A 72,089-nucleotide genomic window follows, 5' to 3' on the forward strand; every position below is an offset into this window, starting at 1 on the left:
GAAGGAAAAACTGAGGTTTTGTAAGTACTGGTGTTATCTAGCATCAATCCACCAAAAGTCATGCTAAATACAGAGACACTATAGGAACTCAACAACACTGGCCAGAATGAGTAGTGTCTATAGACGCAGTATCCACTACCATAGGAAAATGGGCAACATGTTTCCACCAATAGACAGTTCCATGTCTCCTGTCACCTTTCCATGTCTCTCCATGCCCAGTTGCCCCAGACAACATGTCAGCAGTGGGAAATACCCATATAAGGAGTGTTGTTAGCCCCGTGTGTGGCCTTGGTGACCTCCTGCTTAATCCAGATGTTCCCAGAGTAAACATCTGTAAATACAGGCTGGCTGTGGCGTCGTCTCGTCACTCACTGCGCCTACAAACACACACACATATACACATACACACATACACACATACATGTGAACGCATGGACACACACAAGCAAATACACCCAGAGCCACACACACACACCCGTATTCACACATGGACACACACACACACGTGCTCATGGACACACACACAAACACAGAGCCACACGCATTCACAGACAGACAGACAGACAGACAGCCACATACATACACACACACTTTGTGGAGCTGAGAGGAGCCAGTGGTTATTGATGAGGTTCACCCTACACTGAAGTCTGAGTGGGGAGCCTTTGTTAACCTTTTCCCCTTTCCATGACCTCCAAGGTCACGGGGCACTGTTTGGCCTTCGCAGGGGTCCATTGGTAGCCACAACTCCTATAAACTGAGTCATGGCCAGATCTGACGAAGCCACTTCACTGGAGCCAGACGGCTGGAATGTGTCTGTTGTTAAAACAGGGTTTTTAGAAGTGCGCCATCAACCATCAAAACCATGACCATTTGAGCAAACCATAATACCACACAGCAATTAGTAAACCAAGCAACACTAACCAAAATTGCTTAAAATAATGGCAATATTTTTATGTGAGCCTTTAATATTCAGTCAATTTAATTATTTTGCGACATTCAAGCAGAAAAGTTTGTATGTCTGTAAAAAAGGGGTCTCTGGCCCCCTGTCCTGCCCTTCCTTGCGGCTGTCGCTACCGCCCCTTGCAGACCAGTCTCGGGAACTGCTCGCAGGCGAAAGCTTCATCAAGCATTGGAATTCACTGTCTGTTTTCTTCAGATTGCAGAAGAGGAGAAGCAAGCGCCGAGAACAAGCAGATGTGAGCTGGACTACATAGAGAATAACCAGCAGCAGTAGTTACGGAAACCTTTGATTCTTCTAAAATGTGGCAGCCAGCGACAGAGCGATTGCAGGTATGGTTTGATTAGTATTCCTGACCAGCGCATATTTATGGGATGTTTGTATGTCTGTCTGATTTGTAACGGTATGAAAAACCATCGTGCATATTAACCTGGTCTCTGTGCTTTGATGTGTTTTTTTTGTTTGTGTTTTTTTGCTCAGATGCAAAACACAAAGGCTTTCATGGATGGTTTGTGTGTTTCAGTCCTATCATTGCACACATTATTGTTTTATTACGCAGGTGGCCGCCTGCGCGATGGTGGGCTCGTTTTGCTTAATTCAAATCCTCTCTTTCTTTCGTGTTGCCTCTTCCCTCCCCCGAGTAACCCCATTACCCAACTAGTTAGAGGCTACGTTGTATCGCGTTCATACATGCCTAGGTTACAGTGTAAGAAATAGGTTTATCCGACTCCTGGCCTTCCGTTTTTCATCATGATAAACCATTCTGAGAATTTGCTATATTGTGTAACATCTACTTGCTGGACCCAATGTCTGTCAAGCTGTTTTTTAGATTGAGTAATGTTGCAGAGGTCATGGAACATCCTATAGCAGGGTTCACCTTGAGCGGATGGTCAGGGTGCCAGAACATATTACAAATAATTTGTAGACTGCAAATTGACTGCAAGAAACCCAAACAGATATAATATTTGACTGAAACATAATCATTTCAAACCTTGCTTACATTTGTATATACGACCACATATATCTCTATTATGCAGGGGTGTAAAAAGTACCCAATTGTCATACTCGAGTAAAAGTAAATATACCTTAATAGAAAATGACTCAAGTAAAAGTGAGTCACCCAGTAAAATACTACTTGAATAAAAGTATAAAAGTATTTTGTTTTAAAGTAAATGTCATTGCTAAAATATACTTAAGTATCAAAAGTCTAATTAAAAGTATGAATCATTTCAAATTCCTTACATAAAGTTCTTGTTTTTTTAGCCAGGGAAACACTCCAACACCGAGACATAATTTATAGATAGCCAGCGATACACTCCAACACTCAGACATCATTTACAGATAGCCAGGGACACAGTCCAACACTCAGACATCATTTACAAATAGGCAGGGGTACAGTCCAACACTCAGACAAACAAAGCATGTGTGCTTAGTGTGTCCGCCAGATCAGAGGCAGTAGGGATGACCAGGCATGTTCTCTTGATAAGTCTGTGAATTGGACAATTTTCCTGTCCTGCTAAGCATTCAAAATGTAACGAGCACTTTTGGTTGTTAAGTAAAATGTATGGAGTAAAAAGTACATTATTTTCTTTAGGAATGTAGTAAAGTAAAAGTTGTCAAAAATATAAATAGTAAAGTAAAGTACAGATAAACCCAAAAACGACTTAAGTAGTACTTTAAAGTATTTTTACTTAAGTACTTTACACCACTGCCTTTATGCGTGGGAATACTTTGGAACAGATTTCCCAAATTAAAATCACTTGGACCTGATTTGCTGGTGTTTTTACAGGCTTTTATGTCCAACAATAAAAATACTAAATAAAAAACACTTTTTTGAAGGGGGGTCAGAACATGGGGGGCCAAATAAATAAATCACCCGCAGGCCATGTTCAGCCAGCAGGCCGCCAGTCGGGGAACCCTGCTCTATAGTCTCAATGAAATTACTGCAAACCGAGGTGTCATTAATCACTTAGCCTACAGTTCAAGTAATTAACACGGATTCTCTGACCTGTTTGGAAGTGGTGAAAAATTGTTAATGACACGTATTTTGATATCCAGGGGCACGGGGCAAGCCGTTCACTGAGGCTGGCTTCACGTTTCCTGTAATGCTATCCAGATGTCGAGTCGACTACTTTGCCAAATGAACTTGCACAATCCCTCTCACAGTGCCCAGGCATCAAGATGATTGAATCTCATAGTAAACTTGGGTAAATAGTTTTAAGCGATGCTATCTACATATTTTACAACTGCACACCGTGAAATACTACCACTCTAAGAGGTTTATTACATTGTAATTATTGAGTAATTACAGCTTACACCAGCCACCAGACCAGAAAGGACCAATTTATTCCCATCACATGTTCTGATGTCCATAAGGACCTATACACATAACCTCTACTTCTGCACAATTATGTTTGTCTTCTTGAATGTACAGACTGTTGAAATCAATCATTTGTTTTCATAGGGGCCTCCCAAGTGCTAACCCCCTTCATCTTTTGTTCACAAAATATTGGCGTAATGTGACCAAAGTGCCTATTTAAGCATGTCTCAAATTTTTTTGGGAGGCTCAGGTTGGTTTCTCAGATTCAGTCTGGCCTTCCCTGATCTGTTCATTAACGCCTAGTGGTACTAACAGCGTGGCCTGGCCTGCATGTGTTCTGGTGCTGATCTCCATATGCTGGGTTGACTGATGGAGCCTTTCCCAGCTTACCGAGCATAGAGTGGCGGGCCTCAGCTCTCCATACCTCGGCCCTGTGATCAATCATGTCCCCAGGGAAAGTACTGAGATGATGTATGGTCCTGAGGGAGAGCCATTTATCACATGGTAATGGGGCTGTTCCAGCTCGCTGCCTAGATGCATGCGCACTAATGCCCCTTGTCATGTGACCCTGTGCCCCTAACGATGCTTAGTTGTCGTTTAGTTCTGTATCTGAATGATATTAATAGACCCAGTAAGAATGAAGATTCTGGTAAAAAAGAGGCCTAGTTACAGTCGTTTCTCACCATTAAAGTGACGGACATTTTTGGTTCTCTCAGCGACTCACCACTGAACTGTTGCCATGGTGACGCTCAATGGCTCGCTGCTGCACTGATCAGTCGCTATAGCCCGTTTGTCATGTATCCTATACATCCGAGAATGTTGTATTTGGCTGTTTTGCTCGTCGTTACCATGGTATCCTCCTTCCTTTTCTCTTTTCTCACTTCTGTTGCCATGGTAACGTGCAGTGTCTCGCTACAGGAAGAAGAGATATGGGCCAATGTTAGATCAGACACCTTTTCAGGCTGGTATTAAGAATCTGCTGTATGTGTCAGATGGAGAGAGGGATGATGAAACATAAACAACATGACATTGTGTTTGTGTCAACAAAATGGCCCCCGTGGTACCAACAGCTTTAATGTCCCATATTAAGACATATTTTTGTCCAATGTTAGACTTCTGTGTTGCAACACAGGATGTATCATGCATCATTGTCTACTTCCTCTTCTCTTCCCCCGTCCTCCCATTCCTCTCCTAACACATCCCCCTGAAGAATCAGTTTCAAGAGCCCCCTCTCTCCCTGGTATCGCTCAGCGATTTTCAACCGATTTCACAACGTGTGCCGTGCCGATCTGTGCTCACGCAGGCACACACACACACACACACACACACACACACACACACACACACACACACACACACACACACACACACACACACACACACACACACACACACACACACACACACACACACACACACACACACACACACACACACACACACACACACACACACACACTTTGCTCACAACCATCTCCCAATGTATATGCATACGTTCATCTTACTCAGCACCTCTCACTGCCAACAGTGCTTTCATAGTTCTCATTTTGTACATTGACTACATTACCATTTTCTTTGACATGGAAAACTGGCTGAGCAGACATAATGTCTGGCTCCTGACAGTGTAGAAATGTGTTCAGATTCCGGGCCTGTTTGAGGTCACTCATGGTCAGAAGCATCACTAGGTCTGTCTGTCTGGGGCTCCTGTGGTCAGGGTTGGGTTGGTCTTTGCTCTGCTGGAAGGAGGAAGTTGTGAGAAAAACAAGCTTCTCCATGTGGATTCAACAACAGTGCCTTCCGTAATTATTGGAACAGTGGCTCTATACTCCAAAACTTTGGATTTGAAGTGCAGACTGTCAGCTTTAATTTGAGGGTATTATCATCCATATCAGGTGAATCGTTTAGAAATTACAGAAGTTTTTGTACATACCATGATTACGGATAACCCTGAATGAATCATGAATAATGATGAGTGAAAAAGTTACAAATGCACAATAGCATACCCCCAAGACATGCTAACCACTCACCATTACAATAACAGGGAGGTTAGTTTTTTTTGGGGGGGGGGGGGGTGTATAATACAGTATTGGTGCGTCTGTAACTTTCTCACTCATCATTATTCACGATTCGTTCAGAATTATCTTTAATCATGGTAGCATCCACATTCATGTAGAAGTTTTTAGAAACGTATTCTATTCGTATTTACAATAAAGTGACTTCAAAATGACACAATAGATTATTTACTATTCATTTCTATTGGGCACAAAATAATCTGAAACACAACCAAAACAAATAGCAAATGCATCCAACTAATTTCTAGAGTCACAAGCTTGATGTAGTCATTTCTAAACAGTTCACCCGATATGGATGAACATACCCTCAAATTAAAGCTGACAGTCTGCCTTTTAACTTCATAGTCATTGTTTGATTTCAAGTATAGAGCCAAAAGATGAAAAAAATATTCACTGTCCCAATAATTACAGAGGGCACTGTATCTATGGACAAAGGCTGACACTATTCCTGCCTTAAGGCCTTGGTCTCTTTTTTGAAGCCAAAAGCAAAGGCATCATCAGTTCACCACATTGCATTTGTGGAGAATACATTTAAGTTAGAGGGTCCAATGGGTTGTTACCCAAATTATACCACGACACTACCACAGCCCATTTCCAATCGACTGTTTAACTGTTGTTTTGTAGGTTTTGTGGTTTATTTATTGTACTGTGAATATAGCGTGTGTATTGTGTCTCTCCGTCAGGGTAGTTAATGTGTTGTTTTTACTGTATTATTGTATATGCGGGGGCAGGGTAACTGTGGTTATTTACGTCAGAGAGTTGACAATGTTTTTACGGACAGCCGGATGGGGTCTGTGGTTGGCTTCTGTCAATGTCCACCTCCCACAACACCATTGACCCACCAATTAGAGTGACAACAGCCTACCTCCCACAGAACCAAGCCACCAATCAGGGCGCAGGACCTCCCACAGTCCTCTCTGGATTTAGCCCTCTCAGACGCTTGTGAAACGTGATGGTTCCACTCATAAACTGGTCCAGGATCAGAGGCGGAGGCCGTTAACACAGTCTGACAGGACCAGGGTGATACGGCTGGCTCATACCATGCTAGAGGAGAGGGAGAGGGGTTCCAGTTGTAGTTTGGGAGCTAACCACTGGATGGGCGTGTGTGGCTTCCTGACTACCTGTCCTCCGCTGCTCTAGCTGTGTTTTTAATGCCTTGGTCAGGCTGCAGATGGAGTAAATGTGTGTGTGTGTGTGTCGTAGTGAGTTGAGGGGCCAAGGCTGATGTCGGTTTATGTGAGTGTCTGGCCAGCCAGCCAGAATGAGAGAGAGAGAGATGGTCTGATAAGTCTGAGACCAAGCTGAGATGGCCCACTGTCTCGCCCTAACGCCAACATACACCAGCCCAGCTCTCAAATATCTGTTAGTGTGCTCCACTCTGCTCTTTCATCTTCAGACTGGGTGTGTGTCTATGTGTGCGTGTGTGTCTGTGACTCTTCGTGTGTGCGTCTAGTGGAAAGTTTTGGGTTCAGTTCCATTAAATTACTTTTTCCACTTTTTGTTACGTTACAGCCTTATTCTAAAATGTATATTACAAAACCATCCTTATCTACACACAATACCCCATGATCACAAAACAAAAACAGGTTATTAGAAATGTTTGCAAATTTATTTATAAACTCAGCAAAAAAAGAAATGTCCCTTTTTCAGGACCCTGTCTTTCAAAGATAATTCGTAAAAATCAAAATAACTTCACAGATATTCATTGTAAAGGGTTTCCACACTGTTTCCAATGCTTGTTCAATGAACCATAAACAATTAATGAACATATCTCAATCCTATTGAGCACGTCTGGGACCTGTTGGATCGGACTGTGAGGGCTCGGGCCATTCCCCCCAGAAATGTCCGGGAACCTGCAGGTGCCTTGGTGGAAGAGTGGTGTAACATCTCACAGCAAGAACTGGCAAATCTGGTGCAGTCCATGAGGAGGAGATGCACTGCAGTACTTAATGCAGCTGGTGGCCACAGCAGATACAGACTGTTACTTTTGATTTTGACCCCGCCTTTGTTCAGGGACACATTATTCTATTTCTGTCAGTCACATGTCTGTGGAACTTGTTCAGTTGTTGAATCTTGTTATGGTCATACAAATATTTACACAATAAACGCAGTTGACAGTGAGAGGATGTTTTTTTTTTTTTTTTTAAGTTTATATATATATATATACATACATTTGAAGTCGGAAGTTTACATACACTTAGGTTGGAGTCATTTAAAACTCGTTTTTCAACCACTCCACAAATTTCTTGTTAACAAACTCTAGTTTGGCAAGTCGGACATCTACTTTGTGCATGACACAAGTACTTTTTCCAACAATTGTTTACAGACAGATTATTTCACTTATAATTCACTGTATCACAATTCCAGTGGGTCAGAAGTTTACATACACTAAGTTGACTGTGCCTTTTAACAGCTTGGAAAATTCCAGAAAATTATGTCATGATTTTAGAAGCTTCTGATAGGCTAATTGACACAATGTGAGTCAATTGGAGGTGTACATGTGGATGTATTTCAAGGCCTACCTTCAAACTCAGTGCCTCTTTGCTTGACATCATGGGAAAATCAGAAGAAATCAGCCAAGACCTCAGAAAAAAAAATTGTAGACCTCCACAAGTCTGGTTCATCCTTGGAAGCAATTTCCAAATGCCTGAAGGTACCACGTTCATCTGTAGAAACAATAGTACACAAGTATGAACACCATGGGACCACGTTGCCGTAATACCGCTCATGAATGTGACATGTTCTGTCTCCTAGAGATGAATGTACTTTGGTGCGAAAAGTGCAAATCAATCCCAGAACAACAGCAAAGGACCTTGTGAAGATGCTGGACGAAACAGGTACAAAAGTATCTATATCCACAGTAAAACGAGTCCTACATCGAAAAGCCAGACTACGGTTTGCAACTGCACATGGGGACAAAGATTGTACATTTTGGAGAAATGTCCTCAGGTTTGATGAAACAAAAATAGAACTGTTTGGCCATAATGACCATCGTTATGTTTGGAGGAAAAAGATGGATGCTTGCAAGCCGAAGAACACCATCCCAACCGTGAAGCACGGGGGTGGCAGCATCATGTTGTGGGGGTGCTTTGCTGCAGGAGGGACTGATGCACTTCACTAAATATATGGCATCATGAGGGAGGAAAATTATGTTGATATATTAAAGCAACATCTCAAGACATTAGTCAGGAAGTGAAAGCTTGGTCGCAAATGGGTCTTCCAAATGGATAATGACCCCAAGCATACTTCCAAAGTTGTGGCAAAATGGTTTAAGGACAACAAAGTCAAGGTTTTGGAGTGGCCATCACAAAGCCCCAACCTCAATCCTATAGAAAATTTGTTGGCAGAACTGAAAAAGCGTGTGCGAGCAAGGAGGCCTACAAACCTGACTCGGTTACACCAGCTCTGTCAGGAGGAATGGGCCAAAATTCACCCAACTTATTGTGGGAAGCTTGTGGAAGGCTACCCGAAATTGTTGACCCAAGTTAAACATTTTAAAGGCAATGCTACCAAATACCTATTGAGTGTATGTAAACTGCTGACCCGCTGGGAATGTGATGAAATAAATAAAAGCTGAAATAAATCATTCTCTCTACTATTATTCGGACATTTCACATTCTTAAAATAAAGTGGTGATCCTAAATGACCTAAAACGGGGAATTTTTACTAGGATTAAATGTCAGGAATTGTGACAAACTGAGTTTAAATGTATTTGGCTAAGGTATATGTAAACTTACGACTTCAACTGTCTATATATATAAAAATATCACATTTTGCGTAAGTATTCAGACCCTTTACTCAGTACTTTGTTAAAGCACCATAACAAAGTGATTACAGCCTCAAGTGTTCTTGGGTATGACGCTACAAGCTTGGCACATCTGTATTTGGGGAGTTTCTACCATTATTCTCTGAAGATCCTCTCAAGCTCTGTCAGGTTGGATGGGGAGCGTTGCTGCACAGCTATTTTCAGGTCTCTCCAGAGATGTTCAATCGGGTTCAAGTCCGGGCTCTGGCTGGGCCACTCAAGGACATTCAGCGACCCGAAGTCGCTCCTGCATTGTCTTGACTGTGTGCTTAGGGTCATTGTCCTGTTGGAAGGTGAACCTTCGCCACAGTTTGAGGTCCTGAGCACTCTGGAGCAGGTTTTCATCAAGGATCTCTCTGTACTTTGATCCGTTCATCATCCTTTCCCTCAAACCTGACTAGTCTCCCAGTCCCTGTCGCTGAATATCATCCCCACAGCATGATACTGCCACCACCATGCTTCACCGTAGGGATGGTGCCAGGTTTCCTCCAGGTTTCCTCTTTGGCCTGAATGCCAAGCATTCAGGCCAAAGAGTTCAATCTTGGTTTCATCAGACCAGAGAGTCTTGTTTCTCATGGTCTGAGTTCTTTAGGTGGCTTTTGGCAAACTCCAAGCGGGTTGTCATGTGCCTTTTACTGAGGAATGGCTTCTGTCTGCCCACTCTACCAGAAAGGCCTGATTGGTGGAGTGCTGCAGATATGGTTATCCTTCTGGAAGGTTCTCCCATCTCCACAGAGGAGCTCGGGTTCTTGGTCACCTCCCTGACCACTGCCCTTCTCCCCTGATTGCTCAGTTTGGCCTTCCGGCCAGCTCTAGGAAAAGTCTTGGTGGTTCGAAACTTCTTCCATTTAAGAATGATGGAGGCCACTGTGTTCTTGGGGACCTTCAATGCTGCAGACATTTTTTGGTACCCTTCCCCAGATCTGTGTCTCTACATAATCCTGTCTCGGAGAACTACGGACAATTCCTTCGACCTCATGGCTTGAGATTTTCTCTGGCATGCACTGTCAACTGTGGGACCTTTTATAAACAGGCCTGTGCCTTTCCAAATCATGTCCAATCAATTGAATTTACAGCAGTTGGACTCATGTAGAAACATCTCAAGGATGATCAATGTTAACAGGATGCACCTGAACTCTGAATACTTTTGTAAATAAGGTATTTCAGTTTTTAATTTGTAGTACATTTACAAACATTTCTAATAACTTTTTTTTGCTTTGTCGTTATGGGGTATGATGTGTAGATTGATGAGGAAAAATAAGGCTGTAATGTAGCAAAATGTGGAAAATGTCAAGGGGTCTGAATACTTTCTGAATGCACTGTATATGTGGATCACAGGAGGTTAGTGGCACATTATTTGGGGAGGATGGGCTCGAGGTAACGGCTGGAGTGGAATAGGTGGAATGGTATCAAATACACCAAAGACATGGTTTGATACCATTCAATTTGCTCCATTCCAGCCATTATTATGAGCCGTCCTCCCCTCAGCAGCCTCCACTGATGTGGACGTTACAGACTAGTGTTTGCAATGGTGTACATCAGTCAGTTTGTGTGTTGAATAAGGTGGTATGTGCAGTATGTATGTATGACTAGGCTTGGGCAGCATCCAGATTGACCTTCATACCGACCATATAACATCCTGGGATATTCCGTTATACCGGCACTGAACAGAGGGGCCTCTATTTTAAAACCTTGGTTACCTTTGCTTGGTAACCATCTGAGATCAGAAGCTTAGCAATGCTAACAAGTACATGTAAAATCCCGTAACGAATGCTAACTAAAAGCTAACGAGCGCATTGCGAACAGTTTATACAGTCTCTGACCTAAACTATTTGCAGGACAGACATCCCAGCTCATAAAGTTATAGAAGTAACACAAAAATGCTACTCACAGTTTGCTGCACGCACAAAATTAATTTTAAACAGCAAGAGTTTTGTTACCAAGCAAAGCTTGATTTAGCAAGAACCTAAACAAACATTTAGTTGTGAATTCCATAATTTACCTAGATCACCTGGCACATGCTGCTCAACAGTGAGTGACTCACAAGGCTCCGGTCTCTCGTTTGTTGTGCGCTTGTAAACAAACACCATGTGACTGGGACTACCGGTAAACTTCATAATAAATAATTATGTGACAGGTGAAATGAAGAACGCAATCTTCTTCATTTCCTAACGTATTGCACAAGTTGACTGCAGGTATTTACTTAAAAAGTAGCTACTACACTTCAAAGAAATAGTTTCAATAGTATTGACGGCATTGGAAAACAATCCCGTGGCTGTTTCCAAATATCCCGGGAAACGGTATATACGGTATACCGCCCAAGCCTATGTATAACCCCTGTAATCAGTGTCTCTGCCGTGTCAGTGGGTTGTTGTACTGTGGCTTACGCTATGATTGACCTGAGAGCCTGTCTACTCCAGCAGAAAATTTCCCTGAGGGCTGGGAGTGTACCGTACCATCTGTTACCTGTAAACTATAGACACATAATCATGCAGTCAACGCACACACACGTACGTGCACACACATGCTTGTGCGTACAGACACATATCATAGTTAACACACTCACAAACACACACACACACACACACACACACACACACACACACACACACACACACACACACACACACACACACACACACACACACACACACACACACACACACACACACACACACACACACACACACACACACACACACTCTCTAGAGGCCATCTAGGCCAACCTGAACACTTATTAGTGTTTGTCAATGCACATTTTGTCAGTTTCTTTCTACATCAAAACTTTTTATTTTTATTTACACTTAGGCAGCACTGTGTCTCCTCTCATCTCCCACAGAGCTATAGAATCCTCCTTCTCTCACAGGCGAATGGTCACTTCTAAATGGTGTAAAATGTCTACTCCACTCTATTTTCAAATGCTCTCTCCCAATCCATAACATTCATCCAAAAGTTATTTGGGAAAAGTCACGTGCCTCGCTCACGCGTGAAATGTATACCAGTGTTTACAAGGAAAATGGGCTGTTACTGAGAATGTGGCGTACCTTTTAAAAACACATGTCCAAAGAAGTCAGTGAATGGGCTAGATGAGGACCAGACTGTACAGACAGAGCCTGCTGTGTCAGAGAGAGAGAGAGAGATAGATGGAGGGAGGGATGGGTAGAAAGAGAGAGAGAAGGAGAGAGTATGGAGAGAGAGAGAGATAGATGGAGGGAGGGATGGGTAGAAAGAGAGAGAGAAGGAGAGAGTGTGGAGAGAGAGAGAGTAGGGAGATGTAGAAAGAGAGAGAGAGGGGGGAGAGAGAGAGTGGAGAGAGGTAGAAAAAGAGGGTAGGAGAGTGAGAGAGGGAGAGAGAGTAGGGACAAAGAGTTAAAGAAAGATGAGAGAGAGAGAGAGAGAGACAGACAGACAGACAACGGAAAAAGAAGGAACAGCACGTCAGAAATCATGTATGGGTAAACCACTTCTCCAATCTTTTTGGCTCTATAATAAAGAACAAAGACCAAAAACATATACAGGATCAAATACAAATCTTAGAATCAACTATTAAAGACTACCAGATCCCACTGGGTTCTCCAATTACCTTGAATGAGCTACAGGACAAAATAAAAACCCTCCAATCCAAAAAGGCATGTGGTGTTGATGGTATCCTTAATGAAATTATCAAATATACAGACAACAAATTCCAATTGGCTATACTAAAACTCTTTAACATCATCCTTAGCTCTGGCATCTTCCCCAATATTTGGAACCAAGGACTGATCACCCCAATCCACAAAAGTGGAGACAAATTTGACCCCAATAACTACCGTGGGATATGCGTCAACAGCAACCTTGGGAAAATCCTCTGCATTATCATTAACAGCAGACTTGTACATTTCCAGACCATGTATTCACCCTGCACACCCTAATTGACAACCAAACAAACCAAGGCAAAGTCTTCTCATGCTTTGTTAATTAAAAAAAAGCCTTAGACTCAATTTGGCATGAGGGTCTGGTATACAAATTGATGGAAAGTGGAGTTGTGGGTAAAACATACGACATTATAAAATCCATGTACACAAACAACAAGTGTGCGGTTAAAATAGGCAAAAAAACACACATTTCTTCCCAAAGGGCCATGGGGTGAGACAGGGATGCAGCTTAAGCCCCACCCTCTTCAACATATATATCAACGAATTGGCGCAGGCACTAAAAAAGTCTAAAAAAGTCTGCAGCACCCGGCCTCACCCTACTAGAATCTGAAGTCAAATGTCTACTGTTTGCTGATGATCTGGTGCTTCTGTCATCAATCAAGGAGGGCCTACAGCAGCACCTAGATATTCTGCACAGATTCTGCCAGACCTGGGCCTTGACAGTAAATCTCAGTAAGACCAAAATAATGGTGTTCCAAAAAAGGTCCAGTCGCCAGGACCACAAATACAAATTCCATCTAGACACCATTGCCCTAGAGCACACAAAAAAACGATATATACCTTGGCCTAAACATCAGCGCCACAGGTAACTTCCACAAAGCTGTGAACGATCTGAGAGACAAGGCAAGAAGGGCATTCTATGCCATCAAAAGGAACATAAAATTCAACATATCAATTAGGATCTGGCTAAAAATACCTGAATCAGTCATATAACCCATTGCCCTTTATGGTTGTGAGGTCTGGGGTCCGCTCACCAACCAAGATTTCACAAAATGGGACAAACACCAAATTGAGACTGCATGCAGAATTCTGCAAAAATATCCCCCGTGTACAATGTAGAACACCAAATAATGCATGCAGAGCAGAATTAGGCCGATACCCACTAATTATCAAAATCCAGAAAAGAGCCGTTAAATTCTACAACCACCTAAAAGGAAGTGATTCCCAAACCTTCCATAACAAAGCCATCACCTACAGAGAGATGAACCTGGAGAAGACTCCCCTAAGCAAGCTGGTCCTAGGGCTCTGTTCACAAACATAAACACACCACACAGAGCCCCAGGACAGCAGCACAATTAGACCCAACCAAATCATGAGAAAACAAAAAAGATAATTACTTGACACATTGGAATGAATTAACAAAAAAACTGAGCAAACTAGAATGCTATTTGGCCCTAAACAGAGAGTACATAGTGGCAGAGTACCTGCCCACTGTGACTGACCCAAACTTAAGGAAAGCTTTGACTATGTACAGACTCAGTGAGCATAGCCTTGCTATTGAGAAAGGCCACCGTAGGCAGACATGGCTCTCAAGAGAAGACAGGCTATGTGCACACTGCCCACAAAATGAGGTGGAAACTGAGCTGCACTTCCTGACCCCCTGCTCAATGTATGACCATATTTGAGACACATATTTCCCTCAGATTACACAGATCCACAAAGAATTCGAAAACAAACCCAATTTTGATTAACTCCCATATCTACTGGGTGAAATTCCACAGTGTGCCATCACAGCAGCAAGACTTGTGACCTGTTGCCACAAGAAAAGGGCAACCAGTGAAGAACAAACACCATTGTAAATACAACTCATATTTATGCTTATTTATTTTCCCTTGTGTACTTTAACCATTTGTACATTGTTACAACACTGTATATATACATAATATGACATTTGTAATGTCTTTATTGTTTTGAAACTTCTGTATGTGTAATGTTTACTGTTAATTTTGATTGTTTATTTCACTGTTGTATATCATCTACCTCACTTGCTTAGGCAATGTTAACACATGTTTCCCATGCCATTAAAGCCCCTTGAATAGAATTGAATTGAGAGAGAACAACCAGTATTGGGGATCAATGTCTATTCCTTAGATCCAGAATCAGAAACTCCTCCTCCTCATCCCCAACCCAAATAGAATCAATCATATTTGTAACTCCTTGAGGCAATTTTTTAATCCAGAGGAATAATAAAATAATGAAAATGCAGTGAAAATATTATGAATAGAATTCCAGTTTTATTCCGCACGGTGCCTTGAGAGCCCCCCCCCCACCCTCCAATCCGGGCTGACCACAGGAATGTGGAGCACTGTCAGGAAGCCATAAAGTGCTGACGCGGAGGTCAGCGAGCGTTCACACACGTGGCTTTAGTTTCAAAACTGTGCCTCTCCTCTTCTTCTCTTTTAGTCTCTTCTTATTTTCTCCTGTTTTTCTCTCCTCGTCATCTTTCCTCCTTGTCTCGTTTCTGTCAAACCTCATCTTCTCTCCTCTCTTCTCCCACAGGTGGAGTTTGGGTTGTATGATGGAGATGTAGTGGGGTCTTGTAGGAGGATGAGTAGTAACTGTGGCACTTCCGGTGCTTGGTTTTAGATGGCCTGTCACAGTGGCTTTACTCTGGTTTGGGGTGACAGTCCCCCTTCTCTTGTTCTTCAGCTGAAATGTGGACAGCAGATGAGGGACCTTCTCGCTCTCTCTCTATATATGTGAAGTGTCCGTCAGAACAGGAGATGAGAGCCACGCTGCCTCGTCCCAAACTGGAATCTGGGGTTTTGTAAGGCCGACCAGAACCACATGTTCGCTCTGGTCTCCCACCTACAGAGCAGGGAATGGGATTGTGGAATTTCTGGGTTTCCTTGAAAAAGCCTAACAAAACCGAGCAGGTTAATTAAATCATGATTCGTACAATTTCATCAGAATAGAACGTACTAGGAATGTGGGAACTAAGAATGTTGTGGGTTGGCTGGATGGATGGGCATATTTAATTATTTCTTGATTGATTGACCATGACGTTATCTCCCTCAGCACTTCCAGACGATGCTGAAGACCAAGCTGAACGTGCTCACACTGAGGAAGGAGCCATTGCCCACGGTGATATTCCACGAGCCGGAGGCCATCGAGTTGTGCTCTACCACGCCACTCATGAAGAAAAACACCCATAATGGCTACAAGGTACACATACACACACACACACACACGGTTATGTGTGTTTCATTGGTGTGTATCACTGTTAAGAACAATGGGCTTGTGTTAGAACCGTAATCCTGGCACGTATCGTAGGTGTGTGTTATGGGCACGTGTCTTCTATCAATGTTGTGTGTGTGTTTGCCTAGCTGTGATTACTGTCTAATTTAGATCTTTATCCTGCGTGCTGCCTGAGTCAAAGTCTATTCTCTGTGTTCAACCTAAAACAAACAGAAACAGGCCTGCAGGTTGAAAAACAGGTGAGACACGCTCTATTATTACAGACAACACTTCCCTGTGTGTGTGTGTGTGTGTGTGTGTGTGTGTGTGTGTGTGTGTGTGTGTGTGTGTGTGTGTGTGTGTGTGTGTGTGCGCGTGCGTGCGTGCGTGCGTGCGTGCGTGTGTATGTGTTCCCCCCAGTAGGGGGAACCCAGGGAAGGGGCACAGGGTGTTATGTTGGTTGTAACTAAGGCAACTTAGTTGTGTGTGGGTGAGATGGTAGAAGATGTTTTGCAGGCTTGTTAAGGCTTTAACATCAGCTCATTTGGACAAGTCTTTCATTATAAATACACACCAATCCACTGGCTCACTTATGATCTATAACTCATTAAATCACAACCCACAGAACACAGACAGCCAAAAGACAACTTGACATTTCACAATGGACAATGAAGCTCTATTCTATTTGAGTGACCAGCTATGCTATGTGCTAGTAGAAAGATTAAGAGGGGTGCACATGGAGATCACATGGCTGACTGATTAGAAGAGCAGACACTATTTAGTGCAGAGGTGCTGATCTCTGTCGGGACACGACTTGTTCCAGAACACCTGTGAAAATGTTCCGCTGAAACCCAACCAGCCATCCTTTATAACTCTCTGGCAGTAGAGAAGGGAACAGTGGGTCTTTGGGTCTGGGGCTCAGCACAGCCAATGGGAAACTGACAGTCTCCATCCCAAATTGCACCCTGTTTATTATATATTGCACTACTTTTGAGGCTTTGGTCAAAAGTAGTGCACTATAAAGGGAGCAGGGTGCTATTTGGGACTCACATACTGACTGGGGTTTTGGTCTCTAGCTTGTGTTGCGGTGGCAGGCTAGCCTAGCCCTGGGTGTATGTGCATGCCTGTATTTCTTCCAGACATCTGTCCTCTGCTGAATTGTGAGGTTGAAGCGGATTAGTTGAAGCTCCTCAGTGGACCTCTCTATCCAGTGTGAACTAGTAATGTCTGAAATCTGCCTGTATACTACGTCTGTAGTATACACACATGCATGCACACACACAGTCCCCCTTTTTTTCCCTCTCGCCTCAGACGTTGCTCCTTTCAAGGTAGCTGTGAGAGAGCTTGGTTTAGTTGCCATGGATACCACTACATCTATTTATCGGAGAATGCCAGCTACAAAATATTTTTTTACATTCTTTTTTACTTACTCACCCTGACTCTGTGCTTTTCCAGGGCTTTCAGTTTGAATAGGAAAGCAGAGGAGAGGAGAGGTGATTTCCACAGCTACAGAAGTAGGCTTTTTAGAGGGGAGGGGATTTGAATTCTAACAGTTGCATTGGATGTGTGTAAGTGTGTGTGTATGCAGTCTGGTGCACACTGTGTGCTCACTGTGTTTGTGCATATTTGGTTATTTCAGCATTGAGTGTGTGCGTTTATATGTGTTTCAGCATGAACGTGTGTTTCAGCATGACAATCAACCAGTCAGTCAGTCAGTGTGTGAGATAGCTGGTCTGTCAGCGAATGCTCCAGGTTTCCCCCTCCGCTCTACCCCCTCCAAATACCCCCCCTCTTGTTTATTTTGAGATAGAGAGAAACAGTTAATAATATATATTTTTAAATCGATAGTTATATTTTTCAGCACTTTTATTTCCATGACTGATCAAAACTTATTTTCTCATGTCTCTCTCTTGTACCTCTGCAGAAGACATATGGTGAGCGATATGTTTGGAACATTGAAACGAAATACAATCACAGTATCGAATTGCAATAAATATAGAATTGTGAGAATCGCAATACCTATCATATTGACACCTAAGTATTGTGATAATATCGTATTGCGAGGTCCCTGGCAATTCCCAGCACTAGCAACACCTAAGTATTGTGATAATATCGTATCGCGAGGTCCCTGGCAATTCCCAGCACTAGCAACCACCCACCCACCTATCCCAACCCAACCACTGCTGTCACCCTGCCAATGCTAACGGCTGCTGGGATGAAAAGCTATTTCTCACTGTTCCCCTCTCTCCTCCCCCAACCCACAGCCTCTGTCTAACTGGAGACTCTCAGTGTGTTTGAAGGGATCAGTTTGAGCAAGATGAGGCACAAAATTGCTAATCTTGATCACACAGGCCTAGTTATTTTGGCCTGAGGTAATTTGTAGATCAATGATTCTGCACAGACACTGCCCTGCTCTCTGCTCTCCCAACCCCAGAGCCTTGGATAGGAATAAACAATATGGAGAATCTTCATCCTAGCCTGTCATGAGCGCAAGGTGAAGTTAATACCATATTGCTCATACCTGTACAATCGTCTCAGATCTCAACAAGTGCCTAGGGTGGTATGGGGTTGATTTGGGATTGGGCCTCTCTTTGCCCTACCCTGCTCTCTCTACAACCCAGATCCCAATCTCTGCCATGGAGTCCATAGCTGTGGTCAACACGCGTTCCAACCACGTTCCAACCACTCCCTCGTCACTCAGTCAACACTGGTAGGAACCACCTTGACTCAGAGCTGCTGCAGAGGGGTATTAGTCTCTTACTTACCTTCAGAGAGGAATCTAAGCTTTCACACTCTGTGTGTATGTGTGTGTGTGTGTGTGTGTGCGCGCTTTGTGGCTCTGAGATCTACTGCTCCTCCAGGTAATGAAGCAGGGAGAGGAAAAGGAAAGCTCCTAATTTCAGTGTGCTTCTGAAAAAAGATGCTGCAGCTTGGGAGGGAGCTGAGTTTTCCATTCGGTGTTCCCAGTTTTGAGACAGAACACTGACTAACCAAACAAAGAACCATACAAGCACCCCCTGTGAGTGTGGGTGACTTGGATATGATCCAGAAAGCGAGAGCTAATCGCCTGGCTCTGGCGAGAGCTAATCGCCTGGCATATCCTTGATTATATAACGACATGGCTGCGGAGGGCAGCAGTGGCACAGTGTTTCCATGGAGACAAAGCTGAGGCCACGTGTGCTCTGAGGATCTGGGTACTCTGCTGCTCGCCATCTAAAAGCTTCAGCATCAGTGTTCACTCCACCGTTTCCGCTAGCATTATATTGCCCTCCCTCTCTCTACCTTGGGAACTTGTTTAATTGGTGTTTTTGACGACTTTGGTTAAAGACGCCCTGGAAAACACTGGTTCCCAGTCGCAGTGTGGTCTCTCTGACAGGATGGCATCTGTTACACCACCAGACCTTTCATCAGGCTTCTTCTTCATCTTATCTACCCTCTACTTGTCTCAGCCTTACTGAACAGACAGTTGATCTTAAGACTTATTTAAAAAAACGACTTTTTCTAAACATTTAGCATTCTCTCAGTGGCATATACTAATGGATGCCAAGGTTAAGCCAAAAAAGTGATATATTTCATCTGTGTTTCATCATTTTCCTTAAATTTGCAAGTGGTTGAATGTATCTCACGGGAGAAAGCATCCGAGCGAGCGAAACAGCGCTCCTCTGTGTCTGTATGTGTAGCCCATGTATCTGATGCTGTCTGGCCAAAAAGAGTATGACATAGACGTAGCATTGAATTCAATAGCAATGGAAGCCAGCGAGCATTTGGCTAGCTACCTAGCTAAAATCTTCCCTTTCCTAAGTAAGCCTTGGATTTAGGGATTTGGACTTGTGGTTTTACTTAATTCTCCGTACTCACCAATGATTACAATGCTGATTCTGATCCAACCATTAATTAATACAGAGGATGGAAGTTCAATATGTAGCTAGATGTAGTAGGCTAATGTTAATTAGTTGGCTCATCGTTGCCAATGAAAGGAAGTCAGGTAGCATAGTCTTGGACAACAAAAACAAAACATATTTTCTCTATGGCGTTCCTCTACATGTAGGTGAGGCAACATGATTTTCTACACCCACCCACCCACCCACACACACACACACACACACACACACACACACACACACACACACACACACACACACACACACACACACACACACACACACACACACACACACACACACACACACACACACACACACACACACGCACAAAATCAGTACCATGGACAGCCACATGATATTTAGCTTACGTTGATTGGACTAGGCCTAAAATGGTTTGTTTTTGGTAAGTTGTCACTGTGTTAGACTAAGCGCAGGCAGCTCCTGTTTTCTTTCCGACTTGGGGTAACTCACCGTGGTTCTAAATCAAATGTGGGAAACATTAACTTGCTTGGCCATGCTGTAGGTCATGCAACTGTTTGTCACATGTAATGTGCTTTGTGGACTTCACCGGACAGCTGTGCTTTCCGGTTATGTGATGAAACAAAGATGTGGTTCAATTTATTCTGCCATTGCGTGACTGTCGTCTTGTTGTCTCTGCCTTATATACCATTGTGGCGTATGAACGGGTTATAGAGCAAACAACATAATTATCACAACACATAGGTTGTAATATGGCTTTTTTTCCTCAGTGATTTTACCCACGCACCACCACTACTGCATTCTCTTATTTGTTTTATGTTAACCTCCCTAGTTGGTCTTATCGTGGTCTGTCAAGTGAAAGACTGATTACCCCTGCCCCTGTGAACTCATATCCCTTCAACCCAACAAACAACCAGATCTGCTTAAACCTCAAGGTTATACTTAGATTTATATATACACTGCTCAAAAAAATAAAGGGAACACTTAAACAACACAATGTAACTCCAAGTCAATCACACTTCTGTGAAATCAAACTGTTCACTTAGGAAGCAACACTGATTGACAATAAATTTCACATGCTGTTGTGCAAATGGAATAGACAAAAGGTGGAAATTATAGGCAATTAGCAAGACACCCCCAATAAAGGAGTGGTTCTGCAGGTGGTGACCACAGACCACTTCTCAGTTCCTATGCTTCCTGGCTGATGTTTTGACCTCCAGCAGGACACAAATGTGCATGTGTCTGCTCAAACTCTTTTGTCTATTCCATTTGCACAACAGCATGTGAAATTTATTGTCAATCAGTGTTGCTTCCTAAGTGGACAGTTTGATTTCACAGAAGTGTGATTGACTTGGAGTTACATTGTGTTGTTTAAGTGTTCCCTTTATTTTTTGAGCAGTGTATATACATTTGTAGAACGCAACATGTAAAGTGTTGGTCCCATGTTCCATGAGCTGAAATAAAGATAAGATCCCAGGAATGTTCCACATTCCAGCTTATTTCGCTCCAATTTTGTGCACACATTGGTTTATGTTCCTGTTAGTGAGCCTTTCTCCTTTGGATAATCCATCCACCTGACAGGTGTGGCATATCAAGAAACTGATTAAACAGCATGATCATTACACAAGTGCACCTTGTGCTGGGCACCATAAAAGGTCACTCTAAAATGTGCAGTTTTATCACACAACACTGCCACTGATGTATCAAGTTTTGAGGGACCGTGAAATTGATATGCTGACTGCAGGAATGTCCATCAGAGCTGTTGCCAGAGAATTGAATTTTCATTTCTCTACCATAAGCTGCCTCCAATGTCGTTTTAGAGAATTTGGCAGTACGTACAACCGGCCTCACAACCACAGACTATGTGTATGGCGTTGTGTGGGCGAGCGGTTTGCTGACGTTAACGTTGTGAACAGAGTGCCCCATGGTGGTGGTGGTGTTATGGTATGGGCAGGCATAAGCTACGGAAAATGAACACAATTGCATTTTATCGATGGCAAATGGAGATACCGTGACGAGATCCTGAGGCCCATTGTCGTGCCATTCATCCGCCGCCATCACCTCATGTTTCAGCATGATAATCCACAGCCCCATGTCGCAAGGATCTGTACACACTTCCTGGAAGATGAAAATGTCCCAGTTCTTCCATGGCCTGCATACTCACCAGACATGTCACCCATTGAGCATGTTTGGGATGCTCTGGATTGACGGGTACGACCACGTGTTCCAGTTCGCGCCAATATCCAGCAACTTCGCACAGCCACTGAAGAGGAGTGGGAAAACATTTTACAGGCCACAATCAAGAGCCTGATCAACTCTATGAGAAGGATATGTTGTGCTGCATGAGGCAAATGGTGATCACACCTGATACTGACTGGTTTTCTGATCCATGCTCCTACCTTTTTTTATGGTATCTGTGACCAGCATATCTGTATTCCCAGTCATGTGAAATCCATATATTAGGGCCTAATGAATTTAATTAAATTGACTGATTTCCTTAAATGAACTGTAACTGAGTAAAATCTTTGAAATTGTTGCATGTTGTGTTTATATTTTTGTTCAGTATACATTTGAATTGATTTAGTTTTGTGTAATGTTGGTCATTTTACTCTGACCAATTGGTTTAATGGACACTTAAAAAGTTTGAGAGCACATCTTCCCTGGAGTCTTTGGTTTGCTTGAGAGGATACTGGCATTCTGTTTGCAGACCCAGGGAAGGGTAGGAGTATTATTGTCTGTTTTCAGTTGTTTTGGAGAACAGGGATTTCATAACCATCTGGGTCAGTCGGGAGCTGTGCACTATGTGTGACAGAATCCCTCGAGCTCTTGGAAATTCTTCTCTGGTCCCAGTCCTGTCTCTGTATATTACATTAGCTCTATTTCACTGTGTGATTCTAAGGAAAAACACTCAAGCCAGATTTTCAAGCTTTGTAGTATGTGTGTTTGTTTGACAGATAGGGAGAGAGTAAAAACAAGAGAGAAGCGAGTGTGAGATCATAGATCATGTGTCTGTCAGTGATGCTTTTGTCTCGCTTTGTACTTTGTATTCTAATGTGTGTGAGATGATGTGTGTGTTACTGGTGTCTCTTTGTATTCTAATGTAAGTGTGTGAGATGGTGTGTGTGTATGTGTTTGTGTAAGTGTTTGTGTAAGGCAGATGTCTGCTTTAAATTAACTACTTTCTCTTGACGCTGACAATCTCAGCCAGGGCTTTCCTCAGATTGGTCCCTTTGATATCAAATTCACTCTAGTTTGCTTTATGTGCCTGATTTAAAGGGATACTTATGGATTTTATCTACTTCCCCAGAGTCAGATGAACTTGTGGATACCATTTTTATGTCTCCAGTATGAAGGAAGTTAGAAGTTGTTTCGCCAGACAATGCTATCTAGCGTCAGTGCAATGACTGGAAGTCTATGGTATGCTAGCAGATACCATAGACTTCCAGTCATTGCGCTAACGCTAGTTAGCAACTTCCTTCAAACTGCATGTAGAGACATAAAAATGGTATCCACGAGTTCACCTGACTCTGGGGAATTAGATTAATGGCCTCATTGTCAAAATCCCAAAATATCCCTTTAATAAACCAATAGAAAAGTCCCATAACGTTCAAACCGGCCTATTTGACACTCCAGGCAGACTCAAGCAAACGATCAAAGTATCTGTGAACCCAAGTCTGAACCCAAGTCTGAACCCAAGTCTGTTTTTCCTCAACATCTCTCTTCCTGTCTCTGCTTGCATTACACAACATCACTTAACTTAATTTTAGAGAAGTGTTAGAACAAAGCACTTCTGTATTTTCGTCTTTGAAAAGAACAATGAAAATGTTGAATAGGAGAGGGGGATATAAAAACAGGAGATGTTGAAGGGCGAGTGCAGTACAACAAGCAGTTGGTTTAGAGACAGATAGTGGATAGAATCTCACAGAAAACATCTGGTCTGGTGGCAGGAATGCTGTGGGGTTCTGGGAGTGTGAAGGACCCCATTGTGGGTGTTGAGGTGGCTCTGTGGACTCACTGGGATGTAGCCTACAGCGTCTGTTTTGTCTACACACATACACAAACCCGTCCCCAGTCTCCCACCCACACACAAACACATACAAACAAACAGGTATTGTTCTTCAACAGAAGCCAGCAAGCACATACTTAAAGACGGTACTTTGGCGACTAGTAAGTATTTTTTCAACCTCCCGCTTTGGGCTGGACGTGTCCATGTGTAGTTCATACATGCATAATCTATGAGCAGAATTACTTACCTCAATTAGCTAGCCACGAAATCCCTATTTTGAAAACAATTGTTTTCTGAAAGCTGTGCGGATCCATTTTCCCTACATTTACCCTAGCCCCCAGCAATTTGAGTTTCAGCCAATGAGCTTCAGCACCTCACCATTTGAGTGACAAGTAGCAAGACGCACTCACAGTAGAGCGAGATAGCAATGACGTGGTGCACATATCTGCACATTTGTGATGTAAGTCGCAATTTTCAGGGACCACTTTTGGCTCCTGGAGCTACTTTCAGAACTACTAAAAAGTATACAAAAGCACCGGAGAATATCTTTAAACAAACTCCCACACTTTGACGTGCAGCTCTGTCCTGAGCCAGCTGTACTGGGCTGATTCAATAACAGAGAAGAATGTTAACAACCGCCTCAGGATTGCAGAACTCTCACAGAGTTATTTGGTAGTAATGTTTTGTTAGGGGAGGCCTACAGAGAGGGACCTCAGTAGAGACAATGGGAAAATACAAAATACCCACCTATTCCTTAAATGCAGTGCCTTTGGAAAGTATTCAGCCTAGAGGTCGACCCATTATGATTTTTCAATACCGATACCAATTATTGGAGGACCAAAAAATACAGATGAATCGGTATTGACTTTTTTTGGTCCTCCAATAATCAATATATATATATATATATATATTTGTAATAATGACAATTACAACAATACTGAATGAACAATGAACACTTTTATTTTAACTTAATATAATACATAAATAAAATCTATTTAGTCTCAAATAAATTATGAAACATGCTCAGTTTAGTTAAAAAAATGCAAAAACACAGTTTTGGAGAAGAAAGTAGAAGTGCAATATGTGCCATGTAAAAAAGCTAACGTTTAAGTTCCTTGCTCAGAACATGAGAACATATGAAAGCTGGTGGTTCAATATTCCCAGTTATTCAATATTCCCAGTTAAGAAATTTTTCAGGTTGTCATTATTATAGGAATTATGACGCGTTGACTATTTCTCTCTATATCATTTGTATTTCATACACCTTTGACTATTGGATGTTCTAATAGGCACTTTAGTATTGCCAGCCTAATCTCAGGAGTTGATAGGCTTGAAGTCATAAACAGCGCTGTGTGTCAAGCATTGCTAAGAGCTGCTGGCAAACGCAGTAAAGTTTTAATGAATGCTTACAAGCCTGCTGCCGCCTACCACCGCTCAGTCAGACTGCTCTATCAAATATCAAATCATAGACCTAATTATAATATAATAAACACAGAAATATGAGCCTTAGGTCATTAATATGGTCAAACCCGGAAACTATAATTTCGAAAACACAATGTTTATTCTTTCAGTGAAATACAGAACTTGAGTCTTCTTGGGTATGACGCTACAAGCTTTGCACACTGTATTAAGGGAGTTTCTCCGTTCCAGTCATTATTATGAGCCGTCCTCCCCTCAGCAGCCTCCTGTGTTGTCAGTCCTCAGTATGGTATGTGAGTTAGCCTAGATTTGGAATGCATCCAGGCAAAAGTGCACAGTGTTTTTATGAGAAGTGTTCCCAACACAAGTACCTGAACATCACAGTCCGTTCCCAAAACTCCACTTCTCCAGCTGGACTTGTGCCCTTCACTCTTTCTCATCTTATCTCTTTCTCTTCTCATCTCTTCTGTTCTCCTCCCTGATACACAAACCAGCTGTGCGTCTCCATTCAGTAAACAGTCTGGGATAGAGAGGGAGAGAGAGAGAGGGAGATGTACAGAGGAGGGGGGAATGCAGCTGCTGGACGTGTCCTACTGCTTCACACGCACACATTTGCACACACGCGTGCGCGCGCGCGCACACACACACACACACACACACACACACACACACACACACACACACACACACACACACACACACACACACACACACACACACACACACACACACACACACAGATAACCACCCCACCCCTTCCACCCCCATTCACTCGACCCACCACCTCCCTCTGACCCACCTCCCACCTACCCTCTGTCTGGGCCGAGAGGAGACTGGAAAGGAGAGGAGAGAAAGAGCCAGGATGTTCCTGTCAGTGTCTGTCTCCCTGTTGGGTTTAGGAAAGCTGATCTACGGATGTTTGCTCTTGACCCCCTGGCTTCTCTCTCTCTCTCTCTCTCCCTCTCTCTCTCTCTCTCTCTCTGCCTCTTTTCTCGCTGGTCTCTACTATGTGTTAGTCACTCATAATGTGCTGTGTTCATGTGATGAGTTAGGTCTTTTCCTGGTGATTCAACAAGAAGAAATGACAAAGATTATTTCACAAATAATAATCTGCACAAACAGTCTGTACTCTCTTGGCAGTCATGGTTCAGCTTTGGCTTTTGTAAAGTGTGTGTGTGTGGTCGACGTGCGTGTGTGTGTGTGTGCGTGCGTGCGTGCGTGCGTGTGTGCATGTACGAGAGACCGGGTGAAAGATACTGAGTAAAAACAAGAAAAAAATGGAGATGGAGAGAGGAAAAGAGAGAGGAGACAGTCTAGAGAGAGTGTGTGAGAGAGACAGAGCGAGAGAGAGTATCCTCCATAATCCCAGTGCTGGTAATTGTGGCCACATGTTTATCCACACAAGCTAATGTTTAACCATGTTCTCTCTCTCTCTCTCTGAATGTCTGTCTCACAGCACATCTCTCTGCAGTTCTAACCAACTACAGCAAAGTCATGTGTCTTTAGCTAGCAGGAATCATATGTGTATTCAGAACCTATCAGGCCTTAACCTAACCACTGATAGAGGGTCAGATATTATTTGAACCCCCTAAAGGTTAAGGTTAGAATTGGAGTTAGGGCAATGTGATCTTAGATCTGAGCGCCTCTCCCCCCATCTATGGCTTGTCCCACCTGACTCCCCTACCTTCTACAATGCAACCTCTGACTTTCCTACTCTACTATTCTGTACCCCTCGTCAGTCACCCACATGGCTGCTGCCACACTATCGCTCCACATCTCCCTCCTCTCTTCACAGTCCCCTCTTCATATCCATGCTTTAACTCTGTTATAGCCACCAACCCACTGTTCCTGCGCCTCACAGCCTGCCAGTCTGCCTCTCTCTGTCTGTGAGTCTGCTCTGTCTGCATGCCTATCCTTGTGTCAGACCGTCTGTCTGTATGTGAGTGATCCACTCTGACTCTCTGGCATTCCTCTGCCTCGGGCCCTCAAGGCTTTGGCTTTCCCTGGTCTTTTTTTCTGGTCAATGTGTTCAGAATGTTCAGATGGAACCAATATGCTGCCTTCATCAGGATCAGCGCTTGGCACTGTTAGCAATTAGCTATGGAGGGAAGGCCGGAGGAGGGATGGGAGGCTGGGCTGGGGGAAACACATGGGGAGAAATGAGAGGAATCTGTGGAAATTGTGGAGCTATGTAGAGCCCAGGCTGCATGATTTAGGCCCCCTGGCCACCAGTCAGACTGCGAGGCTGCAGCACACAAACGGGGACTGAGATGAGTTATCATCAGCTCGTCAAAGATGACACACACACACACACACACACACACACACACACACACACACACACACACACACACACACACACACACACACACACACACACACACACACACACACACACACACACACACACACACACACACACACACACACACACTATACGGCATGCACACACTATACGGCACACACGCTATATGCACGCACACACACACACACACACACACACACACACACACACACACACACACACACACACACACACACACACACACACACACACACACACACACACACACACACACACACACAGATCATCATATCATTACACTTGAGGAGATGTCAATCCCTCTAGCAGACAGACTGACAAGCCCGGACCCCTTGTCTCTGACACACCCGCTGGGTCGTCACTGAGACACACAGAGAGAGGATTGAGTTGTAAGTCTGTGTGTGTATTTGTGTAAAAAGGTAGAGAATGCAGCCACTGTCTGGCTGTCCATCCGTTCAGCTTGGGCGGAATCCAGACTGTCATACCTTCACACAGACTTTGTACCATTCCGGGATATTCGGTAATAATGGCATTGAACACAAGGGCCACTATTTTCAAACCCCCCTGAGCCTCTGTAATCCAGAGGTTAGCAATGCTAACAAGAACATGTAAAATCCCACAGAGAATGCTAACTAAATGCTAACAAGCGCATTGCGAACATTTTATACAGTCTCTGACTTAAACTATTTGCAGGGCAGACGTGCCAGCTCATAAAGTTATACAAGTAACTGAAAAATGCTACTCACAGTTTGCTGCACGCACAAAACTAATATTAGACAGCAAGGCTCTTAATCCAGGAGGTAATTATCTGCTGTTACTAAGCAAAGCTTGATTTTGGAAGAAGCTAACCACCTAGATATAGTAGCTACTAAATTGGTAAACCAAATGCACAACTGCAGAGCATTTAGCACATTTTAGACATTTAATTTAATAGTTATAAGATATCTAGCAGGCAAACATTTATTTGTGAATTCCATACTTTAACTGCATCAGCTGTCCCGTGCTGCACAACAGCAATTCACTCACAATCCGGTCTCTTGCCTCTTGTCATTGTGCGCTTGTAAACAAACTCCACGTGACTGGGGACTACCGGTAAACATCATAATGAAAGATTATCTGTCAGGTGAAATGAAGAACGCAATCTTCTTTATCTCCTAATTTATTGTGCAAATTGACTGCAGGTTTTTAAAAGTAGCTACAAATATTCAAAAGTATAAAAAAAACTAAAATAGTATTGACAGGCTTGAAAAACCATCCCGTGGCTATTTCCAAATACCCCGGTATACAGTATATATGGTATACCGCCCATGCCTACCGTCTGTCTGTCTGGCTTTCTTTCAGTCTGCATATGAGGTCTATGAGGAGTTTCCGAGCCTCTCTCCTGAGAAGGAGTACATCAGGGTAGATAACTCACTGTCTGTATGATTAATAGATTAGACCCATGTGAAACCCCTACCCACCTGCTTTCTGGTGTTTGCCTGTGAGATTCTTTTGAGCACTGACGTGTGTTGATGCGTGTGTTTATTTTGTATGTGAGTGTGTGTGTGCATACGGGTGCATTCGTGTGTGTATCCAAGTATACAGGAAGGTATCAGACCCACCTTCAGATGGGCTGGGCTTTCACAAACACACACACACACACACACACACACACACACACACACACACACACACACACACACACACACACACACACACACACACACACACACACACACACACACACACACACACACACACACACACACACACACACACACACACACACACACACACACACACACAAATAAAATGTATTTATATAGCCCTTCGTACATCAGCTGATATCTCAAAGTGCTGTACAGAAACCCAGCCTAAAACCCCAAACAGCAAGCAAGTGTAGAAGCACGGTGGCTAGGAAAAACTCCCTAGAAAGGCCAAAACCTAGGAAGAAACCTCGAGAGGAACCAGGCTATGAGGGGTGGCCAGTCCTCTTCTGGCTGTGCCGGGTGGAGATTATAACAGAACATGGCCAAGATGTTCAAATGTTCATAAATGACCAGCATGGTCAAATAATAATAATCGCAGTAGTTGTCGAGGGTGCAGCAAGTCAGCACCTCAGGAGTAAATGTCAGTTGGCTTTTCATAGCCGATCATTAAGAGTATCTCTACCGCTCCTGCGGTCTCTAGAGAGTTGAAAACAGCAGGTCTGTGACAGGTAGCACGTCTGGTGAACAGGTCAGGGTTCCAGAACAGTTGAAACTGGAGCAGCAGCACGGCCAGGTGAACTGGGGACAGCAAGGAGTCATCATGCCAGGTCGTCCTGAGGCATGGTCCTAGGGCTCAGGTCCTCCGAGAGAGAGAAAGAAAGAGAGAAAGAGAGAATTAGAGAGAGCATACTTAAATTCACACAGGACACCGGATAAGACAGGGGAAGTACTCCAGATATAACAAACTGACCCTAGCCCCCCGACACATAAACTACTGCAGCATAAATACTGGAGGCTGAGACGGGAGGGGTCAGGAGACACTGTGGCTCCATCCGATGATACCTCCGGACAGGGCCAAATAGGAAGGATATAACCACACCCACTTTGCCAAAGCACAGCCCCCGCACCACTAGAGGAATATCTTCAACCATCAACTTACCATTCTGAGAGAAGGCAGAGTATAGCCCACAAAGATCTCCGCCACGGCACAACTGAAGGGGGGGCGCCAACCCAGACAGGAAGATCACGTCAGTGACTCAACCCACTCAAGTGACGCACCCCTCCTAGGGACGGCATGAAAGAGCACCAGTAAGCCAGTGACTCAGCCCCTGTAATAGAGTTAGAGGCAGAGAATCCCAGTGGAGAGAGGGGAACCGTCCAGGCAGAGACAGCAAGGGCGGTTCGTTGCTCCAGAGCCTTTCCGTTCACCTTCACACTCCTGGGCCAGACTACACTCAATCATATGACCCACTGAAGAGATAAGTCTTCAGTAAAGACTTAAAGGTTGAGACCGAGTCTGCGTCTCTCACAGGGGTAGGCAGACCATTCCATAAAAATGGAGATCTATAGGAGAAAGCCCTGCCTCCAGCTGTTTGCTTAGAAATTCTAGGGACAATTAGGAGGCCTGCGTCTTGTGACCGTAGCGTACGTGCAGGTATGTACGGCAGGGCCAACTCGGAAAGATAGGTAGGAGCAAGCCATTGTAATGCTTTGTAGGTTAACAGTATAATCTTGAAATCAGCCCTTTCCTTAACAGGAAGCCAGTGTAGGGAGACTAGCACTGGAGTAATATGATCAAATTTTTGGGTTCTAGTCAGGATTCTAGCAGCCGTATTTAGCACTAACTGAAGTTTATTTAGTGCTTTATCCGGGTAGCCGGAAAGTAGAGCATTGGAGTAGTCTAACCTAGAAGTAACAAAAGCATGGATTAATTTTTCTGCATCATTTTTGGACAGAAAATGTCTGATTTTTGCAATGTTACGTAAATGGAAAAAAGCTGTCCTTGAAACAGTCTTGATATGCTCATCAAAAGAGAGATCAGGGTCCAGAGTAATGCCGAGGTCCTTCACAGTTTTATTTGAGATGACTTTACAACCATCAAGATTAATTGTCAGATTCAACAGAAGATCTCTTTGTTTCTTGGGACCTAGAACAAGCATTCTGTTTTGTCCGAGTTTAAAAGTAGAACATTTTCAGCCATCCACTTCTTTATGTCTGAAACACAGGCTTCTAGCGAGGGCAATTTTGGGGCTTCACCATGTTTCATTGAAATGGACAGCTGTGTGTCATCCGCATAGCAGTGAAAGTTAACATTATGTTTTCGAATGACATCCCCAAGAGGTAAAATATATAGTGAAAACAATAGTGGTCCTAAAACGGAACCTTGAGGAACACCGAAATGTACACAGGACATTTGTTAGAGGACAAACCATTCACAGAGACAAACTGATATCTTTCCGACAGATAAGATCTAAACCAGGCCAGAACTTGTCCGTGTAGACCAATTTGGGTTTCCAATCCCTCCAAAAGAATGTGATGATCGATGGTATCAAAGGCAGCACTAAGGTCTAGTAGCACGAGGACAGATGCAGAGCCTCGGTCTGACGCCATTAAAAGGTAATTTACCACCTTCACAAGTGCAGTCTCAGTGCTATGATGGGGTCTAAAACCAGACTGAATCATTTCGTACACATTGTTTGTCTTCAGGAAGGCAGTGAGTTGCGGCGCAAAACAGCTTTTTCTAAAATCTTTGAGAGGAATGGAAGATTCGATATAGGCCGATAGTTTTTTATATTTTCTGGGTCAAGGTTTGGCTTTTTCAAGAGAGGCTTTATTACTGCCACTTTTAGTGAGTTTGGTACACATCCGGTGGATAGAGAGCCGTTTATTATGTTCAAGGAGGGCCAAGCACATGAAGCAGCTCTTTAAGTAGTTTAGTTGGAATAGGGTCCAGTATGCAGCTTGAAGGTTTAGAGGCCATGATTATTTTCATCATTGTGTCAAGAGATATAGTACTAAAACACTTAAGTGTCTCTCTTGATCCTAGGTCCTGGCAGAGTTGTGCAGACTCAGGACAGCTGAGCTTTGGAGGAATACGCAGATTTAAAGAGGAGTCCGTAATTTGCTTTCTAATGATCATGATCTTTTCCTCAAAGAAGTTAATGAATTTATTACTGCTGAAGTGAAAGCCATCCTCACTTGGGGAATGCTGCTTTTTAGTTAGCTTTGCGACAGTATCAAAAAGAAAACACACACACACACACACACACACACACACACACACACACACACACACACACACACACACACACACACACACACACACACACACACACATCGCTCTAACATTCCAGTTTCCCAGATGAGGAGGACTGTCACCCCCTCATTATTTCATCGCTGTAAATCATCAGAGGAGGAAAGGAAGCGTTTCCTCCTGTTTTCAAACGTTTATACCAGACATGAACACAGACTGCTGTAAAGTTGTCATGGTGAGGTCACAAATGCACATTGAGATTCTGTTCAGGAGTCAGTTTAAAATGACCTTTGTCCCTGACTGAAACATACACACACACACTCCATGCTGATACTATAGCTCTGGGACAAACCCAACTGTACAAACTTCACATACAATACGTACCTGTGACTGTTCTTATTTTAGCCTGGGTCTAGTCTATTGCTGCAGACAACTTGTCATTCTCTGGTATGACCACAACAAGGAAGTAGCCTTGAGCAGAAACAGACTGGCACCCAGGCTAATTTCATCTATATAAGATTATCAATCCCCCGTTCCTCAATTCCTGTGTATAGTTGTCCCACTCTACAAAGTCTCTAAGGGTGTTTTCACACTTGGATCCTTTCAGGCAGTTTTTCTTTGTTGCGAACACTCCAAAGGAGTGAATGTGAAGAGGACTCGGTCCACAAAATAGTTGAAGTGAACTGGCAAAATAGTTGAGTCCTCTGTCATGCTATCCAGGTCTGAGCCCAAACAGTTCGAGCTTCTCCTTTTAAAAATCCACCTTTCCAGAAATAAGTCTCTCACTGTTGCCCCCCTCAGTCCCCAGCTGTGCCCTGGACACCATATGTGAATTAATTGCCCCCCATTTATCTTCAGAGTTTGTACTGTTAGGTGACCTAAACTGGGATATGCTTAACCTACAATCTAAGCTAGATGCCCTCAATGTCACACAAATTATCAAGGAACCTACCAGGTACAACCCTTAATCCGTAAACACGGGCACCCTCATATAAATCATCCTGACCAACCTGCACTCTAAATACACCTCTGCTGTCTTCAACCAGGATCTCAGCGATCACTGCCTCATTGCCTGCGTCCGTAATGGGTCCGCAGTCAAACAACCACCCCTCATCACTGTCAAACGCTCCCTAAAACACTTCAGCGAGCAGGCCTTTCTAATCGACCTGGCCGGGTAGCCTGGAAGGATATTAACCTCATCCCGTCAGTAGAGGATGCCTGGTTATTCTTTAAAAGTGCTTTCCTCACCATCTTAAATAAGCATGCCCCATTCAAAAAATGTAGAACTAAGAACAGATATAGCCCTTGGTTCACTCCAGACTTGATTGCCCTTGACCAGCACAGAAACATCCTATGGCGTACTACATTAGCATCAAATAGCCCTTGCAATATGCAACTTTTCAGGGAAGTTAGGAACTTATTATCCTTTGCTATTTTCTCTCCCATTTTCATTTCTCTTTCTTTTCCCCTCTTTATCATCCTATCCCTCTCTCCCCTCCCTCTCTCCCCCTTTCTCTCTGTCCTCCAGATTCTATGATCCTGTTGGGTTCTATAGAGCGCTCTCAGCTCCAATACCAGGTACTTTGAGATAAAGCTAAATGTCAAACTTTAAGTTATATATTTTTTCCAGAATCTAGAGATATTACATATTTTTGAGCACACTTTAAGGAGAATAATGAAACGACGACATTGTCTGTATCATGTACAGTTCAGTTAGGAAAGCAAAGGCTAGCTTTTTCAAACAGAAATGTGCATCCTTGTAGCACAAACTCCAAACAGTTCTGGGACACTGTACAGTCCATGGAGAATAAGAGCACCTCCTCCCAGCTGCCTACTGCACTGAGGCTAGAAAACACTGTCACCACCGATAAACACTGTCACCACCGATAACACTGTCACCACCGATAATCGACAATTTCAATAAGCATTTTTCTACGGCTGGCCATGCTTTACACCTGGCTACCCCGACCCCGGTCAAAAGCTCTGCACCTCCCACAGCAACTTGCCCAAGCCTCCCCCATTTCTCCTTCACCCATATCCAGATAGCTGATGTTCTAAAAGAGCTGCAAAATCTGGACCCCTACAAATCGGCTGGGCTAGACAATCTGGACCCTCTCTTTCTAAAATTTTCTGCCACAATTGTTTCAACCCCTATTACTAGCCTGTTCAACCTCTCCTTCATATCGTCTGAGATCCCTAAATATTGGAAAGCTGCCGCGGTCATCCCCCTCTTCACAAGGGGAGACACTCTTGATCCAAACTGTTACAGACCTATATCTATAATACCCTGCCTTTCTAAAGTCTTCGAAAGCCAAGTTAACAAACAGATCACCGACCATTTCGAATCCCACCGTACCTTCTCCGCTATGCAATCTGGTTTCTGAGCTGGTCATGGGTACCTACCTACCGACTGACCGACCTTCCTTCCTTCCTTCCTTCCTTCCTTCCTTCCTTCCTTCCTTCCTTCCTTCCTTCCTTCCTTCCCCTCCCTGCCCCTTTTCCCTTCAGTTGTATTAGAGCAAACATGTTTAGTCTGTGTGATATTACAAAGACCAAAGAGAATTGCTGTAAATGAGGGGTTTTGAGGACATAAATACTGCAGAGACTGAGGAGTGAGGGACTCTTTGTGGAGCGCCAACCTCGGAGGAAGAGAGGCGGCCTCTGTTCCCCTGTAGCAACCCCAAACACCTCCCACACCGTGTATGTGTGTGTGTGCACGTGTGTGAGCACGTGTGTATGCATGTGTGTTTGTGTGTATGCCTATGTGTGTGGGTTTATGCATACGTACGTGCATGCATGTGGTGAGGTGTGCTCACTGGTCACCCAGTACAACCGGTAGACCAGGGGCCTCTAGAATGGTCCAGTTGTCCCTGCTGTCCCCTAGCCACTCCCAGAGCTGCCAGAGCTGCCTGACACAGAGCAGAGTACGGCCTTCCTGGCATGGGGACAGATGGGACGTTATAGGTGACAGCGGGGACAGTGTGAGTGGGGATAGTGTCAGAGAATTGAGTTGGACAGATAGATCTCACAGACACATAGATTGGATTTGAATGCTAAGGTAGATTTCAATTATTACTTTTTAACATGCGTTATTGGCATCAAGCCTTCATCCAAATATTTGTGCAGTCTAATAGTAAGATGTCTATATATCCAGTACAAAGGCCATCCACAGGCCATCATTGCCAGCCCGCACTCAACTACTAAGTAGATAAAAAAATAAAGGAAAAATGAAATAATTCCCTCAAAAGACCATAACAACGAATTATTTCTTGATTTATACTGTATTTCCACTGTGAATATCCTGGTGGGTGGATGTCAGTGGATGTCAGTTGGCTGAGAACGGGGTGTCAGTGTGGTCGGTTGGCTAACCGCCTGGCCTCTGGGGGTGCTCCAGAGGTTTTCACCATGATGAATCTGCTGGAGAAGCTTCGGGGGAGAAATGTGGCGGTTGCCCCCTGATGACAACCATGCTGCCTGATGCTAAGGCTGAGGCTGCTACAGCTGGGTCTAGTGACTAGGATTCTCTCTGTACTCTCGTTTTCTCTCTCTGTTCATCTCTCTGTTTCTGTCACTCTCTCTTGCTTGTCTGTTTTCTATTTTTTTTCCTTTTTTTTCTCCCTCTCTCTCTGTTTCGCTTGATCTGTCTTTGTCTCGCTTACTCCATGGGTTGCTCTCTGTCTCCTCTCTCTTTCACTCTCTCTTGCTTGCGTTCTTGCCGCTTCTCTATGTGCTTCCCCTTCTCTCCAAGTCTACAGAGTGGTTCAGTTGGTCATGTTGGTGGCAGACAGGACTGTGGATGTAAAGGGATTTTGGTCTGCCTTGGCTCTGGCTGTGGTTACTCTATTGGCTGGGCTCTCTGTGGTGTGATGTGGTGGGGATTAGTGTTTCCCACACCAGCTAGCCAGCCTGAAGACCGTCCTCTGTCCTCTGTTCTCCCAGGCTTCACCACTACAAGGTTTTAATAGTTTGTGGATGGAACGACTGGGACTGGGAAAAAAGTGTCTAAATGGGAAGGAAGGAGAGAGGGTGGGAGGGATGGATGGATGGAGGGATGAAGGGTGAGAGGGAGAGAGAGACTGAGAGAGAGAGGGGACAGATTTAGACCTTGTGGTCACAGACTAAACAAAACTTTCACAGGGAAGAAAAAACGTCCAGACAAAAGTCACAGAAGTTATATTTTCTCCTTTTTTCCCCGCTTGTCTCCTTCATAGTTCCTGTCTGTGTCAATCTTTCATTGATACTACTGGACGTCTGTGTGCCCCTGTCCTTGACATATTATCAGATAGCACTGTATCTTTCAGAGTAACTATTGTGTTGTTTGTTTACAGTGTTTTGTGTCTTCACGTTTGTATCTCTTAATGATGCACCGTTTTGCCAGCTTGCTCTAGGGTCTAGAGATGTACGATGCATTCTGATGTCACATGTTATGCTTTTAAAGAAATACCCCAGCTATTTCTGAGCTTTTCCAGTTGAAAAACAATATCCCATGTACAAATGCAACAATGTTCACACACTTAAGGGAAATAAAAAAAGATGTTCTGAGCAAAATTGCAAACTTCAAGAGTTGGCCAATCAAGGGGTGGGTCTGATGTGCTTACTCTGATGTCACTGGCCTCCCCCTTGCTTGTGAGAACCATAGAGGTGCAAAAATACAACAAAGAGGAAAGCCCCCCCGCACACACTTGTGCCATGTCATGTCATACCTGGACCACCTATGAACCTTTTGTTAAGTAAATCAGGTGATAAAGGAGGTGGAAAGGAGATTGGTCTTGAACTTTTTCCTTTTCTTCATGACCTGCTTGCTGATATTTAATACATTACACACATAGCTGAGGAAGTGAGGGAATGGAGCCAGGAGGCCACATGGAGTAAACTCTGGAGAGTATTCCCCAACCCCCTTCCATCGCTCTCTCTCCCCATCCCTGTAAACATATACTGAGAGGAGAAAGTCTGCAAGTGCTTTACTCCCACCAGGCACCTCCCCTGTGTATTTTTATAAAGTCATAAAGTGCACCATGTAAAGAGAGAGAGTGAAAGCCCTTTGAATTGAATAAAGCCCTTTGAATTGAATTGAGAGAGAGAGAGAGAGCTCTCAAGTCAGCCATTGTGCCTGCTGGACCTAGGCCTGGGCTGGACCCGCTCCCACTGAGAAACTAGGCTGTGTTCAGTTCACCTTTCTCTAGCCCTCTGGTTTACACCTTTATACTCTCTCTCCTCGGCCTCCCTCCCTCAACCCTTTATACTGTACACCCTCCCTCCCTCAAGCCTTTATACTGTCCCTTCTCCCTCCCTCAACACTTTATACTGTCCCACCTCCCTCCCTCCCTCAAACCTTTATACTGTCCCCTCAACCCTCCCTCCATCCTCTGACCCCTCAACCCTTTATACTGTCTCCTCTCCCTCCCTCCCTCAACCCTTTTTACTGTCCCCTCTCCCTCCCTCCCTGAACCCTTTATGCTGTCCCTCCCTCCCTCCCTCCCTCCCTCCCTCCCTCCCTCCCTCCCTCCCTCCCTCCCTCCCTCCCTCCCTCCCTCCCTCCCTCCCTCCCTCCCTCCCTCCCTCCCTCCCTCAATCCTTTATACTGTCCCCTCTCCTGACTCCCACTCACCCACTTCCCACTTCTCTTTCTCTCTTTCTCAAGAGTAGAGTCTGTCAGTACAGTGTAGTAGCCTCTCCCAGTATGTAGTGTGTCACTACTATGGTATTCTGTAGTGTTGGCTGGCTGCTGCAGCCGGAAGAAGACTCTCAGCTCCACACAGTGTTTTCCCTCTGGGAAAATAACACACACGTCCCTCAATATGTCAGCACAGTCACCACATACAAAAAGACAAACCTCTCATCACGTCTGGAGACTTACAAATGGTGTCCATTGAAAACCATTGATTTGCAACTAGTACTCGGCTGAATGATTCTGAGTGTACATATTTGTTTCTTGTTGATACGTATATAATATGCCATTTAGCAGACACTTATAGTACAGTGAATGCATAAGGGTACATTGCTTATAATATGTGTGTATGTGATCCCTACAGGAATTGAACCCATGACCTTAGCATTGATATAGGCAGTCATAGTTTCGTGCCACTAGATGCTGTCAGATGTTTAACAGCCTCTCTCTGCATTCTCTCCACAGGTGATGTACCTGGGCAAGGTGACCATCTCAGGGACCCAGTTCCTGTCGGGCTGCACAGAGTCGGCAGTGGTGGGCCTGTGGGAGCGCAGGGCACTGGCCCAGGAAGAGCACCTCCCTGCCAACTCCCTCCTGGAGATCCGGCCCTTCCAGGTGCGCCTGCACCACCTGGACGGACGCGGTGAGGCCTCGGTCACCATGGACACGTACCAGGTGGCGCGCATCGCCTACTGTACGGCGGACCATTGCACGAGCCCCAATGTGTTCGCCTGGATCTACCGGGAGATCAACGACGACCTGACCTTCCAGATGGACTGCCACGCCGTGGAGTGTGAGAGCAAGCTGGAGGCCAAGAAGCTGGCCCACTCCATGATGGAAGCCTTCCGCAAGACCTTCCACAGTATGCGCAGCGATGGACGCATCCACAAGAGTGGCTCCTCGGACGAGTTCGCCACTGACGACTCCGCTCCAGATGACTCCACCCCCGAGGAGGATGGCTGAGCACCAGGGTTGCCGCCCCCCTCCCCCGGTCGCAAGCCGTGAGGGGAGGTGCACAGGGGTAGCCGGGGCAGTCTTTCTACTCTCTGTCTCTCTTACTCTACTCTGGTTTAAGGAAAAAACTAAAATTGACGAACGCACAGACCGCAAACGCCGACTAAAGAATGACGAGGACGTAGTTTTAAAAAGGGAAAAATAGGAGGACAAAGGAACCACAAGAGGCGTAACATATGGGGAAGCGAAACTAAACTAGCACTGCCTCTTTGGATAAATAGGTCCTCAAACATCTGGATAGCCATTGAAGCGCATGATCTGCCCATTAGAGATTAGTGAATAATGGTTATAAGACATTCCCAATCGACGCTGCTGTCTGTCCGTCCGTCTGTCTGTCTGCAATGTGCAGAGAGACTCTGCCTCTTTACCCCGCCTCGCACCCCTTACCCACCCCTTCCCGCCCAATCAAAAGCCCAGATCACTTCCTAAGAATCCCAGATCACTGCCTCATGTTCTGACTTTAAAACAACAGCACTATGGAGTTACGAGTTATGCCTGTAGCACTGTTAAATGTGGGATATAAAGAGAAAGCCTTGACTCTAATATATGTGTGGAAGGTTGCCGGGAGGAGGGAGGTCCTGACATATTTATTAGGCCACAAGAGCGTCATCTCTTATCGATCACATTTTGATTCCTTTTTTGGAAGCATACCAAAAGTGAGTCTTTTAGCTGTGTCTTGTCTGTTGATTTTGTGCCTCACTTCTAACATACCAAGGCTGGTCTCTGTCCCGCAATCCCAAACGTGTGCATGTGTGTGTGTGTGTGTGTGTGTAGTCGTGCATGTGCATGTGTGTTTGGAATGTGTGATCTAAGAAAAAGGATGGTCAGGAGAGAGAGCATGACCGATAATGGCCTAGTAATCCAACTAGAAGTGTAAAACCTGTCACAGCCTTCGTGGCATCCATTTTGGGAAGCTCTGCAGGGCCTTTTAAATTTAAACAGGAATGTGACCATTTGCCACATTTTTTTGTTTTGTTTTGTATGAAAAGGGTAAGTAAATGTGACAGTCACAGAAACCGATGTTCTAGGACCCCAAAAATAGCCATCCATAAAGAATGCCTGAAGCCTCTTGGCCTGTGCTGAATGTATTATAGGTATGTTGTGCTTCAAGCTCCTTACACCTTTTAGTTACATTGTTTTATGTGGATTAGGTGTAGTTGGCAAGGGCAGTTTTCTGTACAGACACCTTAAGGGAACAATTATGTCTCGTGGGCTGGATGCGTGTTGAGTCCATGAACAGACACACACAGTTCAGTTTCCCTGTGCTGTCGAAGGGTACGAGCGACCATTTTGGTGCAACTAGAAGCCTCCACGACACAAGAGCTCCACCCCTCCCACCCCCTTTTCTAACAAGACTCTTTTGAATGGACTGGTACTCACAGTGGGTGGGTCATGTATTTTTTCTGTTGTGACTGAAGCAGATTTTATTAAGATGGCTCTGGTCAGTACGTACATATATAAATATATACATTGTATTTGAAACTCATTCAATAAGCTTATGTAAATACAAAAAAAAATATCTGTTTCCAAATATTACAGCATTAAATGTTGATAGCTATTTTAAATAAACAAAGGGAACATCAAAGACAGCACCAGTGTTTTAAAGTAAATTGTGAATATGTAGTTCCATAGAACTGGCTGTTAAGAGGGTGTGAGCCCGGGACACAGGGCAGGATGACAGGAGAGAATGTTTATAAAGCTGTAGATTACTGTGTCATGTCTTGTCTGAAGGCTCAGACGTGCTTTAAATGTCTGGAAATGTTACCATAAGTGTTTTCTATACAGTATTTGCAAAGATAAAGAAGCAATCACATATAAACTCTTAAGTCTCTTTTTTGTTACAAAAACTTTCATGTTGATTCAGGTTGGCTGTGATGCTTTGCCCCCATACCAAATGTTTCTCACATGGGTGAATTTCAAGGGCAGTTTATGTATTAGGTTTGTGTACACATACAGTATTACAGCCAGAGGTTTGCTCCAGTCCTACCAATAATTGTATGTGTCTCTATTTCTTACATTCGCAGAACGCAAAGCTCTTCTCAACCACAAGCAATGTGTGGCAGCCATTTTGGTGCCCACATCAGTCTCAAGGTATTCCCATAACTCGGGTGCTTATACAGTTGGCTATCATCACAGAGCTTCTAAACCTAGAGGTGCAACATCGCAAGAGTGAAGTGAAAAAGTAATTGAGAGAAGTGAAAAATTCTTTCTTAGTTGTACCTTTTCTCAAAATCTGAAGGCACAACCTTGTGAAAGTGACAAACTGACATGATTTAATTTTCGTCAAAAACAGATTGATATTGAAGGAGTGCCTTTGATTTGACGGCCTGCACATGCGTAGTTCCGCGCGAGACGACCGTTAGACCCGATGACATGTTTCTGCGCACGAGCTTTGCTAGCCAATATCGCCATGACATCACCTACAAGCACGATCAAGGATTTCTATTGGAGAAGCAGTTTCTGTGCCTATCTTCATACTGTACTGTCTTTGCTATCATTTTGCTGCTCAGAAACTGCAGAGAATCGAGAGCAAAATGGATGCTGGTAATAGTGTATAGGACTGCTGAATGGGAACACTGCCTCCTTCTGGAAGGTAGAGGAACACCTTCCTCACTTTCCCAGTCAGATAAAAGAGTGTACAGTAACACACATAAAGAATATATTTGGATAACTTGTGTTGTGAGTTCATTATATATGATAAGTGTGCAGAATGACCATTTCTGGCCCTGTATCACAACTCCCAAATTGACTAATTCTTAAGGACTTGTCTGTCTCTGTCTGTTTGTCTCCATACACTTAATGTGTAGACGCTTACATAGTCAGAGTATACTTCTCTGTCTCTGTGTCACTTTCTGTCTTGGTTGAGGAGCCAGCCTAAACCTTTCAAGTTGCTCCACCATTTTGTCTCTGAGATGTGTTGAGTGTTCTCCTGTGCGCCAGTATTGCTCTATGTTTGACCTAGTTCTGGGAGAATAGTACGTCAGTGCCGGGGGCCCGCGGGGCCCAGAATGAGGCCACCCCTGCTGGGGCCTGCCTGCTTCCTCCAACGAGGCGTCTGTCAGCCATACAATACCACTCTGTTCCTCCTCCAGCTGGCTGGTGTCCGCTGGGTCCCCACACCGCCTAGCTACCCGCCCAGCGCCGGCATGCTTGAGGTCCGGTCCTGGGGAACTCTCTGCCAGCACACAGCTCTCTGATCTGCTCCCCCCTTTCTCTGTTCCCCTCTCCCTCATTTCTCATTTCTCTCTCTCTCTTTCTCATATCTCCATCATTTCACTGAACATCTGGAGTTACAGGCTAGGTGAGTGAGGAGTTACTCACTCAGTCAATCACTTTTTCCCAAAGCAGGGGGCCTGGGTCTCATGAAGAGAGTGAGAGGAGGAGTGTAGCATTTATATGCAGAGAAATACATCACCCACTACACTAAAGGAAATGGCCCTACCTCCACATTGTCAGGATCTGAGCACTGGCCTACCTCCCTGCTGCACATGTTCAGTTCACTCTCTGCCCTCAGGTATAAAGGCCGTAACTCAGCCCACAGATATAGGTGATTCCTGTGAGTACAGTATGTGCAGTAAGTGACTTGGGACTGTTGTGAATGTCTGCTCTAAAACAGAGTATGCAGATATCTGAGTAAATACAATGGTTACATTTGAGGTGGGACTTGTAAAGAGCAGATCACACTCCAAAGTGCACTTTAATCTTTGAACCCGGATACATTAGGAGTGGACTGTAAATAGTTGTGAGGACTCATTTTGACATTGCCATGTGCTCTATATAACTTTTGCCCTCCATGACATTCACTAATACCAACTGTCTGCGTAAAACTGTGATCACTTTGAAGTGGAGATTTTGTTTACTGCATATATATACTGAGTTTACGAAACATTAACAACACCTTCCTAATATTGAGTTGCACCACCTGCTTTTGCCCTCAGAACAGCCTCAATACGTCGGGACATGGACTCTACAAGGTGTCGAAAGCGTTCCACAGGGATACTGGCCCAAGTTGATTCCAATGCTTCCCACAGTTGTGTGAAGTTGCCTGGATGTCCTTTGGGTTGTTGACCATTCTTGATACACACGGGAAACTGTTGAACGTGAAAACCCCAGCAGGGTTGCAGTTCTTGACACAAACCGGTGCGCCTGGCACCTACTACCATACCCCGTTCAAAGACACTTAAATATTTTGTCTTCCCATCCTCAATTGTTTGTGTGCCGCTCTATGGGACTCCCAATCACGGCCGGATTATCAGGTATGAAGGTAAGACCCAGACGCAGACAAGGTCGAATTAACAATGGTTTAATAATCCAGCAGGGACAGGCAATAGACAGGTCAAGGCAGGCAGGGGTCAGGGTAGGCAGAGGCCAATAATCCAGAGGTTGGGGAAAGGTATAGGTCGGCAGGGTCAGGGGCAGGCAGGCGGGCTCAGAGTCAGGACAGGCAAGGGTCAAAACCAGGAGGGCGAGAAAAAGAGAGACAGAAAAGCAGGAGCTGAGACACAAAAACGCTGGTTGACTTGACAAACAAGACGAACTGGCAACAGACAAACAAAGAACACAGGTATGAATACACAGGGAATATTAGGCGACAATCACAAAGAAAGGTGAAACAGATCAGGGTGTGATACAACCTGGATTCAAACCAGGGACTGTAGTGACGCCTCTTGCACTGTTATGCCTTAGACCGCTGCGCCACTCGGGAGCCCTGTGTGTGTGTGTGTGTGTGTGTGTGTGTGTGTGTGTGTGTGTGTGTGTGTGTGTGTGTGTGTGTGTGTGTGTGTGTGTGTGTGTGTGTGTGTGTGTGTGTGTGTGTGTGTGTGTGTGTGTGTGTGTGTGTGTGTGTGTGTGTGTGTGTGTGAGAGAGCGAGAGCGAGAGCGAGATAGGAAAAAATGAGAGAATGAGAAAGGAAGGTAAATTTAGTAAACCTGATGTCTTTTCCAGAACAGAGGGGACTACAAAGTCCCTGTCTGACTTACAAAACGTTTCAGTCATGTCCAAGCTCATCCCCCACATCTGATTGGCTCATATAAGTTTACAATTGGCTCATTCATCCCCCTCCTCTCCCCTGTAACTATTTCCCAGGTTGTTGCTGTAAATGAGAACGTGTTCTCAGTCAATTTATCTGGTAAAATAACGAATAAATAAAAAAATTAACCATTCAGGTGATTTAGATCCCGACCATAAGGAAAGATGGAGTGTCTGAGAGGAGGAGGCCGGTGCCTATCACAACCATAAGACCCCAGATTCTCTCATCACTGGAAATTAATCCAGGATTTCCGGCACACCACTATCCCACTGAACCTACATTTCCAAGTCCTATTTCATCGTGCGTTCAGAACACAGGAAATGTCTGAGAATCTCATCCATGAAAAATAGGAGCTCAGAGCAGAGTGTGCTATGGGAATGATTGATCCCAGAAGTGTGTGTGTGTGTTAACCCCAGGAGAGAATCAACTAAGAAGAATGCAATGCATTACTCTCAGGGCGACTCAAAGTATAAATGTTCTTTGAGATTCACACAGATTCCTGCCTGCCCACACGGGCATCTTGCTCACAGATGCCTTGGGGAGATTTGGGCAACACTGCAGCACACAACATACATACATCCTGCTGACTGGGCCACAAGCACCGCCTGGAAAGAAAACAGCACACAACATACATACCTCCTGCTGACTGGGCCACAAGCACCGCCTGGAAAGAAAACAGCACACAACATACATACATCCTGCTGACTGGGCCACAAGCACCGCCTGGAAAGAAAACAGCACACAACATACATACATCCTGCTGACTGGGACACAAGCACCGCCTGGAAAGAAAACAGCACACAACATACATACATCCTGCTGACTGGGCCACAAGCACCGCCTGGAAAGAAAACAGCACACAACATGCATACATCCTGCTGACTGGGCCACAAGCACCGCCTGGAAAGAAAACAGCACACAACATACATATATCCTGCTGACTGGGCCACAAGCACCGCCTGGAAAGAAAACAGCACACAACATACATACATCCTGCTGACTGGGCCACAAGCACTGCCTGGAAAGAAAACAGCACACAACATACATACATCCTGCTGACTGGGCCACAAGCACCGCCTGGAAAGAAAACAGCACACAACATACATACATCCTGCTGACTGGGCCACAAGCACCGCCTGGAAAGAAAACAGCACACAACATACATACATCCTGCTGACTGGGCCACAAGCACCGCCTGGAAAGAAAACAGCACACAACATACATACATCCTGCTGACTGGGCCACAAGCACCGCCTGGAAAGAAAACAGCACACAACATACATACATCCTGCTGACTGGGCCACAAGCACCGCCTGGAAAGAAAACAGCACACAAACAAGCAAAGCAAAGCAGACACATATACGCAAACAAACACAAATGTGCACACACATACATACTGTATATACAATCTCACACACAGACAGATTCATAGTATACACAAATATATACACACCTCCCACACACTCAAAACACACCCAGTCAATGAAAATGCCCTTTACCAAATGTTTAAGTTTTTACTGTATGCTGTGTTTCAGAACATTATACCTAAGGCCTTGTTGACCAATGCACCTCATTATAAACCTTTATGTATTTTGATGACAAGTTGGTGGTGCTGTATTGAGGTTGATTATGATTCTTATGGATGTGCAGTTACACTGGTAGTAGAATCTATGCATTGGCAGTGGGCTTCAGGATTCAACTGATATCATCTTACATCCGTTTCTATTTCTATGAAAAACGTGTCAATTGACAAAACAGAAGTCCACCACTTGTTGTACACCACTTGGTGTCATCAGAGTCAAGCTCTTGGAAAGGCATGGTAAACTTGTCCTCAATGTTACCTACTGAGGATGACAGGTGAACACAAGGACTGTAGGTTTTCTCTATCTTATCATATCAACACATTATACAATGTGGTTAGAAAATTGCAGTGAGTAATTCCAATTTGTGGCCATTCGTTTCCATTTACTGCAATAGATCTGCCTCCACTGGAGTCCCTAATTGGATGCTACCGCACATTTCCTCAAGAGGGCACTGTAGTTTTTCAAATGAACAGTCTTCAAACACTAGGATGGTGCAGTTGTGTTGTTTGAAAAAAGAACATCATGGTGTTATTGGCTTGTGTCTGCTCAAGGGGTGTCTCTCCCATAGACACCAATGCATTAGTAGCTGGGTCTGGTCTGCTTAGTTCATTGACTGCATATGAACCAGAAAAGGAGTGAGTGAGATGTCTCTGCTACTGCTACCTTGCTACTCTGTTGTATGTTAATGAACAATCATGCAGTGGGTGGGCCTATGCCCTCCCAGGTCCACCCATGGCTGCATCCTGCCCAGTCATGAGAAATCCATAGATAAGGGCATCAGATTATCTGGTTATGTCTGGTTTGGGCTCCAGTCAGTCATCTCAGAATCATCATCTGGTAGGCCTTCCTTTTGTTATAAAGTAGTTGTTTAACAAAACCAGTCTCAGCCAGGCAAGGTCATACAGTCAACAAGCACTAGTCCATGCAGGTTGAGTGCACACACCACAGTAATATACTTTGCTAGGGGTCAGCTCAGAACACAAGCCAGCTTCTCAGCATCCTAAAGAAGACCAATTGAAGTCGGGTGTGTTCAATTACGCTTAGCCCTACTTGACAACGGCTTCCAAGGGAAATGAATTGAACCAGCAAGCAGGAACATTTACAAGCTCCTTTGCTCTGATATTTCACATGGGCACTTTAGCCAGAAAAGGGCGATCGGCAGATAATATGTGAGCCAGTTTGGTTTGATCGTGGCTAGAGCACAGGGCTGGAGGTTTTGAGATGGAGTCAGACTCTCAGAGCCAACAGTAGTACAGCAGAGCAGTGGAGCCCATATGGTGTAGACTCAATCTGTTCCCCACTGGTCTCAGATAGGGTCTTATCAGAACATCAAAGATTGAAAGGCTGTGCTTGTCCATCCATCGCTGACCCCAGAGCCTTAATCCCAGACATTAGCTCTATGGACGAAAAATAACTGGAAATGGCCCGTGATTCATCTGTGATAGGATCTCGCTCCCTAATCCATAGTTTTCAGATGTTTAGCCCCCTACCTTTATCAAAAAATTCAAGATTAGACTAGAACTGTGGTTCCCAAACTTTTTATAGTCACGTACCACTTCAAACATTCAAACTCCAGCTGCGTACCCCCTCTAGCACCAGGGTCAGCGCACTCTCAAATGTTGTTTTTGCCATCATTGTAAGCCTGCCACACACACTACACGATACATTTATTAAACATAGGAATGAGTGTGAGTTTTTGTCATAACCCGGCTCATGGGAAGTGACAAAGAGCTCTTAAAGGACCAGGGCACAAATAATTTAATAATAATCAATAATTTTGCTCTTTATTTAACCATCTTACATATAAAACCTTATTTGTTCATCGAAAATTGTGAATAACTTACCACAGGTTAATGAGAAGGGTGTGCTTGAAAGGATGCACATAACTCTGCAATATTGGCTTGTATTGGAGAGTCTCAGTCTTAAATCATTTCCCACATGCAGTCTGTGCCTGTATTTAGTTTTCATGCTAGTGAGGGCCGAGAATCCACTCTCACATATGTACGTGGTTGCAAAGGGCATCAGTGTCTTAGCGTGATTTGCCAAGGCAGGATATTCTGAGCGCAGCTCAATCCAGAAATCTGTCAGTGTGCTCTGATTAAATTACATTTTCACAGAACCACTTGCTGCAATTTTGATGATGCTTTCTTTTTCAGATATCGGTAAATGGACTGGAGGCAGGGCATGAAAGGGATAAAGAATCCAGTTGTTTGTGTCATCTGTTTCGGGAAAGTACCTGCGTAATTGCGCACCCAACTCACTCAGGTGCTTCGCTATATCACATTTGACATTGTCCGTAAGCTTGAGTTCATTTGCACACAAAAAATCATACAATGATGGAAAAACCTGTGTGTTGTCCTTGTTAATGCAGACAGAGAAGAGCTTCTTAATCACAGCTTCAATTTTGTCCAGCACATTAAATATAGTTGCAGAGAGTCCTTGTAATCTTAGATTCAGATCATTCAGGCGAGAATGGCGAGAATTCATGTGAGAAACTCGTCATCATGCAAGCGGTCTGACAAGTGAAAATTATGGTCAGTAAAGAAAACTTTAAGCTTGTCTCTCAATTAAAAAAAAAAAAAAAAAGTGTCAATACTTTGCCCCTTGATAACTAGCCCACTTCTGTATGTTGTAAAAGCGTTACATGGTCACTGCCCATATCATTGCATAGCGCAGAAAATACCTGAGAGTTCAGGGGCTTTGCTTTAACAAAGTTAACCATTTTCACTGTATTGTCCAAAACGTCTTTCAAGCTGTCAGGCATTCCCTTGGCAGCAAGAGCCTCTTGGTGGATGCTTCAGTGTACTCAAGTGGTGTCGGGAGCAACTGCTTGGATGCCCGTTACCACTCTGCTATGTCTCCCAGTCATGGCTTTTGCGCCATCAGTACAGATACCAACATGAGCAGCAGCTACGTCTTGCTACATACGGACCATTAGTGGAATTCCCGCGAGAGAGTAACGGTTAATGTGATTGGATGTTAATTATTTGACTAGGCTACATGTATTTGACATTATGTTGTTATTTCACTGAACATTAGATGGTTTAAATTTATTTTTGACAGTGAAACGAGGCTACTCAGGCGAGAAAAACACCTCATCCAAAATGTGTAGCCCCGTTGGAAAATATAAATGGACTGTTTGAAAATGTGAAGAAGAAAAAAAAAAGACTAAATAAATAAATACATTTTTACAAAAAAAAAAATTGAATCACATTTTTTTCTGCCGTACCCCCGATGGACTTGCGCGTACCCCAGTTTGCATACCCCAGTTTGGGAATACTTGGACTAGAGGAAAGAGCTCTAGATTTATCCTTGGAGGATATTTTAGTGTTTAGTCCTGTTTATGTTTTTAGTTCAGTCAACGGCTGGGAAGAATTTGCAAAGCCTTCCCCCAATACAGATATACATTTATTTCAATACATTTAATATCACCTCAAATGTATTTCAAAAACATGTAGATACATTTACATCTTTGCTAAAATGCATGTAATACCTGACAATATTCCAAAATGCATGGCTAAGCCATCTAGTTTACAGGTTGGGCAAAGTGGTTCCTAATTCGGCTTCTTAAACACTCTAAGGTCAATGTCTGTGCCCCCGCTGAAATCGAGTTAACATAATACAAAAATCCCCATACAAATCCTTAAATTTAAACTGGAGATTATAATTTTTTTGTTGCATTGGATGGGTCTCAATCTACCGCATCCACCTATGTCCTCTATGAACGTTTGAACATCTTGAAGAACAATCTGGCCTTATAATCTCCACCCGGGCACAGCTAGAAGAGGACTGGGCACTCATCAGAGCCTGGTTCCTCTCTAGGTCTCTTCCTAGGTTCGTGCCTTTCTAGGGAGTTTTTCCTAGCCACCGTGCTTCTACATCTGCATTGCTTGCTGTTTGGGGTTTAAGGCTGGGTTTTTGAATAAGCACTTTGTGACATCTGCTGATGTAAAAAGGGCTTTATAAATACATTTGATTGATTGATATGTCGCACTTCCGCATCTGCGGTGAAAGGTGACAAAGCTAGGGCAATGTTTGTCAGAACATGAGACATCCCGAAAATCGGTCTTCTCACAACATTTTCTATAGCGTTCAAACGGTTCGGCCTACACACTAATATGACATCTCTATGGACAGATGAGTCTCTCGCGAACACGTCCATGTTTTGCTCTAGGACACCCACAGGAAATCCCCGACCTAACAAGGTGAAAAATCTGTTATCAATCAATCAAATGTATTTATAAAGCCCGTTTTACATCAGCTGATGCCACAAAGTGCTATACAGAAGCCCAGCCTAAAACCCCAAACAGCAAGCAATGCAGATGTAGAAGCACGGTGGCTAGGGAAAACTCCCTAAAAAGGCAGGAACCTAGGAAGAAACCTAGAGAGGAATCAGGCTCTGAGGGGTACATAGCCAAGATGTTCAAACGATCATAGATGACCAGCAGGGTCAAATAATAATAATCACAGTGGTTGTAGAGGGTGCAACAGGTCAGCACCTCAGGAGTAAATGTCAGTTGGCTTTTCATAGCCGAGCATTCAGAGTTCCAGACAGCAGGTGCGGTAGAGAGAGAGAGTCGAAAACAGCAGGTCCGGGACAAGGTAGCACGTTCGTTGAACAGGTCAGGGTTCCATAGCCGCAGGCAGAACAGAACAGCAGCAGCACGACCAGGTGGACTGTGGACAGCAAGGAGTCATCAGGCCAGGTAGTCCTGAGGCATGGTCCCAGGGCTCAGGTCCTCCGGGAGGGGAGAGGGAGAGAGAGAGAATTAGAAGGAGCATACGTAAATTCACACAGGACACTGGATAAGACACGAGAATTACACCAGATATAACAGACTGACCCTAGCCCCCCGACACATAGACTATGGCAGCATAGATACTGGAGGGGTTGGGAGACACATTGTGGCCCTGTCCGACGATACCCCCTGACAGGGCCAACCAGGCAGGATGTGACCCCACCCACTTTGCCGAACCACAGCCCCCACACCACTAGAGGGATATCCACAAACCTCCAACTTACTACCCTGAGACAAGGCTGAGTATAGCCCATGGCACGAACCCGAGGGGGCACCAACCCGGAAAGGAAGATCACATCAGTGACTCAACCCACTCAAGTGACACACCCCTTCTAGAGACGACATGGAAAAGCACTAGTAAGCTCTTGAGCAAAGCTCTTAACACTAATTGCTCCTGTATGTCGCTCTGAATAAGAGTGTCTAGTAAAATGTAAACATGTATATATGGGCAAATAGTAGTAAGGGCAAAATGTTTTTTATCAATTTTTTTTTAGTATATGTTTTAGATACTACAAGGGGTCTTAAAATTCTAAATCAAATAGCAACATGATCCTTGGTATGACCTTCTTAAAACAATTCCATGTAGCTTAATAGACCCCCGTTACGTTTATTTATTTAACCTTTAATTAACGTATTGATCAATAGAGATCCTTTTTTTGGCAACCAAGGCTAAAATAGCTGATATAATTTATATTGTGATGGTGAGTAAAAGTGTACTTGATTTCAGCTAATTGTAACATTCTGTCATAAAGAGCACATGTTCAACTTCCTAAAAACATGTTTTCCCATCTCAAGAGGTAAGAACATGTGCCTGTCTTCAGCTAGTCATTGCCTGTCTTCAGCTCTTCATTGTTGTAGTTTAATAACATTTAAATGCATTTTAATGCTTCTGGTATGCTTTTGGTATGTGTCAAGCACAATAAAAATGCATTTTGATTAAACATATTGTAGCGACGGCAGCCTATAAAATGACTTGGGGGCGTGACTTGTTGGAGGCGTTGCTTTGTTATTGAGACGGATTGTCGTGCCAGTAGCACAGCAGTTAGCAGCGGAAGATACCCGGACAGTAATAACCATTGGGTCAGTAGCTTCTTATTCGGGTCCCTGAGCCTACTTGGTGAAAAATCTGTTCACATACCCTTGAGTAATGCATTTCACCCTAATTGCTAAAGTCGTGTGCTAAATGATTTAAACATGAATGTGTTCTGTGATTAAAGGTCAAGCATGTATACTGCCAATTATACATTATGAATGAGACTGACATAACTGAATATGATATTAAGGTGTCATTGTTAAGACAGTCACCACTTTGTTACAATATGATTTGCCAAAATGTTTTTATTCACCATACATTTAAAAATATATTTCTTAAAAATACATTTCAATGCATGTTGGAATATATTTTGACAAAACATTTCCTAATGCATTTACAAATATATTGACCTAAATATAATCTACAATACTTTATGTAATGTACAGTATTTCAGAAAGTATTTTGAAATGGATTAAATACATTTCCCTATGCATTTAACATATATTGTGATATATATATGATATACATTCAGACCCCCTCACCTTTTCCACATCTTGTTATAATACAGCCTTATTCTAAAATGTATTACATTTAAAAAAAAATCCTCATCAATCTACACACAATACCCCATAATGACAAAGCAAAAACAGGTTTTTAGAAATCTGAGCAAATTCATTAAAACTAAAAACCAGAAAGACCTTAGTTACATAAAAGTATTCAAACCTTTTGGTATGAGACTCGAAATTGAGCTCAGGTGCACCCTGTTTCCATTGATCATCCTTGAGATGTTTCTACAACTTGATTGGAGTCCACCTGTGGAAAATTCAACTGATTGGACATGATTTGATTTGGAGACCTGAAAATAGTTGTGCAGCGACACTCCCCATCCAACCTGACAGACCTTGAGAGGATCTGCAGAGAAGAATGGGAGAAACTCGTTTAATACAAGTGTGAAAAGCTTGAAGACTCAAGGCTGTAATCACTGCCAAAGGTGATTCTACAAAGTACTAAGTAAAGGGTCTGAATACTTACGTAAATGTTATATCAAAATATTTAAAAAAGTGTAATACATTTCTAAACCTGTTTTTGCTTTGTTATTATGGGGTATTGCATGTAGATTTTTGAACAAATGTTTTTTTTATTTTTTAAATCCAATTTAGAATTAGGCTGTAACGTAACAAAAAGTGAAGGGGTCTGAATACTTTCCGAAGGCACTGTGCATATATACTTTAATATATGTTGGAATGTATTTACAATGTATTTATTAAATACATTTAAAAAACAATACATTTGGACAATTGTAAATATTTAACATATATCCTAAACATTTTATTTTTTCCCCCATATGGTTTGATGTGAAGAACGCCACTGTCAACCACTCATCTCAGGTGGCGGAACCGGCCCCAAACAACCTGCATATGTAAACTATAAGGGAGACTATGGAAGGAGCCCACTGGGCACACCACGTCATTTCAATGTGGAGAATTGGGTAATATTTGGTAGATAATGAGATTACAACCTTTTTTCGCCCACTCAAAAAAGACAGCCAAAAGTTTGTTGAATTCCATACGTGTTATCAGTATGCTTTCAACTATCTCAAAGAACAACAAAATTCTAGTGGAAAATCTATGTTAGATTTTTGGTTTAGATGTCTGCTAAATGTCTTACTGTGCTTTCAACCATTTAAAAGCACAATAAAGTTCAAAGGGAATACAGTGTCAGATATTTGGTTTATTTATACAACTTAATGCGTTATCACTGTGCTTCATCCAATACCACAACCAAATGACCTGGATTGCAGTTGAGATTACATTAAAGTACATGGTGCAAGTGATAAATGCCATTTGAGATTCTGTGCAGATTATTATAGCAATTGTGAACATTTCCACAGACCTGTTGAGATGGATTCAAGTCTCCATCTCAACCAAAAATCTAACTTAAAGAAAAGGATTAAATCAAATCAAATTTGATTTTATCCTATTCTTGAATTTAGATTTTTGGTTGAGATGGAGACGTGAAGCCAATATATTTATTATTAACTTGTACGTTCCATTGAAATCAACCAAAGCTTGAAGCCCTAGTCTTATATGTATCATGTATTTTTAGTTGAATCCTGGGCTGAATTTAAACAATAGCTTTTGATGACTTCCCAAATTCTATATAGGCCTAAATAGCATCATTGATGATACATGATTGATAAAGGATGGTTACATTGCATTTGTTCTGTTGAACCTACCCTTTGCAAGGATTTCAATAGCAAAGGTAAACCTATTAAGTGATGATTTCTCAACAATCATTCTCATGATAGCATATTGGTAATAGTCAGTGACAAGTATCAAAGCTAGGCAGGGCTGGGCTTGGTTAAAACTTTGGATTGGAGACCGAAGGGATAGCTGTAGATCAGGGATGGACACATTTGATGGGCGTGGGAGCCTCGAAAGAATCTGAACTCATCATGATGGGTCGTAGTTGGTTGTGGGTCTGAGTATCCACACTGCGAGCAAAACATTTTAGTGGCCCCCCTCTTGACAGCAGAGATACATTTTAGAGTTAATTTTGTGCAATTGTACACATTTTGCAATGGGGTATAAAGAAAATGTTTCAGTTTTAAAAGAAGTTTGCTGTAATTATACACATTTTGCCATGGGGTGGAGAGAAGATTTTTCAATTTTATAACTCATTTCATGCAATTCTACTCATTTTGCGATGGGGCTGAGAGTAAAATGAGCTGTTTTACAGCTAATTTCCTGCCTTTCTACACATTTTGCCATAGGGTGGAGGAAAATGTTTGTAGTTTTTAATATCATGTCTGAGTGAGACTGACTAACAAAATCAATGGGGCCCCCACCGGCCGGTAATTCGACCATGATAACAATTTTAGATAGCTGGCCGCTAAACTAATTTAGCAATCTTAAATGTTTTGCAGACATTGGCTAATTGACTATCAGTGACTGACATAACAAGAGAAAAACTGAATTGATCCGAGGCCACCAGTTGCCCATCCCTCCTGTACATAGGTAAACTCTCCAGTAGGAGGTGCTGCCCAGCCTATTGTAGTTTTCTTATAGTGGATATTACGTTAAAGATCTGACATTTCAAAGGTACAAATTCAACATATTTTATACAAGGTTTGTCTATGTTGAAAATTGGTTACCATCGTGACATAATCCTGTGGTTGAAATTTTACCCTCAAAGCAACAGTTTACGTTGATGACATAAGTCAAATCTAATGTATATTCCACATAGATTCCACTTCAGAATACGTTGACAAATCACGTTAAAACACCATTGACTTAACCAGTTGGGTGGGAGGAAACAAACATTTGAGGGTCAGATGGAAAGGAAGTGGGAAGAAAGAGCCATTTGGGTATAAAAATAGCTGAACATGAGAAAAGAATGAAAGATGAAAGAAAGAATGAAAGACTACACTCAATTGATATTTGACTCTTTTCATGTCAGAGTTCACTGGAGTCAGTCTTAACGAGTTTAAATCAATGTCACGCCATCTTCAATGGGAACTTGATTAGAATCCAGATGGAGCAGTGAGTCATAGCTGGATCTTATTGAGTGGCCTTGTGGTGACGGATGAAGCGACTTCCTGAGCCTAGCGTGGGATGATGATGACAGAAGATCCCTGAATATGATACGACGACAGAATGCTTGTTTAAAAATATTTAAATATTTAACTTAAAGCAAGCTGGTTGTTGGCACAGTGTGGCACTTTAACATAATGTATGCTTTCCTGTCAACACGTGTCCCCTCCTATATGTTGTTTAATTTTCTTGCTCACTCAATGACAGTTGATATTGTGCTGTTTATTGTTATACGCTGTAATATGCTGTTTTGCACCACTGCAAATGTTGTTTTCTCTAAGCACAGTTGTTAGTACTTGAGGAACACAGGAGTGAAATCATTTGGTTATTATATTTATATTTAACATGGCTAAGCAGAATATTGACTAATCTCATTGGTTGAATCACATGCATGTACAGGAGGACAGGAATAGAGAGATGGGGAGACAGGCTGTGTCCTGACAGAATGCCAATTATTTGTATCTTTGCGTGTCAAGGAGTGCGTGTGAGTGTGTGTGTGTGTGTGTGTGTGTCCACAGAAGACAGCTCACACGTCACATTTCAACACAGCACCGCTCTCAGGCCTGGAACACACACACACACACACACACACACACACACACACACACACACACACACACACACACACACACACACACACACACACACACACATACACATACACATACACATACACATACATACACATACATATATACATACACGCATGCACTATACATGACACAGATAGACTCACATACGGTACACTCTTGGAAAAAAGGGTTCCAAAAGGGTTCTTCAGCTGTACCCCATAGGAGAAACCGTTTAGTTCCAGGTAGAACCCCTTTTGGTTCCAGGCAGGACCCTCTGTGGAAAGGGCTCTACAACGACCGCTTAAGGGACAGCTAAAGGATAATATCTGGAATCAAAAAGGTTCTTCAAAGAAATATCCTATGTCGACAGCCAAATAACTATTTTAGGTTCTAGATAGCACCTTTTTTCTAAGAGGTTGGTCTAGTACACCCCATACAAACGTATACGGATTCCACACACAGCATAGACTACATGTTTTTACCATCACATCAAGCAGTAAATCATACACATAATAGTACATGCATACTCCTACAGTACTGTGTACATTGCCACAATTGATTTCTATTCTCTGAGTATTTTCCATAAAGAATGCTGTTAGATTCCTGAATAGGATGTGGGTGGCACTTTTATGAGTTGGGTGTGTTGGACAAGTTATTCAGACAGCCAGTGTGGCTTTTTAACGAGTTGATGTCCTTGGAATTGTCTTCCCATGACACAGCTTCCATTTCAATGAATTTATAAATCACCAAAGGAACCTATTCTTTGGGGGGGTGATGTTGACAAGAACAGAGAATAAGGCACTTGAACAAAATTGGCATTCTCATAAATAATAATGTGTTTTTCTGTGGATAATTTAAGACCTACAAGACAAATCTCTCATCATACAGCAAAGTCCTTTTCATCTTCAGGGATAATGAGGTTGTAGTAGAATGGTGTTGCCACTAAAGCAGCAAGCAAGTACTGCCCCAACAGGCCGTAGCTTCCCATACTGTGTGCTGCTTAGATACGCTAACTGCTAGTTAAAGACCATAGCTTCCCATACTGTATGCTAAGACACGCTAACTGCTAGCTAATGCTGCATTCATAACCAAGTGGGAAATCGTATATATTAGTTGGACACATTCATGTGCTTTGAACTTGTTAAAAACCGCTGATTGGCTAATGTCCAACAACCATAAACTAAAAGTACATATTGTAATCAAATTATAGTGTTAAAAAAACATATTAATATATTGCTTTTTATAAATAATGTTTTGTGTCCTGAAAATGTTGTTATCGAGGTCATTTCCATAGTAGGTAACGTCAGAGGTCAGAATGTGGGAGAAGTCTGTAAAGGCAGTCAATGTTGTTCTCCCCCTTTAACGAGGAGGAGCATGGATAGGACCAAGATGCGGATTGAGGGAAATAAGCCATCTTTTAATGAACAAACAGCAAACAAGACACTACAAACTACAAAACAACAAACGTGACTAACCTTCAACTGTCCTGTGAGGACACAGGAACAAACACCCACAAAACACCAGTGAAACCCTGGCTGCCTTTGTATGACTCTCAATTAGAGACAAACAATACACACCTGTCTCTAATTGAGAATCATACCAGGCCGAACACAAAACCCCACATAGAAATACAAAACATAGACAAACCCACCCAACTCACGCCCTGACCAACTAAAATGAATACAAAACAAAGGAAAACAGGTCAGGAACGTGACAGAACCCCCCCCTTAAGGTGCGAACTCCGGGCGCACCAGCACAAAGTCTAGGGGAGGGTCTGGGTGGGCGTCTGTCCACGGTGGCGGCTCTGGCGGTGGACGAGGTCCCCACCCCACCATAATCAATCCCCGCTTCTTTATCCCCCTCCCAATGACCACCCTCCCACTAACCCCAACTAAATGAAGGGGCAGCACCGGGATAAGGGGCAGCACCGGGATAAGGGGCAGCACCGGGACAAGGGGCAGCACCGGGACAAGGGGCAGCACCGGGACAAGGGGCAGCACCGGGACAAGGGGCAGCACCGGGACAAGGGGCAGCACCGGGACAAGGGGCAGCACCGGGACAAGGGGCAGCACCGGGACAAGGGGCAGCACCGGGACAAGGGGCAGCACCGGGACAAGGGGCAGCACCGGGACAAGGGGCAGCACCGGGACAAGGGGCAGCACCGGGACAAGGGGCAGCACCAGGATAAGGGGCAGCACCGGGACAAGGGGCAGCACCGGAATAAGGGGCAGCACCGGGATAAGGACCAGCACCGGGATAAGGGGCGGCCGGTCCTGGCTGAGGGACTCCGGCAGGTCCTGGCTGAGGGACTCCGGCAGGTCCGGACTGTAGGGCAGCTCCGGACTGTAGGGCAGCTCCGGACTGTCGGACGTCTCTGGCAGCTCCTGACTGGCGGGCGTCTCTGGCAGCTCCTGACTGGCGGGCGTCTCTGGCAGCTCCTGACTGGCGGGCGTCTCTGGCAGCTCCTGACTGGCGGGCGTCTCTGGCAGCTCCTGACTGGCGGGCGTCTCTGGCAGCTCCTGACTGGCGGGCGTCTCTGGCAGCTCCTGACTGGCGGGCGTCTCTGGCGGCTCCTGACTGACGGACGGCTCTAGCGGCTCCTGACTGACGGACGGCTCTACTGGCTCGGGACAGACGGGCGGCTCTAATGGCTCGTGGCAGACGGATGACTCAGATGGCGCTGGGCAGACAGATGGCTCAGACGGCGCTGGGCAGACAGATGGCTCAGACGGCGCTGGGCAGACACATGGCTCAGACGGCGCTGGGCAGACAGATGGCTCAGACGGCGCTGGGCAGACAGATGGCTCAGACGGCGCTGGGCAGACAGATGGCTCAGACGGCGCTGGGCAGACAGATGGCTCAGACGGAGCTAGGCAGACGGGCCGTTCAGGCACCGCTGGGCAGACGGCAGACTCTGGCCGGCTGAGACGCACTATAGGCCTGGTGCGTGGTACCGGAATTGGAGGTACCGGGCTGAGGGCACGCACCTCAGGGCGAGTGCGGGGAACAGGAACAGGGCACACTGGACTCTCGTGGCGCACTCTAGGCCTGGTGCGTGGTACCGGAACTGGAGGTACCGGGCTGAGGGCACGCACCTCAGGGCGAGTGCGGGGAGAAGGAACAGTGCGTCCAGGGCTCTGGAGACGCACAGGAGGCTTGGTGCGTGGTGCCGGAACTGGAGGCACCGGGCTGGAGACACGCACCATAGGGAGAGTACGTGGAAGAGGAACAGGGCTCTGGAGATGCACTGGAAGCCTGGTGCGTGGTGTAGGCACTGGTGGTACTGAGCTGGGGTGGGAAGGTGGCGCCGGATATACCGGACCGTGAAGGAGGACACGTGCTCTTGAGCACCGAGCCTCCCCAACCTTACCAGGTTGAATGGACCCCGTAGCCCTGCCAGTGCGGCGAGGTGGAATAGCCCGCACTGGGCTATGCAGGCGAACCGGGGACACCACCTGTAAGGCTGGTGCCATGTACACCGGCCCGAGGAGACGTACTGGAGACCAGATACGTTGGGCCGGCTTCATGGCACTCGGCTCGATGCCCAACCTAGCCCTCCCAGTGCGGCAAGGTGGAATAGCCCGCACTGGGCTAAGCACGCGTACTGGGGACACCGTGCGCTTTACCGCATAACACGGTGTCTGACCAGTACGACGCCCTCTTACTCCACGGCAAGCCCGGGGAGTTGGCTCAGGTATCCAACCCGGCTTCGCCACACTCCCCTTTAGCCCCCCCCCAAGAAATTTTTGGGTGAGCCTCTCAGGCTTCCAGCCGCTCTGCCTTGCTTTTGCCTCATAAAACCTCCTCTCCGCCTTTGCTGCCTCCAGCTCCGCTTTGGGGCGGCGACACTCCTCTGGCTCTGCCCAGGGTCCCTCTCCGTCCAGAATCTCCTCCCAAGTCCATTCCTCTTTTCCCCATTGCTGTAGTTCCTTCTCTCTCTCCTCAATCCGCTTGGTCCTGTTGTGGTGGGTGTTTCTGTAAAGGCAGTCAATGTTGTTCTCCCCCTTTAACGAGGAGGAGCATGGATAGGACCAAGATGCGGATTGAGGGAAATAAGCCATCTTTTAATGAACAAACAGCAAACAAGACACTACAAACTACAAAACAACAAACGTGACTAACCTTCAACTGTCCTGTGAGGACACAGGAACAAACACCCACAAAACACCAGTGAAACCCTGGCTGCCTTTGTATGACTCTCAATTAGAGACAAACAATACACACCTGTCTCTAATTGAGAATCATACCAGGCCGAACACAAAACCCCACATAGAAATACAAAACATAGACAAACCCACCCAACTCACGCCCTGACCAACTAAAATGAATACAAAACAAAGGAAAACAGGTCAGGAACGTGACAAAGTCGGAGCTATGATAGATACATTTCCCCACTAGCAATTACGAGTTGGAGGGGAGTTCAAGTGGATTTTCTCCAGTCGTATGTGGTAAATACCACCTTCCCACATGTTTATGACTGCAGTATTCATGCCATATCTTCCTATCTAATGTTTGCTAAGTCACGTTAACTGTTAGTTAAAGACCATAGCTTCCCATGCTCCATGCCAAGACATGCGAACTGTTTCCCAAAAGACTATAGCATCTGCTAAGACATGCTAAACAGGTGGTCAGGCTTCCCTGTGACATCAAACCATGCATCTAAACATCTGACCTTCAGCTCAACTGATCCCCAGCTCAGAACTGACCCGAGGTTCCCTTACACGTGTGGAATAGTCAACTTCATGTCTTCATTCTTATTAGTCCTACTGATCCTCCGGTTCTGACTTTTTGCTCTGATTACAACAGAATTCCCTCTCAGCAGTCTGACATTTCTCTCTGTAACCTCTGTGTTCATTGCTAACCGCCTGGGAGCCAAACAAACAGAAGCATGAAGTTCACAAGGCCGCCGAACAGCTTGGCTGGGAATCCACTGACCGTCCGACTGGCAAGATCGCTCAGACACCCACTGATCTCTCTCTCTCTCTCTCTCTCTCTCTCTCTCTCTCTCTCTCTCTCTCCTCTCTCTCTCTCTCTCTCTCTCTCTCTCTCTCTCTCTCTCTCTCTCTCTCTCTCTCTCTCTCTCTCTCTCTCTCTCTCTCTCTCTCTCTCTCTCTCTCTCTCTCTCTCTCTCTCTCTCTCTCTCTCTATATATATATATAAATATACTGTATATATACTGTATATATATATAGAGTAATGTAATAAAATGTGTGAATAGTCAAGAGGTCTGAATACTTTCTGAATGCACTGCATACAGAAAGTTAAAAAAAAGTACATATTGTAAACAAATTATAGTGTTAAAAAAACATATTAATATATTGCTTTTTATAAATAATGTTTTGTGTGCTTAAAATGTTGTTATCGAGGTCATTTCCATAGTAGGTCACATCAGAGGTCCGAATGTGGGAGAAGTCGGAGCTATGATAGATACATTTCCCCATGCAGTGCATTCAGAAAGTATTCAGACCTCTTGACTATTCACACATTTTGTTACATTACTGCCATATTCTAAAATGGATCAATCTACACACAATCTACACACAATACCCCATAATGACAAAGTGTGTCACGCCCTGACCTTAGAGATCCTTTTTATGTCTCTATTTTGGTTTGGTCAGGGTGTGAGTTGGGGTGGGCATTCTATGTTTGTGTTCTATGTTTTCTATTTCTATGTGTTTGGCCGGGTGTGGTTCTCAATCAGAGGCAGCTGTCTATCGTCGTCTCTGATTGAGAACCATACTTAGGTATCCTTTTCCCACCTGTGGTTTGTGGGCAGTTGTTTTCTGTTTTGTGTCTGCACCAGACAGAACTGTTTTGCTTTCATTCTCCTGTTTGTTGTTTTAGATCGATGTGTTTTTTTGGATTAAATCATGAACACTTTAAACGCTGCACCTTGGTCCACTCTTCCTTCAGCCCACGAGAACCGTTACAAAGTGAAAACAAGTTTTAAGACATTTTTGCAAATAAAAAATTATCCTTAATCACATAAATATTCAGACCCTTTGGTATGAGACTCGAAATTGAGCTCAGATATATCCTGTTTCCATTGATCATACTTGAAATCTTTCTACAACTTGATTGGGGCCCAACTGTGGTAAATTCAATTGATTGGACATGATTTGGAAAGGCACACAACTGTCTATATAAGGTCCCATGGTTGACAGTGCATGTCAGAGCAAAAACCGAGTTATGAGGTCGAAGGAATTGTACATACAGTGCCTTGCAAAATAATTCATCCCCCTTGGCGTTTTACATTTTTGTTGCATTACAACCTGTAATTTAAATAGATTTTTAATTGGTTTTCATGTAATGGACATACACAAAATAGTCCAAATTGGTGAAGCGAAATTTAAAAAATTACTTGTTTTAAAAAAATCGAACAAAAATACAAATGGAAAAGTGGTTTGTGCATATGTATTCACCCCCTTTGCTATGAAGCCCCTAAATAAGATCTGGGGAAACCAACTACCTTCAGAACTCACATTATTAGTTAAATATAGTCTACCTGTGTACAATCTAAGTGTCACATGATCTGTCACATGATCTCAGTATATATACACCTGTTCTGAAATGCCCCAGAGTCTGCAACACCACTAAGCAAGGGGCACCACCAAGCAAGCGGCACCATGAAGACCAAGGAGCACCATTAAATCCATTATTAAAAAATGGAAAGAATATGGCACCACAACAAACCTGCCAAGAGAGGGCCGCCCACCAAAATTCACGGAGCAGGCAAGGAGGGCATTAATCAGAGAGCCAACAAAGAGACCAAAGATAACCCTGAAGGAGCTGCAAAGCTCCACAGCGAAGATTGGAGTGTCTTTCCATAGGACCGCATTAAGCCGTACACTCCACAAAGCTGGGCTTTACGGAAGAGTGGCCAGAAAAAAAGCCATTGCTTAAAGAAAAAAATAAGCAAACACATTTGGTGTTGGCATGTGGGAGACTCCCCAAACACATGGAAGAAGCTACTCTGGTCAGATGAGACTAACATTGAGGTTTTTGGCCATCAAGTAAAATGCTATGTCTGGCGCAAACCCAACACCTCTCATCACCCTGAGAACACCACCCCCACAGTGAAGCATGGTGGTGGCAGCATCATGCTGTGGGGATGTTTTTCATTGGCAGGGACTGGGAAAATGGTCAGAATTGAAGAAATGATGGATGGCGCTAAATACAGGGAAATTCTTGAGGGAAACCTGTTTCAGTCTTCCAGAGTTTTGATACTGGAATGGAGGACAATGACCCTAGCATACTGCTAAAGCAACACTTGAATGGTTTAATAAGGGGAAATATTTAAATGTCTTGGAATGGCCTAGTCAAAGCCCAGACCTCAATCCAATTGAGAATCTGTAGTGTGACATAAAACTGCTGTACACCAGCGGAACCCATCCAACTTGAAGGAGCTGGAGCAGTTTTGCCTTGATGAATGGGCAAAAATCCCAGTGGCTAGATGTGTCAAGCTTATAGAGACATACTCCAAGAGATTTGCTGCTGTAATTGCTGCGAAAGATGGCTCTACAAAGTAGGGGTGGGGGGGGGGTGAATAGTTATGCACGCTCAAGTTTTCATTTTTTTTGTCTTATCTCTTGTTTGTTTCACAAGAAAAAATATTTTGGATCTTGAAAGTGGTAGGCATGTTGTGTAAATCAAATGACACAACCCCCCCCCCCAAAATCTATTTTAATTCCAGGTTGTAAGGCAACAAAATAGGAAAAATGCCAAGGGGTGAATACTTTTGCAAGCCACTGTAGAGCTTTGAGACAGGATTGTGCCTAGGCACAGATCTGGGGAAGAGTACCAATACATTCTGCAATATCGAAGGTCCCCAAGAACAAATTGGCCCCCATCATTCTTAAATGGAAGAAGTTTGTAACCACCAACAGTCTTCCTAGAGCTGGCCTCTCGGACAAACTGAGCAATCGGGGGAGAAGGGCCATGGTCAGGGAGGTGGGAGACTCGTCAGAATTAAGGGAAAGATGAACGGAGCAAAGTACTGAGAAATCCTTGATAAAACCTGCTCCATTGCGTTCATGACCTCAGACTGGGGTGAAGGTTCACCTTCCAACAGGGCAATGCCCCTAAGCACACAGCCAAGACAACACAGAAGGGGCTTTGGGACAAGTCTCTGAATGTCCTTGAGTGGCCCAGCCAGAGCATGGACTTGAACCCGATCGAACATCTCTGGAGAGAACTGAAAATTGCTGTGCAGCGACACTCCCAATCCAACCTGACAGACCTTGAGAAGATCTGCAAAGAAGAATGGGAGAAACTCCCTTAATACAGGTGTGCAATGCTTGTAGTGTCATACCCAAGAAGACTCAAGGCTGCAATCACTTTCAAAGGTGCTTCAACAAGATACTGAGTAAAGGGTCTGAATACTTATATATATGTGATATTATTTTTTTAAATTTGTAATAGATTTGCAAAAATTTCTAACCTGTTTTTAATTTGTAATTATGGGGTATTCTGTGTAGATTGTTGAACAATAAAAAAAAAACAATTGAATTTTAGAATAAGGCTGTAGCGTAACAAAATTTGGAAAAAGTGAAGGGGTCTGAATACTTTCTGAATGCACTGTGTGTATATATACATCTTTAATACATTCCGTAATATATGTCGGAATGTATTTAAAATGTATTAAATACATTTGAAAAGCAAAATACATTTGGAAAATTGTAAATATTTAACAAATATCCTAAACATTTTATTTTTTCCCCCATATGGTTTGATGTGAAGAACGCCACTGTCAACCACTCATCTCAGGTGGCGGAACCGGCCCCAAACAACCTGCATATGTAAACTATAAGGGAGACTATGGAAGGAGCCCACTGGGCACACCACGTCATTTCAATGTGGAGAATTGGGTAATATTTGGTAGATAATGAGATTACAACCTTTTTTCGCCCACTCAAAAAAGACAGCCAAAAGTTTGTTGAATTCCATACGTGTTATCAGTATGCTTTCAACTATCTCAAAGAACAACAACATTCTAGTGGAAAATCTATGTTAGATTTTTGGTTTAGATGTCTGCTAAATGTCTTACTGTGCTTTCAACCATTTAAAAGCACAATAAAGTTCAAAGGGAATACAGTGTCAGATATTTGGTTTATTTATACAACTTAATGCGTTATCACTGTGCTTCATCCAATACCACAACCAAATGACCTGGATTGCAGTTGAGATTACATTAAAGTACATGGTGCAAGTGATAAATGCCATTTGAGATTCTGTGCAGATTATTATAGCAATTGTGAACATTTCCACAGACCTGCGACCCTGAACATGCACGCATTCTATGATTACATTAAGGAAGACATTTATTTTTACATTACTGTCAAAGTGGCCATTAGGCTATTTACTGTCTTACAAAAGTGATATTGAATATCAACATTTAAAGGAGGTATATCTCCTGCTTGGATAGTTCCATCTGAGCCACTTGCTTAGTCCTATTCTTTAACTTGTATTTTTGGTTGAGATGGAGACTTGAATCCAACAATCCATTTGTTAACTTGTCTACAAGTTAATAGGCTATTTACCGTATTGGAAAAGTGATATTAAATTGTGTTTGGTAGTAAGCGCAACCAAATAGCAACACATGAAGGCTATGTATCTTCTGCTTGGATAGCTCCATCTGTGCCACTGAGTCTGGCTTTAATTACAGTTTGTCTACAAAATTAATAATTGATATGTTGGATTCAAGTCTCCATCTCAACCAAAAATCTAACTTAAAGAAAAGGACTAAATCAAATCAAACTTTAAATACTTTGATTTGAATTAATCCCATTCTTTAACTTAGATTTTTGGCTGAGATTTTTATTTATTTATTTATTTTACCAGGTAAGTTGACTGAGAACACGTTCTCATTTGCAGCAACGACCTGGGGAATAGTTACAGGGGAGAGGAGGGGGATGAATGAGCCAATTGTAAACTGGGGATTATTAGGTGACCATGATGGTTTGATGGCCAGATTGGGAATTTAGCCAGGACACCAGGGTTAACACCCCTACTCTTACGATAAGTGCCATGGGATCTTTAATGACCTCAGAGAGTCAGGACACCCGCTTAACGTCCCATCCGAAAGACGGCATCCTACACAGGGCAGTGTCCCCAATCACTGCTCTGGGGCATTGGGATATTTTTTAGACCAGAGGAAAGAGTGCCTCCTACTGGCCCTCCAACACCACTTCCAGCAGCATCTGGTCTCCCATCCAGGGACTGACCAGGACCAACCCTGCTTAGCTTCAGAAGCAAGCCAGCTGTGGTATGCAGGGTGGTATGGAGATGGAGACGTGAAGCCAATATATTTATTATTAACTTGTTGATTCCATTTGAAATCAACCAAAGCTTGACGCCCTAGGTGTAACGGATCTCCTCTTCGTCTGAGGAGGAGTAGGAAGGATCGGACCAATGTGCAGCGTGGTAAGTGTTCGTCATTTTATTAAACTGAACTGAACACTACAATACAAAATAAACAAAAAAGAATAACTGAAACAGTTCCGTCTGGTAACTAATACTAAGACAGAAAACAACTACCCACAACCCATAGTGGGAAAACAGGCTACCTAAGTATGATTCTCAATCAGAGACAACGATCGACAGCTGCCTCTGATTGAGAACCATACCAGGCCAAACACAGAAATACAACAACATAGAAAAAGAACATAGACTGCCCACCCCAACTCACGCCCTGAGCAAACTAAAATAGAGACATAAAAAAAGGATCTAAGGTCAGGACGTGACACTAGGCTTATATGTATTGTCTATTTTTAGTTGAATCCTGGGCTGAATTTAAACAATAGCTTTTGATGACTTCCCAAATGCTATATAGGCCTAAATAGCATCATTGATGATACATGATTGATAAAGGATGGTTACATTTAATTTGCTCTGTTGAACCTACCCTTTGGAATGACTTCGATAGCAACAGTGAATCTATTAAGTGATGATTTCTCAACAATCATTCTCATGATAGCATATTGTTGTTTCTTATAACCGATATTACGATAAAGATCTGACATTTCAAAGGTACAAATTCAACATATTTTATAAGGTTTGTCTATGTTGAAAATAGGTTACCATCGTGACATAATCCTGTGGTTGAAATTTTACTGTCAAAGCAACAGTTTACGTTGATAACTTAAGTCAAATCTAATGTATTTTCCATATACAGTGGCTGGCTTCATTTTTCCTATTTTGTTGCCTTGCAACCTGGAAATAAAATAGATTTTTTGGGGTTTAATTTATGGAACATGCCACTTTGAAGATGCAAAATATTTTTTATTGTGAAACAAACAAGAAATAAGACAAAAAAACAGAAAACTTGAGCGTGCATAACTATTCACCCTCCAAAGTCAATACTTTGTAGATACACCATTCACAGCAATTACAGCTGCAAGCCTCTTGGGGTATGTCTATATAAGTTTGGCACATTTTGCCACTGGGATTTTTGCCCATTCATCAAGGCAAATTCGCTCCAGCTCCTTCAAGTTGGATGGGTTCTGCTGGTGTACAGCAATTAAGTCATACCACAGATTCTCAATTGGATTGAGGTCTGTGATTTGACTAGGCCATTCCAAGACATTTAAATGTTTCCCCTTAAACCACTCAAGTGTTGCTTTAGCATTATGCTTAGGGTCATTGTTTTGCTGGAAGGTGAACCTCCGTCCCAGTCTCAAATTTCTGGAAGACAAACAGGTTTCCCTCAAGAATTTCCCTGTATTTAGCGCCATCCATCATTCCTTAAATTTTGACCAGTTTCTCAGTCCCTGTCAATGAAAAACATGGTGTTCTCGGGCTAATGGGAATGGGCTAATGAGGATGGTGTTCTCGGGCTAATGAGAGGTGTTGGGTTTGTGCCAGACATAGCATTTTCCTTGATGGCCAAAAACCTCAATTTTAGTCTCATCTGACCAGAGTACCTTCTTCCATGTGTTTGGGGAGTCTCCCATATGCCTTTGGGCCAACACCAAACATGTTTGCTTATTTTTTTCTTTAAGCAATGGCTTTTTTTCTGGACACTCTTCCGTAAAGCCCAGCTTTGTGGAGTGTACGGCTTAAAGAGGTCCTATGGACAGACACTCCAATCTCCCTGAAGGAGCTTTGCAGCTCCTTCAGGGTTATCTTTTGTCTCTTTGTTGCCTCTCTCATTAATGCCCTCCTTGCCTGGCTTGTGAGTTTTGGTGGGCGCCCCTCTCTGGCAAGTTTGTTGTGGTGCCATATTCTTTCCATTTTTTAATAATGGATTTAATGGTGCTCCGTGGGATGTTCAAAGTTTCGGATATTTTTTATAACCCAACCCTGATCTGTACTTCTCCACAACTTTGTCCCTGACCATTTTGGAGAGCTCCTTAGTCTTCATGGTGCCGCTTGATTGGTGGTGCCCCTTGCTTAGTGGTGTTGCAGACTCTGGGGCCTTTCAGAACAGTATCTATACTAAGATCATGTGACAGATCATGTGACATTTAGATTGCACACAGGTGAACTTTATTTAACTAATAATGTGACTTCTGAAGGTAGTTGGTTGCACCAGATCTTATTTAGGGGCTTCATAGCAAAGAGGGTGAATACATATGCACGCACCACGTTTCAGGTTTTTGTTATTTTTTATTATTTGAAACATTTCACTTCACCAATTTTGACTATTGTGTGTGTGTCCATTACATGAAATCCAATACAAAATCTATTTAAATGAAGGTTGTAATGCTACAAAATATGAAAACGCCAAGGGGATGAATACTTTTGCAAGGCACTGTAGATTCCACTTCACAATACGTTGACAAATTACGTTAAAACAACATTGATTTGACAAGTTAGTTCCTAGTTGGAGGAAACAAACATTTGAGGGTCAGATGGAAAGGAAGTGGGAAGAAAGAGCCATTTGGGTATAAAAATAGCTGAACATGAGAAAAGAATGAAAGATGAAAGAAAGAATGAAAGACTACACTCAATTGATATTTGACTCTTTTCATGTCAGAGTTCACTGGAGTCAGTCTTAACGAGTTTAAATCAATGTCACGCCATCTTCAATGGGAACTTGATTAGAATCCAGATGGAGCAGTGAGTCATAGCTGGATCTTATTGAGTGGCCTTGTGGTGACGGATGAAGCGACTTCCTGAGCCTAGCGTGGGATGATGATGACAGAAGATCCCTAATTATGATACGACGACAGAATGCTTGTTTAAAAATATTTAAATATTTAACTTAAAGCAAGCTGGTTGTTGGCACAGTGTGGCACTTTAACATAATGTATGCTTTCCTGTCAACACGTGTCCCCTCCTATATGTTGTTTAATTTTCTTGCTCACTCAATGACAGTTGATATTGTGCTGTTTATTGTTATACGCTGTAATATGCTGTTTTGCACCACTGCAAATGTTGTTTTCTCTAAGCACAGTTGTTAGTACTTGAGGAACACAGGAGTGAAATCATTTGGTTATTATATTTATATTTAACATGGCTAAGCAGAATATTGACTAATCTCATTGGTTGAATCACATGCATGTACAGGAGGACAGGAATAGAGAGATGGGGAGACAGGCTGTGTCCTGACAGAATGCCAATTATTTGTATCTTTGCGTGTCAAGGATTGTGTGTGTGTGTGTGTGTGTGTGTGTGTGTGTGTGTGTGTGTGTGTGTGTGTGTGTGTGTGTGTGTGTGTGTGTGTGTGTGTGTGTGTGTGTCCACAGAAGACAGCTCACACGCCACATTTCAACAAAGCACCACTCTCAGGACTGGAACACACAAACACACACACACATTTCACGCATGCACTATACATGACACAGATAAACTCACATACGGTACATCTACACATATACAGTACACTCTTAGAAAAAATGGTTCCAAAAGGGTTCTGCAGCTGTCCCCATAAGAGAAACCTTTAGGTTCCAGGTAGAAACCTTTTTGGTTCCAGGTAGAACCCTTTTTGTTTCCAGGTAGAACCCTCTGTGGAAAGGGCTCTACAACGACCACTTAAGGGACCGCTAAAGGGTTTTAACCATCACATCAAGCAGTAAATCATACACATAATAGTACATGCATACTGAACTATTGAATTCTATTCTCTAGTATTTTCATAAAGAATGCTGTTAGATTTCTGTATAGGCTGCGGGTGGCACTTTTATGAGTTTGGTGTGTTGTACAAGGTATTCAGACAGCCGGTGTGGCTTTTTAACGAGTTGATGTCCTTGGAATTGTCTTCCCATGACACAGCTTCCATTTCAATGCATTTATAAATCACCAAAAGAACCTGTTCTTTGGTGGGTGACGTTGACAAGAACAGAGAACAGAATAAGGCACTTGAATAAAATGGACTTTCTCATAAATAATAATACGTTATTTCTGTAGATAATTTAAGACCTACAAGACAAATCTCTCATCATACAGCAAAGTCCTTTTCATCTTCATGTCTAATGAGGTTGTAGTAGAATGGTGATGCCACTAAAGCAGCAAGCAAGTACTGCCCCAACAGGCCGTAGCTTCCCATACTGTGTGCTGCTTAGATACGCTAACTGCTAGCTAAAGACCATAGCTTCCCATGCTGCATGCTAAGACATGCTAACACTTAGTCAAAGGGCATAGTTTTCCATGCTGTGTGCTAAAATACGTTTACTGCTAGCTAAAGACCATATCTTCCCATACTGTATGCTAAGGGATATCCTTGTCTCAGTATGTAAAATGTAATAAAATGTATGCACTCTACTGTAAGTCGCTCTGGATAAGAGCGTCTGCTAAATGACTAAAATGTAAATGTCTAAGACACGCTATATGGTAGCTAAAGACCATAGCTTCCCATAATGTATGCTAAGACATGCTAACTGCTAGCTAAAGGCTATAACTTCTTATCTCGTGTATGCTAAGATGCTAACTGCGAGCTAACGCTTTATTCATAACCAAGTGGGAAAGTCGTATATACCAGTTGGACACATTCATGTGCTTTGAACTTGTTAAGCACCGCTGATAGACTAATGTCCAACAACCATAATCTAAAAGTACAGCTTGTAAACAAATGATAGTGTAAAAAAACATATTAATATATTGCTTTTTATAAATAATGTTTTGTTGTTACATTTAACTGCTTAAAATGTTGTTATCGAGGTCATTTCCATAGTAGGTAACGTCAGAGGTGAGAATGTGGGAGAAGTCGGAGCTATGATAGATACATTTCCCCACTAGCAATTACGAGTTGGAGGGGAGTACAAGTGGATTTTCCCCAGTCGTATGTGGTAAATACCACCTTCCCACATGTTTATGACTGCAGTATTCATGCCATATCTTCCTATCTAATGTTTGCTAAGTCACGTTAACTGTTAGTTAAAGACCATAGCTTCCCATGCTCCATGCCAAGACATGCAAACTGTTTCCCAAAAGACTATAGCATCTGCTAAGACATGCTAAACAGGTGGTCAGGCTTCCCTTTGACATCAAACCATGCATCTAAACATCTGACCTTCAGCTCAACTGATCCCCAGCTCAGAACTGACCCGAGGTTCCCTTACACGTGTGGAATAGTCAACTTCATGTCTTCATTCTTATTAGTCCTACTGATCCTCCGGTTCTGACTTTTTGCTCTGATTACAACAGAATTCCCTCTCAGCAGTCTGACATTTCTCTCTGTAACCTCTGTGTTCATTGCTAACCGCCTGGGAGCCAAACAAACAGAGCATGAAGTTCACAAGGCCGCCGAACAGCTTGGCTGGGATTCCACTGACCGTCCGACTGGCAAGATCGCTCAGACACCCACATCCACTGATATTTCTGTTTCTCTCTCTGTCTCTGTCTTTCTCTCGCTATCTCTCACTCATATATACCTGTATACAGTGCATTCAAATAGTATTAAGACCCTTTGATTTTTCCCACATTTTGTTACATTACTGCCTTATTCTAAAATGGATAAAAAATCAGATCCTCATCAATCAACACACAATAGCCCATAATGACAAAGCGAAAACAGGTTTTTAGACATTTTTGCAAATGTATTAAAAAACAAACAGAAATACCTTGATTACATAAGTATTCAGACCCTTTGGTATGAGACTCAAAATTGAGCTCAGCTGCAGCCTTTTTGCATTTCAATTAACAGGTGTGCCTTGTTAAAAGTTCATTTGTGGAATTTCTTTCCTTCTTAATTTGTTTTAGCCAATCAGTTATGTTAACCAGCCTGCCAGCTTAGTGGAGTCTGCTACCAGCACAGTCAGTGTAGTCACCTCAGCTATCCCCATTGAGACCGTGTCTGTGCCTCGACATAGGTTGGGCAAACTAAACATGGCGGTGTTCGCCTTAGCAATCTCACTGGAATAAAGACCTCCATTCCTGCCATTTTTAAAAGAGATTGTGATAGCTCACATCTCAAAATAGGGCTACTTAATGTTAGATCCCTCACATCCAAGGCAGTTATAGTCAATGAACTAATCACTGATCATAATCTTGATGTGA

At 43.5% G+C, this 72,089-nt stretch overlaps 1 protein-coding gene across 1 annotated transcript; it reads left to right on the forward strand.

Moving 5' to 3' along the window:
- Window positions 1-1,069: 1,069 nt before the first annotated feature.
- On the forward strand, window positions 1,070-40,861 carry LOC129822074 (PTB-containing, cubilin and LRP1-interacting protein-like). The gene is made up of 3 exons (XM_055879960.1): window positions 1,070-1,290; window positions 15,869-16,015; window positions 38,494-40,861. Exons 1-3 carry the CDS (start codon window positions 1,261-1,263, stop codon window positions 38,989-38,991), a joined length of 675 nt encoding a protein of 224 aa, XP_055735935.1. The 5' UTR covers window positions 1,070-1,260; the 3' UTR covers window positions 38,992-40,861.
- The last annotated feature ends 31,228 nt before the right edge of the window (window positions 40,862-72,089 follow it).

Source organism: Salvelinus fontinalis, chromosome 24 (genome assembly GCF_029448725.1).
Source record: "Salvelinus fontinalis isolate EN_2023a chromosome 24, ASM2944872v1, whole genome shotgun sequence".
In the NCBI taxonomy this organism is placed as follows: Eukaryota; Metazoa; Chordata; class Actinopteri; order Salmoniformes; family Salmonidae; genus Salvelinus; species Salvelinus fontinalis.

What these genes read in the sequence shown, in the direction of transcription:
- LOC129822074 (XM_055879960.1), top strand. Translation starts at nt 1,261, where the DNA reads ATGTGGCAGCCAGCGACAGAGCGATTGCAG. An exon ending in CAGCGACAGAGCGATTGCAG is followed by an intron (nt 1,291 to 15,868) that starts GTATGGTTTGAT and finishes TATCTCCCTCAG; the next exon opens with CACTTCCAGACGATGCTGAA. An exon ending in ACACCCATAATGGCTACAAG is followed by an intron (nt 16,016 to 38,493) that starts GTACACATACAC and finishes TTCTCTCCACAG; the next exon opens with GTGATGTACCTGGGCAAGGT.